Source organism: Peromyscus californicus, unplaced genomic scaffold (genome assembly GCF_007827085.1).
Source record: "Peromyscus californicus insignis strain IS unplaced genomic scaffold, ASM782708v3 Scaffold_21__1_contigs__length_65335640, whole genome shotgun sequence".
NCBI classification, from domain to species: Eukaryota; Metazoa; Chordata; class Mammalia; order Rodentia; family Cricetidae; genus Peromyscus; species Peromyscus californicus.
The window spans coordinates 32,154,055-32,212,954 of NW_026294514.1; the positions used below are offsets into that span (position 1 = coordinate 32,154,055).

Sequence of the window (58,900 nt, forward strand, 5' to 3'; positions counted from 1 at the left end):
GGAAAGGTTAATGTCTTTACTCTCTTACTACAGGCCATTAGAAGCTGGACTTCTGGACCACTGATGCAGAAGCCTCCTCTCTCCTCCCTGCAGGAGGCATGTTGGATGGAGCAGTCTGTAATCCATGTTTATCCTTGACTCTTTGCTCCCGCTGTGTGGGAAGAGGAATGACTCATCTGTTAGTTGCAAGAACCAGAAGATCCAGCACAAAGGAGCAGGCTCAACAACTTCCCATCTGCAATCTAAAGACAGCGTGTCCCTGCTCTTCTTATCTGGCTTTCATTTGGAGAAAAGGACAGCAGGAAGCCCCTCCATTTTTTTTAAATACAGCTCTGAAATTTGGAGGTTAAAAGTGACTTGCTGCCAATGATAAAAGGATGTTCAGTACCCCGTGACCAACTGTAAAGCCAAATGATGAATCTCGATTCCCAGTGCCTCTAATCTGTACACTCTGGCCTTCATTTTAAGTATTAGCAATTTGTACTGGCTACTTTTCCCCAATATATAAACATTTAACTTGAAATGTTGAAAAAATGAGTTAATAAGTGAGTTCACCATAAAAGTTTTTCCTGGAACGGCCACTTTCTGAACTCAAGGTGCCAATAGAGTTAGTGATTCTGGTAATTGTGGACCATTGCTAACACATGTGAAAATAGACTGTTTTCTTAGTATTAGATTACATACTGATGCTCCTTAGGGAACAAATATGTGCGTGTGTGTGTGTGTGTATGTATACATATGTGTGCATATGTGTCTATGCATTAATGTATATGTGTGTATGTATATTAACATATACATAGATGTTAAGTACTTGCATATGAAACTGGGACAACCCTTGAGGTCACATGAAAACCTTGGAGAGGTTTTTTGAAAGAAGTTCATTCACACCTCAGGTCCTTCCCAAAAATAATTAGAAAGAAACTGCACAGTTGAATCAAAGCTAGAGGGATATCTTGTAATCAAGCAAATTTTGAAGAGCAATTGCAAAGAAAGGAATTTGGTGATTATTTTGCTAAAAAAAAATCACAGAATAATCTCAGAATGTAAGAGCACGCACAGCCCACACAAACCTTCCTGGAAGGACTCCCTCCGCTTTGCAACCGCAGCTGGGACATTCCAGGTGCCTGCTGCGGCTTTGATTAATCACCTTCTCTGTGTTCTATTTTATTAGGTAGTCACACAGTGAGGAATGGGGACTAATTTTATCAGAAAAATAGCCTCTGAAGAAGCAGAGGTTTGAAAATAGTATTGAACTGTGGTGACGACGTGGCAAGGGAAGGAGATGGTGGTAAGCAGGCTCTCTGTGTCTGATTTCTCCATGTGGGCTCTTCCAAAGTCCTTGTCCTTTGCCTTGACCCCTGGGATAATAATTCAACCCAGATCAATTCTTTCTCAGCACTCTAATCTGGGCACCCCTCTGTGAAAAGGAAATAAGAGGTCATAAAAAAATTCAGAAGGGAATAGTTTGTAACTTCACGTTGTCTAAGGAGGTTAGATTAAATTTGGGGTAAGCAACTATTCCAACCAGGGTAGGTCAGAACTCATATGTTCTTTTTTTAGCTATTACACAGACTAGAAACTTTGGAGGCCGCTTAATCCCAGACTGGTTTGAAGTACAGTCAACAGAACTAATGGGGAGGTGAACTGGGTGCACCTCTCTACATACAAGTGTCCCTGTGCAGTCCCCGTGACCTCCACATTCACTTTATCCAGAAGGCTCTACTGGTATTGGTTACTTCTGACAGTTGCTCTTCAATCATTTGGTGCATTTCTTCTACGAAACCCAAAGGGAAGCTGAGCAAGGGGAGGTAAACTTCAACCCTTACCTCAGAAACGATCAAGCAAATGCTTTTAGATTTGACCCACAGCTTCATGGAACCGAGCATCCAATCTGTCGTAGTGAAGTTTTCTGAAATTATTTCTATGCTTTTGCATGTGTTATAAGGAAATGTACGGGGCCTTAATTACACTTCTCAGTTGTTTTGCCCCGTCCAGCTGCTTTGCAGTCACATGGAGCAGGGAGCACAGACAGACCTCTGCTTTGCAGTAATGTGGGCAACCGCACACAGACCTCTGGTCTCATCTAGACTGATGAGATAGATGGATGCTTCTTTATTTCCGTTGGCATTTCAAAGGCTAAAGGGAAACCTGAAGCCCTGGATGCCATTTTGTCCGTCTCTCTTTGTGAGGTTCTTCTGTAAATGCCTCAGAGTGTTTACTGTGTAAACAATATTTTTGGCCTGCCCTTGGTTTTTCTGAAATGCTCAGGCAATATTAATCTAATCAAAGATTATTGAACTCTGTTGACACACTGGAAATCCCCAGAATCATGACTCCAGAGTTCAAATGACAGCAAAGTGAAGATGGTCAGTCATCCCAAAAAATTGTTCTTTAAGGAATCTGCATCTGATTCTTTTTAAATTCGATAGAGGAGTAGAGAAATAACCACTTCACCTAAACTACAAAGAAGGCACAGGCATTAACATCAATATGAGCACTGCAAACAGATTTCCTTGCTTACTCAAAAACATGAGTCCTCTGGGATCTCTCAGGTCCATGCTGCCTTTACTGCTCCATTACCTGAAACCTCAGGCTGAAAATGAAAACATTTAAAATCTCTTAGATTTAGAAGACTGTGGCAGGCAGGCAACTGTAGCATTTACTACTAAAACTAAAGGAAGAAAGCCATAAGGAAATACTCATGGTGGTGTGGTTAGAGTACACACACACATACATGTGCCTGCAGACACACACACACACACACACACACACACACACACACACACACACACACCACACATACACACCGTTTTCAATCCTTTGAAAAGCTCAGGGGGGAAAAGCTTACACTCTGTCAAGTGGAGGTTAAAAATGATCTAAAACAAAGTTTTATAGGATTGATGTGTGCTTCCATTATCAATGCCTTATGAAAGAATATGACAATTTCTCTTACATAAGGAATCATGAATGATAAACGCTAATTGTGTGATCTTTTAATCAGAGATTTTTTTTTATGTGAACTCCACCACTACAATGAACCCGAGGAAGAATATGAATTGTTTTTTCCAAGTCATGGGTAAAGAAGGATAACATGGGTGGACCGAGACCATGCAAATGTCCCGTCCCCCCACGCCCCCATATTCTCCTCCTGTTTAGCATTGTGGTAGAGAACAATACACACCACATTTCCCAACATCATCTTAATTCAGTTTAGTGTCCAGCTGAAGTCATTTTCTGTGGGGACTGGATTTCAATGGTGATAAAATTGTTTATTTTGCTTAGAGATGGGAGAATACCGAGAATGAAGTGATGGATGGTTCTGTCTCAGATCCCCCACACTGAACTGCAGCCACACAGGACCCATGTGTGTGCCCTGCTTCCAAGATCCTACCATGCTGCAGCATGTCCTAGGCAGATGTCACCACATTAGGCAATCAATCACTCTTAGGTGGGACTCACATGTCCTCTGATTTAAACATTGTTCTGGAAGCTTTGCCTGAAGCATCAAGCTGTTTCTTTCTGATACTCAATTGGGAAGTAGGGGAGGGGAAAGCTATTATTATTATTATTATTATTATTATTATTATTATTATTATTGCTATTATTTTATAGCCCAAAGCTCCAGAATTCTTTCCACAATCCTCCCCAAACCAATATGTTCAAATCCATCATGGCAATATCCCACTCTTTGGTACCAAATTCTCTTCTAGTTTGCCTTCGGCTGCTATGACAAAACACAGACCAAACCACCTTGAGGATGAAAGGTTTTTTTTTTTTTACTTACACTTCCACATCATGGAGTTGGGGCGGGGTGGGAAACTGGAGGCAGAACTGAAGCAGAGACGGGGGGGGGGGCCACGGGACCCCACTTACGCTTACGCTTAATGCCTTGCTTCCCTGGCTGGCTCAGCTCCCTTTCCTTTACAGTCCAGACCCACCTGCTCAAGAATGGTACCACCCACAGTGGGCTGAGCCCTCCTCTCCCCTCTCAATCAGCGGTTAAGAAAATGCTCCACAGACATGCCCACAAGCCAACCAGATGGAGGTAGTTTCTCAGCTGAGATTTCTTCTTTCCAGGCATATCTAGCTTTGTGTCAAGATAATAAAACCTAGGACAGATGAGATTAACCTACCCAAGGGCCAGCTGTGGCGGCATTTGGCCTTTCTCCTCCTCCTCTCCAGCCCAGTGTGAGGCATTAGCTCCTTTACAAGTTTATACTTGGCTGGCACAGCCTCGAACTCTCAATGGGGTGAGCAAAGGAGGTCCTCCGCCCACCTGGCTCTGTCACCTAGTGACATTCCTTGTCACTGGCTTGGTCAATAGCAAAGATGACACTTTGTTTCTGTACGCACTGGCTTCTGGGTTTACTTCCTCATTTCTAAACGTGGCGTACTTTTCGCAGGGATAGCACATGGGAGAGTAAGCTTAGCTCAAATGTTCAAAAACGATAGGTAGCTGGAACACAAGTCCATTTGGGATGCTCCACAAGTCAGCAGCCTCTTGATAGCCCTCCGTGTACAGTCTCTCCCTTTGAGTGTGGGTGACTGTAGAGAATCCGACAGTTGCCAGTGGTTAGCTTACTATTAAGTTGGCTTGAGGGAACCGAAAGAAACTGTTTTCACTTTGTAAAAACACTAATTTTAAAAATAAAATAAAAACAAAAGCAGACCAAAATTTTTAAAGGATGATGAAATTTGGGAGGAATGTTCTGACCCTGGCCTGCAAGCTGATCTGTATCAATGCTGTGGGCAAGACCGCAAGGTCATTGTGTAGGATCTGAAAGGAACCCCAAGCCCATAGTCAGTAGTGAGACAGGGACTTCAGTGCAATGCTGGCAATCCAAACCTGGGATCACAAGCATGCAGAGCAAGCACCCTACCAAAAGAGCCAACTCCCTGCCCTCAATACTTTAGCTCCATTGAAATGATTTTCTGTCAATGACCTGAGACATCTGGGAAGAGCACCTTGGGCTGCAGATGAAATGATGGTCTTGCTAATGCCTTCAGTTCTGCCTGTGAGACCCTGGGCAAATAAGCCAGCTAGGCCATGCTAGAATGCTGTGGGATGTTCTGTATGGCAAATGTGTTGCTGATTAGTCAATAAATAAAACACTGATTGGCCAGTGGCTAGGCAGGAAGTATAGGCGGGACAAGGAGGAGAATAAAGCTGGGAAGTGGAAGGCTGAGTCAGAGAGACACTGCCAGCCACCACGATGACAAACAGCATGTGAAGATGCCGGTAAGCCACGAGCCACGTGGCAAGGTATAGATTAATGGAAATGGATTAATTTAAGCTGTAAGAACAGTAAGCAAGAAGCCTGCCACGGCCATACAGTTTGTAACCAATATAAGTCTCTGTGTTTACTTGGTCGGGTCTGAGAGACTGTGGGACTGGCAGGTGAGAGAGATTTGTCCTGACTGGGCCAGGCAGGAAAACTCAAGCTACACTAGAATACCCATCCTGGAATGGATGATGGAATTACTGGAGCTGCCATAATCCATTCAATGTGTAATAGTTTGTTATGCAAAAGAATAAAATTAAAAAAATCATTGAATATTAATTATTCCATTCAAATAGGTGTATCTAAAAAACAAACTAGTCATTTGAATTAAAACAATTATTAGAGATACAAATTAATAACTTTAAAAAAACACATTCTGACTGGTTATTTTATACATGTAATGAGATTTTTCTAGGGAAAAAAATCAGTTTTTTTTTTCAGAATTCAAAGGGAGGCCACCAAGCAGACAACAGGTAGAAGAACCCTGACCCCCAGATCTCATAGGTTCCAAGTCCAGTGCAGAGGCTATCAGATGACATGTGAGTACATCCATGAGCGGGCTCACCCCATGGAAACAGGATGCTGTGCAAACATTTCAACCCAGTGGTAAAAGTACCAAGACAAGGGGAAGAACTTGGGAGTGAAATGTTGTAGAAAGATGATGTAAGAGAAGTACACAAATGATCTGTATAAATAGAAGAAATCAAAAGGACAAAAGTCTCACCCGAGTTAAGACATTGACGATTTTAGTTGAGTATGTCTTCAGGAGCAAAAATAGAACCGTGTGAACACACATATAAATGTAGCGATCTATGTATTGAACTATCAAGACCTCCAGTCTCTGTCAGGGAGAGAGAACCTTAGAACTTCAAGGTGGCATTGAAAAAAAATGAAAGGAGGAGGAGGAGGAGGAGGAGGATGAGATAAGGAGCTGTCTACATGCGAGAGATGTTAGGCCCCTATCTGGCTACAAAGCTTTAAAATAAAGCCATGATTTCATTTTTCTTCAAGGGCAGTGGTGCTATGAAGGAGTAAATGGGAAAAGCAAGATCTGAAAGTGCTGAGCTGGGAAAGGGAGGGCAATACAGAGAGAGGCAATAAACAGCACCAAATGTTGACTGGCTCGATCTTGCACAGGTCTTGTGTAGGCAGCCATGGCTGCTGTGAGTTCACGAATACAGTCCCTGTCAACAACTTTTAAACCATGTAATATATAACAGTATCATTTATTAATACATATAGGCTATAGGTGTGTAAAATCACACTTTAGTATGAGAAACAACAATTGGGAAATGTGGCTTATAATAAGAAATATTACTGTATATTTTATGAGGTAAGGACATATTTATAGATACTTCCACTACCTATATAGCATCTGTAAAATACCAAGTACTCAGTTCTTTTTAAAGCATCAAGTGAATGAGTGAATGATTACATGGAAGACCAGAATGAGAACAGAATGGGGCTTTTAGGTACATCTGTAGCATGTCTTTATGTAGTAATTATGATTCACACATAATAAAATGATATTGTCTAGGTAATAGGTCTTATTAGGTTTCTTTAATAGTACATGATTTTAAATTAGATATCTGAATATATATGTTTGTCATAGCTCTCTTACATTAGATCTAAAAGAGTCACCTGCTGTGGGATGTTCTGTATGGCAAATGTGTTGCTAATTAGTCAATAAATAAAACACTGATTGGTCATTGGCTAGGCAGGAAGTGTAGGTGTGACAAGGAGGAGAATAAAGCTGAGAAGTGGAAGGCTGAGTCAGAGAGACACTGCCAGCCGCCATGATGAGAAACAGCATGTGAAGATGCCGGTAAGCCACAAGCCACGTGGCAAGGTATAGATTAATAGAAATGGATTAATTTAAGCTGTAAGAACAGTTAGTAAGAAGCCTGCCACGGCCATACAGTTTGTAAACAATATAAGTCTTTGTGTTTACTTGGTCGGGTCTGAGCGGCTGTGGGACTGGCAGGTGAGAGAGATTTGCCCTGACCGTGGACCAGGCAGGAAAATTCAAGTTAGAGTCACCACCCGACTTGTTCCCATTAATATAAAAACCTCTTTAGAGAATCCATTTTAATTCTATAGGAAAATGTGTCCAGTATACAACTCAAGGAACTGATCTGAATTTTAAATATTATATAATAAATCTTGAACAGTTGAGCAGCTAATTCTGGTTCCACAAATAATAACCTCTTACTTTAAAATTGCATTGTCACTTCATTTGATACATTTTAAATGAATTTATAGGAGTTGTAATCAATTATGCAGGAGAACAGGTATACTTCTGCGCAGACTTCATTTAACCTGCCTGCTCTTTCTGTAATTGCATTTGTTTTTATTTCATTTCCTGATAGAGGGAAACACAAAAATGTACTACAATTTAGACATTGTGTGTATATGTGTAGTGTGTGTGTGTGTGTGTGTGTGTGTGTGTGTGTGTGTGCACGCGCGCACATGTATGTATGTGCAGGTGCATCTAGATGCCAGAGGTCAGTGTCAGATGTCTTCCTCAATCAATCTCCACCTTATTTTTTTGAGACTAGTGCTCCTCTTCCAACCTGGAGATCACTGATTGGCTAGACTGGCTGGCCATTGAGTTCCATTGACCAACCTGTCTCTGCCTCTCCAATACTGGATTATGATGTATGCTACCATGCCTGGCTTTTACTTGGATCCTAGAGATCCATGCTCTTGTCCTCATGATTATTCAGTATTGTTGAGAGTTTTAACTCTTTTGAGGGGTCCGCCACCCAGCTCCCAAATAAATCCATACACAGAGGCTTAGTCTTAATTATGAATGTGCGGCCTTAGCTTGGCTTAGTTTCTAGCCAGCTTTTCTTAACTTATCCCATCTACCTTTTGCCTCTGGGCTTTTCTCTTTCTCTATTCATTTATACCTCTCTTTGTTTCTTAGTCCATGGCTGGCTGTGTGGCTGGGTAGCTGGCCCCTGGAGTCCTCCTTCTCTGGCTACCCCTTCTTCTCCTCCTCCCAGATTTCTCCTTCTATATATTCCCTCTGCCTGCCAGCCCCACCTATCCGTTCTCCTGCCTTGCTATTGGCCGTTCAGTTCTTTATTAGACCCTCAGGTGTTTTAGACAGGCACAGTAAGACAGCTTCACAGAGTTAAACCAATGTAACATTAAACAAAAGCAACACACCTTAAAATAATATTCTACTACAATTCAGCAGGCACTTTACTTGCTGAGCTGCCTCCCTATCCTCTAGACCCTATTTCTAAAACTGAGTAAACAGGAGTCTAAAACATAGTTCCTGCCCTCCAGGGTAGCAGGCATGCTAGTGAAGAAAATCACACACTGAATGTCTTGAGAAGGGTAATCAACACATAGAGAAGGGTCTTCCCATTCTTCAAGGAAGGCCTCCTGGGAGAAATGGCATGAACTATCTACCTCAAAGTGGAATTGCTTGCCAAACAGAAAAGCTAGCAGAGTGAAGAGGGTGGTAGGTAATGAGGGATTCTTTTTCAGATAAAGGAACAGTATGTATAAAGTCTCAGATAGAGTAAGAAATCAGACCATATATGGAGAGCCACAGGGAAGAAAACTTACCATGGCCCCAAAGATATATTTTGCAGAGTGGCAGGAGGTAAATTTGATAGCCGCATGACTATGAAGCACCTTGCAATGCAAGGTCATGATTCTAGAGTCTACCAGATTGGAAGGAACTATGACAACTCTTAAGCCTTGGTGACTTGCTCAGATCAAACATGACATAAGGAGACCATCCTGGGGTGAGTTCAAATGGGTGGCAAGGCCAACACTAAGAATCTGCTAGATTAAGAGATGTTAAGACTCCTGTAATCTACCAAATTCTGTGGTAATGGAGAAAGGTTGTATTAACAGCTTACTTAGGACATGGAATGTTTAACAATATGGACACAAGTTTTAAGAGAAAGTTTTTACAGCAGCTTGTTAATATGTCCAAGGTTACGCAAAGTTACCTAGCTGTCTATAGCAGTGATTTTCAACCAGTGGTTCACGAGCCCTTTGGAGGTCACATCTCAGATATCCAGCTTATCAGATATTTACATTATGATTCATAACAATAGTAAAATTATAACTATGTAGTAGCAACGAAATAATTTTATGGTTGGGGGTCACCACAACATGAGGAACTGTATTGAAGGGTCACAGCATTAGAAAGGTTGAGAATCACTGGTCTACAGCTAAGAGACTTTAATATGACTCCATAGCTCCTTCCATGAAATATGGAGCCTCTTACCTCCTCTTCAATCTAGCTGGTTCCATACCTTATTTGGCAAAGAGAATGAGGTAGATAGGACAGTCACTTCCAAATCTTGGCCTCCTCTATTAAAAGGCTAATGTGTTCTGCTCTGTTACCCTCTGAAAATCCACTAAAACAGCAGTGAGAAATAGTATAAGTGGGTTTAAATACCCAGGACTCTGGAGGAGGGCATCAGAAGTGTCAAAACATTGGAATTAAATTAACTGATCTTCTATCAAAATATCTGGAATGATGATAATTAGCTGGCACACTTAATTTGCAAAGTCCATTTGCTCATGAAGGCAACACACTATTAACAGTTATCACTGGAAATTGAAATCAAGTCAAATTGCCTTGGAAATGTGGCGATTTGATGTAAGTAAAAAGTTATACTATGTAACTGGATCTTCTGCAGTTACGTACATTAAGACTTTGCCTTTGAGCATGGTTTCCACAGTATTATTAGTGGCTTTTGACAGAGTTGCGGGTGTCACCTCAGGAGATTCGTAGATGCTAGTTTTGTTATGGTCAGTTTTACCACTAGAGTGCCCACGACCGATGATTATGTGGGAAGCATTCTGAACAAATTAAAAGTTTGTTAGCAAGCCGGGGCGGTGGTGGCGCACGCCTTTAATCCCAGCACTCGGGAGGCAGAGGCAGGCGGATCTCTGTGAGTTCGAGGCCAGCCTGGGCTACCAAGTGAGTTCCAGGAAAGGCTCAAAGCTACACAGAGAAACCCTGTCTCGAAAAACAAAAAAACAAAAACAAAAAAAAGTTTGTTAGCAGCTTACTTGACCAGTAAGAGTTTAACCCTTAATTTAGCAACTATTAATCAAGTGCTATTCTTAGTTCTGAGCTTATTTCCAGTTGAAAGGCTTATTGTGAAATTTTAAAAATCACCAGAGAGCAAATAACCAGTTATTGATTTGCATCCCTCAATAAATTATGAAACCACTGTAGGAAAGAAGTCCCAGTAGCTAAACATTGCCTGACAGCAAGGCTTTGTCTTTATTGTCACGTGCATTTCACATTCTCCTAGCCAGTAATTTCTGAAGCTTCCTACTCAGTCTCAGCATCTACCAATTAGCAGTTTGATGAGTTTCTGGGTCTCACAGATCAGATGGGAAGTCTTGGCCTAACGTGTCATCACAACTGAAGCTAGAAAATGACAGCTTCTATTTCTCTACCACCACTGGGACTCCAGAAGACTCAGCATCTCAATGTCTTGTGCCTGGATGTACTTCGTTTTATACTCTATACTGTCTCTGTAAGGAAAGTGTCTATGCTGACTCTCAAAAAGGGCTAGAGAAAGAACCGGACCACTGCTAAAAATCTTTCTGATTTAATCACGTATTAAAAACAAACAAACAAACAGGGCTTGAGGATTTAGCTCAGTGGTAGAGCGCTTGCCTAGCAAGTGCAAGGCCCTGGGTTCAGTCCTCAGCTCCGGGGGGGGGTGGGGGGGGGGGGGGGTGGGGGGGGTGGGAAACACTGTCCTCTGCACAGGGATCTAAAAACTCTGTGATCACAACAGAAGCCAGAAGCACATAGGAAATGTTGTTTACAAAAAGCCCTTCTTAATTTATTTAAATGTACCTACTAATTGTCATACCTCATGGAAAACTCCAAGAAAGGAACACCAGAGCAATGGGACCAAATCTGTTTTGCTCTTGGCAAATTGAAATACAGGGCCTTCTGTTTGTAGCTCTCTATGGTCCACCCGTGGGTCACAGCCCGTAGACAAAGAATGCAGGCCTCAGGAGCAGGAAACCGAATCAGGTACTTAGAACACGAAACACTAAGGAAAAGAATCACTGTTGGCATTCAGACCTGGGCTCCACATCTACAAGCTACAGTGACCTTCTCTTTGAAGTCTAGCACCTTGGTTACCTGGGTTATAAGCCTTCGGTATCAAGATATGCCAATAAATTCTTCTTTTCAGACAAAATGAGACTGCAAGGTACCCAAAGATATGTATACAACACTGTCATGGTCCTAGAGGCAACCGCCAGTGTTAGAGAGGCGATGAGTTAGGAGACAAGACAGGAAATGAATAACATGTTTGTTCTAGTTCCCTTTTATATTAATGTCCCTTCGAACTGGGTGGCCCTGTTTCTTCTCACTTTTTTTTTTCGTTTCTAGGAGAATGATTTGTTCTTAGCAGTCAAAGGAAGTTGCTCATCAAAAGCATGACCAGAACACTGGAGACAGGGAGCATGTTTAGCTTGCAGTGTGTGTGATTAGATAAAATCAATTCCATTAGCTTCAGAGCAGAAACTGTGCTTCCTGCCACCGAGTGACCTATGGAAGATCTCCTGAGTCACCTGTGTGTTCCTCTTACAAGTAATGAATGTGATTACAAGGCCAGGACGGGGCTGTGGGTGCACGACTGTGGTCAGCATCTCTCCTTCCCACTCATGGCCTTCCCATTACTGTGAAAGAAGGCTCAATAATGCCGTTCCTCTCAATAAATGGCGAAATCTTAACTTCTGTCCTTATTCTTACCTAGAACAAAAGTTGGACCCTTGGAGGGAAAGGCCACCTCTACACCAAAAGCGCTGGGACCTTGGGAGGGATGTCCTTCCTGTGCACTTCCTGTTTGCTGTTTGCGTCAGTCTATTATCAGAGATCTGAGCTTTTCCCTCCACCAAGAGAGATAAGTACAAATCCAATGCAATCGTCCTGGTGAAGGATCGATGCCACAGTTTAAAATGACACCGATTGCTTTGTGGACAAAGCGTTTTTAGCTCATAAAGATTAGTGTTGATATAGGTGAGCTCTGGAAACACAGAATGCAAATAGAACAAAGGAAAATTACTGAGTATGTATAGTTATCGTGACAAGAACCGGGCTCTTCTGATCCCTCTTATTTTTAGAGAAAGAAGATAAAGGTGAAAATTGAAGGGAAATTGGAGGCCAATGGGAGCCATAAAGTGGTCCCGGGGGAAGAATTTTTTCTAATTAGAAGAACCAGTGAAGCCCCAAATTTTTCATTTTCATCTCAATTTCACACAAACTAATTACAATATCTGGGGGGAGAAATAGAGTTACAGGGCCTGTCTCTGCTTCCTTTATCCAGTCTGTCCTGAAACTTTGCTCCTCAAACACAGTCCAGCCTCATCACCTACACTAAGAATCTCAGACCCAACACCTACCTAACCACAGTCTACATTCTGACAGATTCCTGGGACTGCCATGTAGGTCGGTAGCAGACCACTTCTCTGGAAGGAACAAGACCCTGGGTTCAATCCCAAGCACCAAAAAGAAAAAAAAGGATTTTTATTTTAAAAAATTTACAAGACCCCTATGTGGCTCCTAGGATCACTTAAGTATATGAAGCACAGGGCAAGGTCGTAGGTAAGGCTCATGGAAGCCAGATGCGACCTCTTACCCACAGATACTCTCTGCTTTCCGTAGGTGCCTATCGAAATGACAGCCAGCATCTCTTCTGACACAATACTATACATAGTACTTCACATTCTGGTTCTAGGGCTTCTTCCATCATTTTCCACCTCCTTAAAGAGGGTAGAGAAACACAACACAAGAGGTAGAGGGGAGAGAGCACCCACTGCCTGAACAGTTTGATTGCAATGGGCTGCAGCCTAGTTCTACTTTGCATGGCTCTGTTCTCTTCTTATTTGATGTGGTGTGTTTTGTCAGTCCATCTCAGGTATCTATCTTCAGATGCAGGGAGAACAGGAAAGTCAAAGCCTTTCTACGGGTTACCCCTAAATATTTCAGGGTTCATGCTACCCTTTTGACTTACGTATAGCTTTATTTTATAGCTTTTCCCAAATGCACACATTGATAAAGCCATGTCTCTAACTAGAGTGTGAGCAACTAGAAGGCAAAATTCCATTTTTTTTTTGTTTATTTTCCTCATGTTAGCCATTGGTCACCTAAATTTAATGAGCAATGAAATCATGAATGACTTAAACAGCCAAATGAAGATGAAGATGAGTGAGTGATTGTAGATGAACAGTCTTATTAAATAAGAAACACAGAGCCAATTGCAGAGTTAAAAGCCCAAGAGGTCAGAGCAGTAGCTGAGAGCTGAGACTTAAAACCGCCTTTCTTACCCTTAGCTGCCAGTGTCATCCTTCCCCTCATTGGGCGCCACAAGGAGAGAGGAGAATTCTGGGAAGTGGAAGGCTGAGGCAGAGAGACGCTGCCAGCCGCCACCATGAGAAGATGTTAAGGTACGGGTAGGCCATGAGCCACGTGGCAACTTACAGATTAATAGAAATGGGTTAATTTAAGATATAAGAACAGCTAGCTAGAAGCCTGCCACGGCCATACAGTTTATAAGTAATATAAGTCTCTATGTGTTTACTTGGTTGGGTCTGAGCAGCTGTGGGACTGGCGGGTGAGAGAGATTTGTCCTGACCGTGAGCCAGGCAGGAAAACTCTAGCTACAAGTGATTAAAGGATTTAGGAAAGAGCTAAGTTTCCTTCCAGCTTCTGCTCCGATATACTACTGCTATTTCTCTTGAAGCCTGCCCTAGTCACATGACACAGTGGGTTTTGGAGTTGTTTCATCCATTACAGGGAACTCAGCCAGACTGATTGTTTCTGGACCCTGGGATGCAGTGAGAATGCACGAGCATCGTTGACTGTAACTTGCAATCAATAATTCGCATCTCAGGTTTGATTTGGTATCCAACACACTTTCACAGCGAGCATCCAATCTGCCTTCACACATATTTCCCTGATGATACAGATGCAAGGGAAGAAACATTATCAGCGGCAATAGAGATGAAGGAGAATTGCTTTCTTTTTCCCACTGTCCAACATGTAAAAGGGAAAATGTTGTAAAATGCGTACAAGTGTTAAAATCACTATTTCTTGGAAGTGCTTTGCACAAACTTTGCAGAAAACAAATAAACAATAAAAAACTTTTCTTTTCTGCAGCTATCTGTTGGTTCCACATTATGAATCTTAAAGTAATAATAATATACATCACAAGGTCCAAACATAATTACTTCTTATGGATGAGGAAAAAATTGGGTTATCTTTATTTCCCCTGTAGCTAGCCTACTCTTTGTCTTCAGCCCTAACCTCCAGATTATCAAAGAAACAAATTAACCCAATGCCGAATAGAGAAACATATTCCTCTCCTTAGGAAAAAGCCTTGCATTTATTAAACACATGAAGTCCTCTAATGTCCTGCTTCCTTTATAATGGCGCCTGCTTTGTATCCTAGATGGCAAACACAAGAGTTACATGTAATGAGAGGCCAAGAGAGGAAGTGGGGTCCTCTGCTGTAATGTCATAATCTCACCCTGCTCTCTCGTATCCCAATTCGAGAAACAACTCTCGGTGAACGTGCATGGGCTTAACCAGAGCCTGAACTTTTTAGCTCCTTTGAGGGCTGCCTGCGCTTCCAAGCCGGAGTCCCACTCTGGTTGGGTAGCTCTGAGCCATGTGTGGGGAAGGCAAGAGTCCACACCTGCTCATGTTCTTCTTTCAGTGGCTGTGTGTGAAGTCCGAGGAAGGTGACATGGGGGACCGACACTGGTCCATTAGTGTCCCCACAGTGACTTCTGGGTCTTTGTCACTCATTTTCTCACTGCTCCATCCTCAATCCTGCTTCCTTTTTTTTTCTTTTTCTTTTTTCTTTTGTCTTCTGTTTCAGGAGAATTTTGTAAGTACTGTTGGAGATGTAACCACTAAGAAGGAAAAGACTAAACCTGGAAGGACGGTGAAGGCAGAGGACATAAGGCAGGAAGCAAGAGACAGCAGTGTCTAAAGGGTGCTCATCAAGTTGGCTCTTGATGACTCCACAGACCCCCGGCAGAAAGATGACAGTGGCATGCCACATAGAGGGAAGAAACGGAATATGCCGAGTCATTGACCCCTAAAACTCCCCGAAATGATAGCTTGCCCCTAAATTCTCTGCATGAAGGTGTGCTTAATTTCAGAAAGGTTGGAGTTCTCAATCTGTGGGTCTCAACCCTTTCCCCTTTGGGGGTTGAATATCAGATATCCTGCATGTTTACATTACAATTACAGACACTTACATTACTGTTTATAACAGTAGCAAAGTTACAGTTATGAAGTAGTAATTTTTTTTTTCAAGGCAGGGTTTCTCTGTGTAGCCCTGGCTGTCCTGGAACTCACTCTGTAGACCAGGTTGGCTACACAAAGATCTACCTGCCTCTGTCTCCTGAGTGCTGGGGTTAAAGGCATGCACCACCACTGCCCAACAAAGTCGTAATTTTTTAATTATGATAAAAATAATTTTATGGCTGGGGGTCACCATAACATGAGGAACTGTGTTAAGGGATCACAGGATTAAGAAGGTTAAGAACCACTGGGTCAGACCCTATATATTTATAGCCCTAATGTGCTCCAGTCCCAAAAGAGTTTCATTTCACAGCAATTAAGAATAAATGGCATTTACAAAATCTGATCCATACTTACTTGTCTTTTATGGACATTCTTCTTTAATGTTACAAGTGCATCCACAGAAAAGTTAGGCTTTCCTCTGGACAAGAGGAAGACAATAAATCTACATGAAAAGAATGTGGAGAGGGTATATCAGAAGACAATAACAATTGTAAGCCGGGCGGTGGTGGCGCACGCCTTTAATCCCAGCACTCGGAAGGCAGAGCCAGGCGGATCTCTGTGAGTTCGAGGCCAGCCTGGACTACCAAGTGAGTTTCAGGAAAGGCGCAAAGCTACACAGAGAGACCCTGTCTCGAAAAAAACCAAAAAAATTGTTGATTTTAGTAGTTGGATATGTATATTAAATTATATTCATATATATACATTTAACATGTGTAGAGCACATGTGTGTATTTTCCATGCATATTACATTTCACATATGTTAATGTGTGATTAATATCATATATAAAGTATAGTAATATATAATCTTGTATTAGAAAGGCAGTTTCCACATAATAGGCAGATTTCACAATGGAGATTTCATACTGAATTCTGTGCTGTAAAATTCCCACTTCTAAAATGGTTTTGGTGTGTATGAGCACACATGTTTTTAGAAATTAAACCTTAAACTGAGCTTGGAGGGGAAGTGATCTGAAACATAGATCATAAAAACACAAATTCTTCTCACTCATTTTTGTTGTTGTTGTTATTGTTGTTACTGTTGTTGTTGATTGTAACTTGCCTTTACATAATGAGTCTTTTGAGGATCAAATCCTAAGCTAAATAAAAAGACAGAGATCATGGCTTCCTCCACTCCACACCGTGGAAGGGCAGCTGGCCTACTCAGGAGGCTTGGCCTGGTACTGCCACTAGCTTAGTTTTGTTTTCTTAAGGATGCAGGGAGTCAAGGTCAAGGCAGAAATTGCTTCCATTGGTCTTGTGTATTCTGAAGTTCATCCTGCACAGGGCTGATTCCACATCGCAGAACCAGGCAAAGCTGTAACCCTGACTCTCCTGCTACCATAGCAACCTGTTGGCTCAGAATGAATTAAATTATGGGATTATCACTAAGGAGGAAGGGTAGAGGCATCTATTTTATTTGCTCCTTAGTTATTTCAATGTAATCCCCACAGATGGGAAAATCAAGGAAGAATGATTTGCTATTTTTAATTAAAATTACATTTTATTTAATGTTGTGTGTGTGTGTGTGTGTGTGTGTGTGTGTGTGTGTGTGTGTGTGTGTGTGTAAGCGAGTGTATGCATCCCATGGCACAAAGTCAAGGTCAGAGGACAGATTTTAGGATTTGATTTCCTCCTGTGGGTCCTAGGATTGTCAAGCTTGGCAGCAAGCACCCTTATAAGCTGAGTCATCTTAGTAGCTCCTAAATAACACTTAAAAACACACCCACAAACAAACAAAAACCTTGTTATCAAGTATCCTTGAGTCTGTAGAGATTATCTTCCCATCAGCTTCTCAGCTTCAGGTCAGAGACACTAATAAATCTGATAATTAAGTCTTTATTGTCTCATATAGTTTTCTTTAACAAAATGAAGGAATTTAGGCAATGATAGTAGAAAAGATAACCATATCACATGGACACTTCATGTCACCAGTTTTCCTTGCCCACATGGGCAAATTTTAGAATAAAATGGGATTGTAAACCTAATATAAACTTGAATTATTAGTTCCTACCACCCATAAACCTCTCAACATTTCTCAGGAACTGGACTGAATGAAATCAGACCCCAGGACATCTAGAATCGGAATGTCTTGCTTCATAACCAAAGACTTTCTCTAAGTAGGGACAGCGTAAGGGACTGAGGCTAACAGGCTGAGGAGCCAATATGTCCAGATATAACCAAGTGCCATGGCAACGGGAGGAAACACAGCAGCTGCTCCATCATTATGTTTTGCATAGACCCTGGCTTGTTACTCACTCATACTCCTGCTCTCTACCCATTGCCTCTCTGGACTATCCAGAATTCACATCAGTGATACATGAAAGAAAAATAAGAAAGAAAGAGAGAATCTGATAAAATAACAAACCTCAAGGCATCAGCAATACATTTTTATGTGAAAAATGTCCTGGGAATAAAAATCAGTGGTTGCAAGCATATAGAAATTAGATACAAATACATGTGTGGTTTTGGCTTTCCACCAAAACAACTACTGATAGTTGCTATGATGAGCCATCTAGAGGGTAAATACTAGTGAACACTTGGAGACAAGCTGCCATCTCGTTTCCAGATCAAAGGCAGTAAAGCCAGCTGGGGTTCTCCTTCCTTGGTTCTTTTCACCCATCAGAAGTTCCAAGATCAAAGCCCCCAGGACATCCTAGCCTTCCAACAGTCAGAAATAACAGCTACAGAATAAGAAGCATCAGCTTCAGTAGCCACACAGTCTAACTGACATAACTTTCATCAACACGTGGCTATTGCCCATACCATTATTATAACAGTAACTTTTATTCTTCTATTGGAAAAACAACTATAATTTTCACCTATATTTATTTAAAAAAACAAGTAGATATAATTTTGTTATGCTAGAAAGTTCTTACATCTGAACAAATTGCCTAATCATAACAGGGACTCTTTTGATACTGTGATGTTACACTCTAAATGTAAGTATACCTAGTTTCCATGAGCTGGAGTCTTGTCTAGCCCCTTCCGGTTAAACTACAGACATACTAGAGCTCCCACAAAGTCTCTGTGCCTTCTTGGAATAGAGATGGAAGACTTGGCACAGAATAATATATAAATCTAGATCAAAAGTTGTCCCTTCTCCCATTTATTTCATTCTGTGAACATTTAAAAATAGGTTTTTACCAAATCTGTTTTTGATACAGTAAGATTATCTAGTGATGTAATAGCGCTATAGTGTGGCATGTTCCACACAGGCTCATCTGTTTGAATATTGGATCCAAAGATGGGTGCTGTTTGGGAGGTAAGGGGTCCTCTGGAAGGCGAAGCATCATGGGAGGAAGTAGGTTGTTGGGAGTAAGCATTGACTGGCACAGCTTCCTGATCCACTCAGATGTGAGCAACAGTCTCACGCTACTGGAGTCACAGCAGTAAGGCTCTCTTGTACCAAGCTTTCCCCACCCCATGATAACCATCTGTACCATCAAACTGTGATCCAAAATAAATCTTTCTTCCCTTAAGCTCCTATGGTATTTTAGCACAGCAACGAGAAGCAACTAACACAGAAAATTGACATGAGGAAGTGGAAATATGCGATCACAACGGCACCTGTGAGCTGAATCTGGATTAATGTGTTTCGTCTGCAACAGGGTGCCCAAAACACTCTATCATCTCATACACTCTCTTTTGGAACACTATCCTTTCAAATGAACTTGTATTTTTATGAACTGGAGCTTTTAATGAGTGGAATCGTGCCCTCAAGGCACCATTGATAATGAACCCATGCAGAATGAAAATTTTCATATTTAAAATTGTCAATCTTTTAACAGTGACAACCACTTTATATACATCTGCCTTATATGCCTTGTCTGGAACTTTAACTGCCTCTCATTCCCTTGCCAAAATGTACATTCAAAAATGCCTTTATTCTCTGCTCCGTGCCTTGTAATCTTACTATAAACCCAGCTATACACGGCAAGCAGTAACCATGTCATAGCCTGAGTGCTATTCTGTCTTTAAATTTCTATCACTAAAAAACTTAGCCCATTACTTACAACTTCAGGTTCACTCAAATTTTCAGGACACAGGGAGAATATAACCAGTTTTTTTTTTGTTTTTGTTTTAGAAATAATATGAATTCCTGATAAAATTCTTATTATTTGAAATCTCATGAGCACAGCCTATATTATGCACAGTTATATAGGCATTCTGGTCCTCTAAACACCAACCTGAGCAGCCCACTGAGCTCTTTTTAAATTACTTCAGGGCTTTTCCTGCCCATTTCTTCAAGTTTTTTCCACAGTCCTCTCACAAACCAGTTCCAAAGACATATGACTCCCATGATCAGGTTTATTGCAGTCATTATTGCATGTTCTGCTCTACAGAATTCTATAGCTTCCTTAATGCATACTGCCAGAATCTTCTATATCCTTCCTGAAAACTAGTTCCCAAAACCTATGCACCATGTGGTCACATTTATTGCAACAACAGTTCCACATCTCAGTACCAATCTTCTGCATTGAACAAGTACTTGACAATAAATAACTTAAGGGATAAAGATTATTTGGCTCCTGCCTTTAATCCCAGCACTTGGGAAGCAGAGCCAGGTAGATCTCTGTGAGTTCGAGGCCAGCCTGGTCTACAGAGCAAGGTCCAGGATAGGCACCAAAACTACACAAAGAAACCCTGTCTGGAAAAACTACAAAAAAAAAAAAAAAAAAAAAAAAAAAAGATTATTTGGCTCCTGATTCAGGGGCTGTAGTGCATTGTGATGAGAAGACATGGTGGTAGGGTTGGCTTGATCTGTGGTACCAACCATGAAGCAGGAAATGGGGTATAAGGATGCAAATGGCTTTCTCCATTTTCACCTTATATTCAGTCTGGAACCCCAGACTGAATGTTGCTACCCACATTCAGGATAAGTCTTAACCTCCTCAGTTCAACCTCTAGGAAATGACCTCACAGACACACTCAAAGATGGATCTCATTATGCCCTAGGTGCTTACCAATCCAAATCAAGTCGGTAATCAGAATTAACCATCACAGCCATTAATTCAAATATTTCAAGGACAAGAAATGATACCAAGTTTTATAATGCGGAGGTCGCTGCCTATTTTAGTAAACCATTGTTGTGGAGAGATGGTAGCTAAGGTCTAACTAAAGGGGATTTGAGAATGTGTAAAAACTGATATGTGCCCATAACTCTGTTTGAAAGGATTTTTAAAAAACAGTCTGTTTGCTTACTGACAACCACATTCAAACAGACGCAACAAAGATGGAGAGAACCGTTAGATCAATTTCCCTCATAAAGAAGAAAACAAATCCAGTCCACAAACTGGACGGTTACTAAAGGCAAGAGAAGAGACCAGACATTTAAAATCACAAAATCAAAAATGAGAAAACAGAGATGAAAGGAGGAAGCTCCTGACCTTCCTTTTTATGTTGATTCATCTTTTCTCAGTGAATCAGGAAGTCAGGCAACCATCTGGCATCAAGGACTGTGGAGACAATATTGACTCTTCTCTACAGAAAGAAAAGTATATTAGAGTAAGGAGTGGGAGACTGAACAGATTAGAGATATATGAGCACTACAGGAGACCATTGTGGGTCACTTGGGGGCTATGAGAAAGGACGTAAAGTTAAATATGTCAGTGTGGTTATGTGTCTGGCTCTTGTTATGTTCAGTTGGAGGGAAAGAGAGATGAGTGGGTAGAGAATTGAATGTAAGTAAAGTTGTTGTTTATCAAAGAAACTACAATGAGACATATACAGAAGACAGTTGAAAATATTTGCAAAGGGATGGTTATAATGACTAACCATCTGATGTATGCTTGACAAGGTGGGTGGGAAAGAATAATAGGGAGAAGAGCCTAGAAAGAGGATAAGTAGATTATATTGGGAAGTGGCGGCTGGGAGGATTATTGGAATTGGGATACAGAGTGAAAATCTGTAGCTGAAGTGTTTGAACGATGTGTTGGAACTTTTAATTTAGGAGAGGTTTCAGTGACTAATAAGGACAAGATCGTAGGCCTACCAAGGCAAGTGAAGGCTTGAGACTGGACAGCTAAAACTATGGTGCCCGGACAGGTGAAACTCATATTCATGGATGATGCCATCGAAAGGTGTTCCGACAGAAGCAGAGCTACAATCTGAGCAAAACTACTGCCCTACTTTCATTTCTATTGCTGTGATTTAGAAGAAAAATACTCTGACAAAAATCAACTTGAGGGAGAAAGGGCTTTATTAGGCTTACACTTCCTGGTGAGGTCCCTCATTGTGCGAAAGTCAGGACAGGCACTTGAGGTAGCTATGCCCAGCTAAAAGGAAGCACAGGAGGAAAATGAATACACATGCCTTCTTCCTCAGCTTTCTGTGCTTTGACATAGCTCTGGACCCAAGCCTAAGGAATAGTGTTACCCACAATGGTCTGGGTCTTTCCCAATTACCCAATTAAGAAAAAAAAATCCCTCACAGGCCAGGATGATCTAGAAAATCCCTCAAGACTTTTTCCCCAGGTGATTCTATTGTATGTCAAGTTAATTATTAAAACTAGCCATCAAAATTGCTCTCTGTCACAGGTGAGGGGAAGTAACTTGGGGCAACAAGTGACCACAGCAGTAAGACATAATGTATGCTTGTGTGAGATTCACAGTTGGGCGGAGGGTTGAGGGGATGTAGGACAGACAGTAGAAAGGAAATGAGGATGAGAACTGGAAGAAAGCAGGGACTTTAAGGGTTAATTAGGTTCTCTTAGAGGAAGAAGTAGGAGGTGTGCTCACACAAGTTGTTCTGAGGTGTTTATTCTGTTTATGATTGACTTGAGTATCAAAGAGAACAGAGTAAAAGGTTGTAGACTACATGAGGAGTCGAGATTCCGAAAAGTGAAAGTCAAGTTTAGGGAGGTTGGGATGTGAGAGATGAGGATGACTTAAAGTCTTGTTAGGAAGAGCACAAAAATAAGATTGATGCTAACTGTCCCCAAGGCAGCTTGTTTTAGCTACTTTTGGCTCACAATGATAAACCACCATAGCCGAAAGCAACATAAGGATGAGAGAATTGATCTTGACTTGTGGTTCCAGAGAGATAGGAGCCTGTCATGGCAGCATGGCAGCAAGAACAAACCGTGGAGAACTCACACCTTCCAAGACAAGCACAGAAAGTGGACTGGAAATAAGGTAAGGCTATATTAGCAATCTCAAAGCCCTTCTCCCAGAGATACAACTCAGGCAGCAAGGCCATACCACATGCCTAAGCCTCCCCCAAAGAGAATCACCCATTGGGAACCAAGTGTGGGAATACCTGAGCCCATGGATAATATTTCTCAATCAAATCACCACAGCAGCTAAGTGGATAGGTTGTGGGCACTGAAAGGAATGAAGATCTGGATTGTTGAGAGACTGAGAGCAGATAGAATGCCAGGCCCCCATCTGATTTTCACTGGTAGAGACATGGACTCCTCTGAAGGGTGGGGTGAGGTTCCCCTCCCAGTGTTAACCTTTGGAGGGCATATGCTTAGAGAGCTTGATTTCTGATGAAGGGGGCTTCTGGCCAAGAGAGGGACAACATTGCCCTAATTCCAATTAATTTATCATCTACATCCTTGAATGGTACTTGGAGCCTCATTTCCTGTGCTAAAGAGCAACACACTGAAGTACTTATGAAGAAAATGAATCAGAAATAAGTAAGTCTGATGAGTCAATAGCTGAGGATATGGTAGTACTGCAAAAAGGGCAAAGATGTTTGCTGACTGATGTCTGGGGGAGGTCAGGCGAAGAATGTATATTCCAAGTTAAAGTATCGCCCCAAATGCCAATCCTAACACCTACAATGCCTCCATCAGAGAGTCATGAAACATCAAGCCTTGCTGAGACTAAGAGAGATGCAGCATGGTACAGCAGAAGTATGACATCACACCCCACCCACATGTGTGTTACTCCATCCTGGAGTCTAACTGGCTATGCTTGTCAGCTCGTTCTCACTGTCCAACATCTTGGCACACTGTTGAAACATTATGGTAAAAGCAAAAATCTACTAGGTCAGATGAGGGTGTTACATTTATGTTTTGGCTCAGGTCTTGTATGAAAAGAGTCATGTGGCTCTCGGCCCCTCCCTCTTTCAGAGACTGCTGCATCTTTTCGTGCAGTGGCAGCCTTATTCCCGAGACACCATGGTGAATGTCAGAGTGAACATATTTGGCCATATTGGATGTCTGGTTACCAGGACTGCCCTCATTCTGGGAAAGTGAACATTGTTGCCATTAGTGACCATTTCATTGACCTCAACTACATGGGCTACAGGCTCCAGTATGATTACGGTATGACTCTACCCATGGCAAGTTCAACGGCACAGTCAAGGCTGAGAACAGGAAGCTCTTCATCAACAGGAAGGCCATCACCATCTTCCAGGAGCAAGATCCCACCAACATCAAATGGCGTGATGCTGGTGCTGAGTACACAGTAGAGTCTACGTGTGTCTTCACCACCATGGAGAAGGCTGGGGTTCACTTAAAGAGTGGAGCCAAAAGGGTTATCATCTCTACCTCTTCTGCTGATGCCTCCATGTCTGTGAAGGGTGTGGACCATGAGAAGGTGAAGGGTGTGGACCATGAGAAGTATAACCCACTAAAGATTGCCAGCAATGCTTCCTGCACCACCAACTGCTTAGTCCCCTTTGACCAACGTCATCCGTGACAACCTTGGCATTGTGGAAGGACTCATGACCACAGGCCATGCCATCACTGCCACTCAGAAGACTGTGGATGGGCCCTCTGGGAAGATATGGCATGACAGCCATGGGGCTGCCCAGAACATCATCCCTGCATCCACTGGTGCTGCCAAGGCTGTGGCAAGGTCATCCCAGAGCTGAACAGGAAGCTCACAGGCATGGCCTTCCATGTTCCTACCCTCAATGTGTCTGTCGTGGATCTGACATGCCATCTGGAAAAATCTGCCAGGTATGATGACATCAAGAAGGTGGTGAAGCAGGCATGTGAGGATCCACTAAAGAGCATACTGGTCTACACTGAGGACCAGGTTTTCTCCTAAGACTTTAACAGTGATGCCCACTCTTCCACCTTTGATGCTGGGGCTGGCATTGCTCTCAATGACAACGTTGTAAAGCTCAGTTCCTGGTATAATAATGAATACGGCTATAGTGATAGGGTGGTGGACCTCATGGCCTACATGGCCTCCAAGGAGTAAGAAGTCGGCCCTGGATCACCCACTCCAGCAAGGACATGAGAGCAAGAGAGAGGCCCTCGGCTGCTGAGCAGTCCCTGTCCCAACTCAGCCCCGAACACTGAGCATCTCCCTCACAGTTTCCATCCCAGACCCCCAGAGTAAGAGGAGGGGCTTAGGGAGCCCTACTCTCTCAAAAAAAGAAAAGAGTCATGTAATTAACTCAGTTTCCAATAAGCAAGTTAATGCACAATATGTATAATTGGAGAATGTATACTGTGTAGGCAGTGTCTGTGACATATAGAGTTGTCTAGTTTTAGGCCATACGAATGTCCTGGATCCCTCCTCTTGAAGTAGCCTGAATGTTCCTGGATGTCTGTTTGCATCTGACTCCAAACTTCATAAATCTCCAGACCCATAGAAGGGCATGTGCATGAGTATTATGGTTAGTGACGTCTTAAAGTCCCATTCCACCATTCATAAGGCTGCTTTCTAACAAAGACCATTCTTATCTTGAACATACTTGGGAATAGAGACCGTGAGTTAGACAGTCTGTGCTGAAAATCACCTCTAAGTTTTCTTCTGCCTACAGATTTCAGCAGTTCATGAAATTGAGAGATAATTGGACCAAAAATCTGGAAAAATAGCAAAAAAGCTGTATTCAGTATTTTTTCCTAACTCCCCCACTACCTTTTGGCAGCTCAAGGAACTCCTGAGACACAAATATAAGCACACACATACATGCATTTATGCCACTTCTCACACACACACACACACACACACACACACACACACACGTGCATACATACACATATACCATCCTTTGAAAATGACCCTTATTAAAATTTCATGTGCCTATCATCATTCCTTGCCCCGCCCTTCAGCCGATATTTCAAGGCAGGATAAGGAAGGGGCTAAAAATATAGATTTTCACAACTCATAATGCTGGTTGACTTTTGGAATATTATTAAATGTCTCTGGTTTTGTTTTTCCAGATACGATTAAAAGGAGATTAAAATCCATCTTTGACAGTGAGGTAGAGAGAACGCAGTGAGCTAAAGTATGTGAGGTATTCCTACAGTGCCTGATACACAGCATGAACTTGACACATAACTGTCATTGACATTGTTTATAACCACTATTATTTTATTTCCCACCATATTTTCTTGCAGTTATTGATTTGGCTGTTATTGATGATCCTGCATTGACCCACCAGCACACTGGTGTCATGCACTGTGGTGATGTTCACTGGGACAGTTGTGTGCCATGGCCTGATCCACCAGAGCAGGAAACACAGGGCACATGGTCTGATGACTTACTTCTTCTGCAATCAGCTTTGTCTCTGGGGGATCAGTGTGACCTGAGGAGGTGCAGCTTGCTTCCAAATCTGTAGTCATTTCTGATTGTCAGGTACATAGCAACTAATTTTCTTTCCTCCTTCCCTCCCTCTCTCCCTTTCTTTTTCCCTCCTCCCTGTCTCCCTCCCTTCCTCCCCTCTCATTTTCTCCATGGCCCTCTCTCCCTCCCTCCCTTCCTCCCTCTCACCCCTCCCTCCATCCCTCGCCCTCTGCCTCCCCCTCCCTCCCTCCCTCCCTCACTGTCTTTGTTCTTTCCTTCTCTTCTGTCCCATCTCCCTCCTCCTCACTCCCTTCTTCTCTTTTTTCCTCTCTTCCCTCTTTTCTTTCATTTTGATGTTGTTTATGGATGTGGAAAGTTTAATCTCTTTTATTCATGTAAATTAAGATAAAGTGTATTGATTATACCCAAGGACTTATTTTTGTTAATGAGGGACATGCAGAAAACATGAAGTAGCTTCAGGCTGTTGGGGAGTGTTCACAGCATCCTGCAGGAAGAAAGTATGATCACATATGATATTCATAATTTCTTACCTGGAGTGCCTGTAACAGTAATAATTTTCTTCTTTGGCTTCAGGCTGCTTGGTCCATGGTACTTGTCTCTGGTTTTCCAGAATGAAGAGTCCAAAGGTTTCCAGAAATAACATTTATTAATCAACAATAAAGCACACAATAGAAAAGGCCTTATAAGTAAAACTATATATTTATAATGCTTTATTGGTTTTTCTCCAGAACTCCACAAAACACTACAGACAGTAACAAAATAATTCAATAAATGTGAAAAACTTCCAAGATAATTATAGGGCACTCTCTATCATATGTGAGCATCATCAATGTCATAACCATTAGATACACTATTCAACACTATCATAGGTATCTTTCTTGAATAAAGGATATAAATTTTTAATCTGGGAATCATAACATTTACACATATCCATACACAAGATAACAGCTCAGAGTAAGTGAGGCAGATCCCCAAAATGACCTGGAGTCATCTGCCTGAACATCACTTAAAGATATTACAGTGTTAACAAGATAGAGGTCAACACACTGAAGAGAAATGTAGGGGGTTCACTCGGGGGAAAGAAGGAAAATCGGGCAGTAGTTGAAGCTGTTTACATGTTTTCCATGGCCCGCTTGGCAAGATGCTCCCTCCCCTGCTCTGCCTTTTCTTGGGTGAGGTACTCCAGCACTTTCATGAGCATATCTTCATCCAAGTACTGTCTGTTCAGGGTGTCATCATTCCTCGGGGATCCTACAGGGAGCCTTTTGCTCACTGTGGCCAGTTTCTCGGTCTCCTGGGAGCTTCCTTGACCCAGATGTTCCTTGATGGCCTGTTCAAGTTGGTCTTCTTCCTGAAGATCATCTTCCAAGGAGCCTGGGCTGGGCATTCTCTTCAGTTGGTTGGAATTCAGGAGCTCAGGGTATTTAACTAGCATCCTGGCCAAGTACTCTCCCAGTTCTTGGTCCTTATCATTCAGGTTTTCATAGGGTGCTTGTCTGCTTTCAACATCTGGCATCCAGGCTGCTTTGGGAATCTGGCTGGCTCTAGATTTCCCAGGACCATAGGGGAGCCTCAGCAGAGCCTTGTCTTGGCTATATTGATTGGGGAAATATGGGGCCTTCTGATTTGCTGCATTTTCCATCCCTAAAAGATTTAAAATGTCCTCAACACTGAGCCCCTCAGGCAAGGCCTCTATCATACCACGACCAGGTGCCTTGGAATACCCACCCTTGGAGAGCAGCTTACTCTGAAACATGTCAGGACGGTCTATGTCAGCCTCTGGGATGTCATCTAGGTCAACAGGAAGCTCCAGATCCTGCTCTGGCTCCACCAACCCATTTGGCTTCTCTCCAGCTTTGAGCATCTCAATTAAGTCTTCAGGGGGTATCTGCAAATTCCTGGAGATTTCAATCAGCTGATAAATAGACTGAGAATCAAGTGGTTTCTCTAGAAGCCTGGCTGCCCTGTCCCCATTTTGCCCATTCTGTGACCTCCCACTGCCCACAGCATTCACTAACCTTCTCAAGTAGGTGATGACTTTGGAGGCATCCTCTGAGAGTTGGTCTTTACTCTCTTGCTGATTATCTTCATCCTGGAGCCCCAACTGCCCTGAACGTTTCATTTCTTCGTTGATTTGTTCATTTTTTTCTGTGTTCTCTTTGCTGTCTCGCACCTCTTCCTGGGTTTGAGTCTCAATTTTCTCCTCTATGGGACTCCAGTCTTCTCCCCCGACCACATCTTCATAGGCAATGTTGTTGGTCTTGTACACGTCATCCTCATCATCTGTGTAGAGCTTCTGTTCCTCGTCAATCCTCTCACGCTTCTGGTTGTTTGGCCCCGTCAGTTTTCCCAGCTCTTGGAACACAGACTCCAGTGTAGCAAGACTCTGGGGTGTGTACTGTTCTTCCACTATTTCATTTGTGCGTTTGAAGGGGTTTTCTCTGGAATTCTCCTCATACATAAGAGGGAATCGCATGTGCTTGAGTTTCCTCTCCGGCCACTGTTGAGTCTCATAGTCTTCAGCCGTATCCACTGGGAAGTTCTCCAGATTCAAGGCAAAGGGCTTATTTTCTTTGGGGGCAGACTGAGGTTCATTTTCAGCCTGCCTCAAAGCCTCAAGTATTATCCTCATCCACTCGTCTTCACTCAGAGCATCCCTCGAGCTTTCAGCCAAGTGACTTTCTTCACTGTTTTCCTTGAGTTGAAGGGGAACAGAGATGCCTTGGTAGGGGTTGTAGTCTGGGCTGCTTTCTTCTCGGTGAGCTTGTTGTCGGAGCTTCTCGATGTACTCCAAAGCCCTGATCATTTCAGGACTAGGAAACTTCTGGACATTCTCCAATCTGAGGTCTGGTTCTCTCTGAAGCAGCTGGTTTCGCTGGAAGGAAGCTGCTTCGGCTCCAGGGATGAGGAAAATTAAGTGGACGAGAAGCAGAACTGCTCCAAATTGGTGTGTCTTAGCTTCTGCCATGCCTTAAAGATTTCCTTAAAGCACAGAAAACACGAGTTAGCACAAACGATACAACCTAGAAGGCATGATAGGAAGGAAAGAGAAACACCTGTCACAAGGGGGAAATAAAGAGATAATGTCATACTATGCCTAGGAAAACTATGTAAAATTCATGAATATCTCCTATACGACCCTCAGAAGCTAACCATAGGAATATCTATAGGAAAGTGATTAGTCATTTGCATCAGGCTGGTCTGGTATTCTCTTGGTTTAAAAGAGAAAAACACTGACATGGGGTTCTCAAATTTTGTGTCTTTCGTTTACAAACTAGTAGTTTGACTTTTTTATCGTGTTTCTTTTCAATGAAACAAAGACTTTTTAAAATGTTGTAATTACTTCAAACAGCATTTTATTAAAAGCTATCACAAAATAATTTCTTGTGGTACATGCACATATACATACAATCATGCCCATAAAGTTGTGCCAAAATAATAGTCCACTTAATTTATTCTCTGAATTAGCCATCCAATTTTGTTTTAGAAATGCAGTGGCTATATATGATGATATAATACAATATATTAGCGTCAATAACACTGAGTACCTAGTACACGAGTCCTGGTCAACTCACCAAACAATAGCTCCAGCAGTTAGTTAAAAACCACTAGAACCTGGGTCCTCCCTGGTCTCAGCTAGGATGCTAAACCAAGGAAGCTTTTTGTGGAAGCCTGCTAAATTAATAACCTATACTGTTTTAAAATCTTCTATGCTCAAGTCTTCTAATAATTGTATTATGGCTGACTTGCAAAATGCAATTATGGTTATAGTTTTCATCTTCCCTCTAGTGTATAGTAAATAAACAGATGCTGCAGAGAGAACATAAGTTTACTTAACTAGTCTATTTCTAAGCTTGTGAGTGCTCAAATGCAGTTTGTCTTATGTCTGTGTCTATTTTTGTAAGGACCTGTGAAATCTTAAGTGACTCACACTGTTAGAAAAATCTTAAAATAACCACTATGTAACTCCCAATTTAGATAAACACAGACAATGTGTTGAATTCTTCCTACTTAAAAAAAATCTTCATTCATTTTTTTCTCCAATATTTTAAAAATCTCACAGATGGATTAGTAAGTGGAATCGCTTGTACATTTCCTGTTTGGCAAGGCTGATACTGGAGAAGCTATTTCAATCCTTACCAATTCTGTTGTAAACAAATGCATGTAAATAAGTTTACAAGTTTATTCATGACTTCAACTTCATCAGGGTTTTGTGATAGATAAGCAAAGTTATATGAACACAATTGTCTGTTAGGTTAGACATCAAAATATTGCTTAGCATATCTTTACTGATAATGAATGTTATAAATTTTTGAGAGCTGTCAAATGATTGCAAGTATAGAAACTTCATTAGCATAGATACACAGACCAATTAAAATGATCACTAAGTGGGTTATTTAAGCATACAGAGAATGCTTTCAAAATAAATAAATGCTTGCTTCAAGTAATTTTATTCATAAAATTCTGGGTAATATGATGTACTTTAAATGAAGGTACTATCTATACCTATATATATATTCTTTATATTATTTCAGAATTGATTTAGCTTTGACAATCCATTTTCACCACTGTCATTTTAAATGTAATCTACAAAACCAATATTAAGTGTATTTGATTTGAAGCCATTAACTTGACATATTCTTAACACACCTTATCATGTAGGTTACAAGATTATTTGTAAAACCATTACTTTGGAGGGAGGTTTTTCTGTTGGATTAAAACAGAATGCTCATTGCAGTTTGAACCAGAGCCTGACCAGCATGGCCATTTCATCCCTGAATTCAGATTTACTTTGGATGACACTGTTATTACCTTTAAAACTCAAATGACTCCATTTCCCCTGTAGCATTTCTTGCAAGACATGAAGATGCTTTTAATATTCTAATATCTTATCTGGTGTTGTTTGATTTAGACTTTAATGTTCTGAAATCCAAATGGTAGGAACATTGTTTCCTCCCTGGACAGCTGTTATTGAATCCTCTTAGAGTAAAACTGTCTTTCCGATGAAGTCAGCTGGGAACATTGACACTGTAGCACTAACGCATTCGAATGTATCTAATCCAAACAACTCAACTAGTTAAGATAAAGGAAAATAAATGTGTTTCAGACAACCTCTTCAGCCAAGTAACATATCAGCATTTCCAACCAAAGCATAGTAATTACAATCATAATCTATACAGCTCTCTATGTTTTCTTTCCTGGATTATAACTTATCATTTCTCTGTAATTCATAGTCACATACATACAGCCTTTCCTCCAAGGTAATAATTTACCTTTGAAAAGGGAAGAAATAAATGTTCAAAATCATTCAAAGCTACTTTCTTGGAACTAAAATTAGTGCATAATAACAGAAGCCCTTCTGGAATATACCAGTTCATAAAATAATTAATAGTTAATTCAGAGTTCCCATAAGGTGAACATCAAATAAAAAAATACAAATTCAAATTGTTTGCCTCTGTGACTCATGTGGTTAATGACATTTGAATCCCTGTAAACTAACTGTGAAGAATATTAAGCATATAAATTATATTCCTGGTTCTGTATCTGCCTCATGGGAGAAAAACAACACATTAGGAAAAGAATCAAAACATCAGGCTTGGTTAACTTTACATTAATTGGCGTGTTGACACTAAAATCCTTAACTTTTCCACTCTCCTTACATACAGTTTTTCTCAATAACATTATAGTTAATGAATATTCTCCGGCGATCCTGTAAATCACAGACTCTTTCTCATTTATGCAATCATATAGAGTATCCTTGCCTGGAAAGCAGCAGGTTGCCCTTCAGTCATATTATCAATATAAGCTTGCCAAACGGTCTTTTTTTCTCCCATTTGGGAAACCAAGGGAGGACACGCAATTAAGAACTTTCCAGTAAATCGAAGAGAAAGCCGTCTTACCTCGGTCTTGGATGGCTCTAAGCCTGCTCCTCCGCCGCTGGGTGAGGTCTCGGGCAGTTTCAGCACCGGACAGCTCCTCTGCTTATAGCGAGTCTGGGCGCCTGACTCCGCATTCCACGCTGACGTCACCGGCTCAGCCTCAAACCCCAGCGCAGGCAAGCTTTTTCAAAGAATCCGAGAGAAAATAATCACTTTAGATATTTTTTTTTTCTCAGCGTTGCATGCTTACGCCACCTGTCTTATGTAGCAAAAACTACACTTTTTTTTTCTTTTTTTCTTCTCCTTTTATCAGAATCTCCGAGGCTCAAAATAAAATGTTCGGCACAAATTCCCTGAGAAGAAATCTGTCAGATACACATGACTAATTGCAAAGCCATTTCATTTGTGTTTTCACGCCTTGTTTAGAAAGGTTTCTTGTGACTGTTGCCATGTCCTTGTCATAAGAGTTTTACAGATAATGACTGTATTTTTATTCTTGCCCGTAAAGAAATGCGTTCTCATTTCCTGGCGCAGCCACAATGAACAGAACATTGAGACTATGAAAGACCATATTTCAATGTCATGACTCCTGGCAACATTCTTTTAAAATTCTTGTTTGTTTGAAAAGAAAATATGTCTGCTTACCAGGAAGGGGAGAAAGGAATTTTTTTTTTCACTGTGAGAGGGGGGAAGAATGACATGCATATGACTGGAATCCTCCTGTCATCAAGAGTACTACAAAATTATTTTTGTTTTTTGGTTGAATAAATTGAGTTGAATACCTTCAACAAATGAGACCAATCCAAGGAATAATATGGAAGTTAACTCACAGCCTCTTGGATTTATAATTCATAGCCATGGTTGAGCTTTGCCATAAAACCTGATTATGTACTTTAATAATTTATATAGGTCTCAAATTTTAACTTCTTTTTATTAAAGATGTGGGTCCTCCAACCCTCTATGTTGAAATCTATTTTGAGAACATGAAAGAATCTTATTGTGTGAGGGCCTTTAAAAGTCTCTGCTAGCTGAACAAGCACATTCTGATTTTATCTACCCACCAACTAACTTATGCTTAATGAGGTGCCAGATATATTGTGAACTTCTGGGGACAGAAAAATGAATATAGCTTTCTGGCTTTAAGAAGACTTTAGTCAATCAGAGGGAATGAAAGACAGATTGTTTCAATGGACTTTGGCAAGCACCAAGGAGTAGGTTAGCCAGAAGGATCTGAAAGCTTTGTCATTTACTAGTTGACTCTATTTGGTGGAGGGGGATGAGGGAAGACCTCCTGATAAATAGGCCTAAGCTGATCTCTCAGCCTCAGTTTTGTAAGACTTCTAGATAAATCAAATCACTGTTGAACTGTCCAAATCTTAAGAATTTAAAATAAATACTGAAATAGTTAAAAAAAAAAAAAAACAAGAAATTCAAAGAATCTCCCAGGAGGTTGTCCCCGCTGATCCCTATTTGCTCCCATTAGATATGGATGGATTCACATGGAACTCACTGGTACATTCTAGAGTTACAGGACCAATGTACTGATGTATTTGTGCTTCACAAAGAGTTTTTATAGCACGGTCAAGTGCTATGCTGAAGAGATTTGAGCACACAGGGCTTGCTTATCAAGGCAACATCTTAGTGACATCAGATCATTCACCTGTGTCTTAGCTTTATACACAAATTATATTCTCCAAGTCTTAACAAAGACCTGAATAGTCAATCTGGGTTCCACCTAGTTTTTTGTCTAGCAGTTCTCTATGTTTAGTTGAACTCACCAGTATCAACATAGCCTTAGAGAATTCCACATGGTTCGTTATTCTTAAAGGATGAGTTGATCAGCATAGATCCAAAACTCCATCCAGAAAGTCACTCTTGTCCAGGTTAACTCACTCATACACTTCTGAACTTATTGGGCAAAGACAAAAAAAACCATAGTATTTTAAAGTTCTGAAAGACAGCCTCTTACCTACAAATGTCTTTAATAATTGAAAAGACAGGTTCAGTTGAGACGGCTCAGTAAAGTGCTTGCTACTCAAGCATAAGGACCTGAGATCAAGCCCTTGCATCCATGTAAGAGCCAGGTGCAAGGCATGTGACTTCTATCCCCAGAACTGAGACAGCAGAGACAAATAGATTCCTGGGACTTGTTGGCGAGCCAGGTTGCTAAGTCATCAAGCTCCAGATTCGGTGGGAAAAAAAAAAGTGGACCACAATTGAGGAAGAAACCCAGTGTGAACCTCTGATTTCTACACACATGAATACATATGCAATCACAAGAACATACACATGTGTACATAGAAAAACAGTCCACCATGCATGCAAACTTTTGTCCAAGAGCTCAAGAAGTGAGCTGTCAGGTCTAGACCACTGAGATGGACTAGTTCCACCAGGGTTAAGATCCAGGGAGAGCCATTGGACAGGTAACTGAGCTCCCCTACCTCATGATGCTAATGATAGATTCCTTTTAAATTTTTTTTGTTTATTTGTTTTATGTGGATAGGTGTTTTGCCTGAATGTGTGTCTGTAGAGTATGTCCATGCAGTGCCTGAAGAATCCAGAAGAGGGCATGAGATCTCCTGGAACTAGAGTCACAGACAGTTGTGAGCTGCCATGGAGGTGCTGGAAATTGAACTAAGGTCCTATGGAAGAACAACCAGTGCTGTTAGCCACTGAGCCATCTCTTTAGACCGCCATAGATCCCCCCCGCCTTTTTCTGAGATCCATTGTATTCTATGCACCACACTTTGAGCCTGGTTTAGTCTTCCTAAAAACTACAACAGATAACTATTTTTGGTATCTATTTTACAAATTAAGAAACTAAGGTTCATAAATAAATAAAGGAACGATGACTTCCCAGCTCATAATTGGTAAAAGTAAGATTAAAACCTAGATCTTTCCAGAAGTATGTCTTCAGTAAAGATTATGATTCAGGCACTGGCTAGGTGACATCAGCAGAGGAGTGAATATGGCATTAAAGACCCAAAACTAAAACTTGGAGGAAAATTCTCAAGGACTATCTGGTCACTGCTGAAGTGACATAGTTTAGACTGCTATCCAGAGCAGCCCAAAGTCAAAACAACAATTAACAGTGGGTTATCTCTTTGATGTGAGAATATGTACTGTCTCCTAAACAAGATACTTACGAATTTTGGAAAACGCTGTTCATCAGCCTGGTTTCTTTTTAATAGTTTCTTCAGTGTGTTACATTTAACCTTCTCTAAGTCGTGAAATTTTCCCCAGGACTTATTGGTTTCTAAATGGAGCTACTCCCCATGAGAAATCTCCTTAGAGAGGGAACTAAAATGGAATACTATGTGGAAAGCAACCTCTTTATGGACGGGAAATAGTTGAGCATGTGCAAAGCACCAAAAATAACCTAGACATATCTTACAGTGCTGAGCCTGAGAGAAGAACATTCCAAACATTCCTTACAAAAACTTAATTTTCAGTTCAGTCTGAGTTTCCAAGTATCATAGCCTTCAAGAAATGAATCTCTGTATCATGAACATTTTCAACATAATTATGCACTATGTAAGATAATGGTTTTTACTAAATTAGTTTGCAGCCTCACCATGGTGCCACCAAGGTCAAGCTAATCATTCACAATTTAGGTAATTAGACTAGACTAATTCATTTCTATCCTCAGAATTTCTTCAAATTTTGGTCACTTCATTGTGATATTAAATTTCATATCCATCCAGACCAAGATTTTAATTTTCCTATCATTTTTTACTAGCAGTCCCCTACCTTAGTAATTATTTAACATAAGACCTTTCTTCCACTTCATTGCATTTCTCATTTCGTTTCAGTTTGTATGAAACCAATTAAGATCCTGAAAGCCAATGTGTCTTAGAAGTTCCCATTCTCCCTTCTTCTCTAGTCTGCTTCCTTCCTTGGCCTTCCATCTCTTAAGAAAGGCGCCTTTAGGACCAGGGCTCCATCGATGATGCCCATGAGTTAAGGCCCTCTTAAGGTCTCCAGGCTGTGAGTGGCAGGGGAGGCTGAGCCTTCCAGATCTCGGCTAGCTTTCATTGCTTACTCTCACCTCTCTGTCTCCCTCCGACTTCTTGGCTCTTCCACCCCTGGGACCACTTCTGTACTCCTCAGATGTTTTGCTTCCATGTCTGAACTTCTTTTAGGAATTCTATGTTTACTTTTCAAAGTAAATGTTCTTGTCATAAGATAGAGTTTTAAAAAAAAAAAAAAACTCGCTCTACATGAATAAGGGGCTAGAGAGATGGCTCAGCCATTAAGAGTGCATACTGTTCTTGAAGAAGACCCAAGCTTGGTTCTCAGTACCCACATCAGATGGTTCACCAGTGCCTGTAACTCCAACTCCAGAGGAACTGACACACTCTTCCAGCCTCTGTGGGCTTATGAGCTCATGTGCACACACCCACACAGAGACACATACACATAATTAACGATACAATTTTAAAAAATAACAGTGAAGTATTTTTCTACCTCCCTTGAAAGGCCATGGCCCATCAAATTTCTGTTTACAGAGTACAAAAAAAAAACCAGAAACAGGGTATGTTTTTATTTAATTTAATTACTATCCCGTAATTCCACAGATAAAATCCCATTGCTTCTGAGAAGTGGGATCTCTGTCTGTCATTCTACCCCTGTGCCTAGCCCTGAACCTTGGATATAAATGCTAGCCAAAAGCAGAGTGTGTTTAGTTGATTCTCATTTCTCCTGCCAAAGCTTCACACAGTTCCTCTTGGAAGTTTTTAACGCTCTCAAAGTGTCTTTATGCAAATGAACTGTCTTTACTCATCTAAGCTGCAAGGCATGCTGGTAAATCACATTTAGACTATTTTTTCTTGAAAGGAAAATTTTCTCACTAAACTATGTTTTCCTATACTTTCCATTATTTAGCAAAATGTTTTCCTAGTAGTTGAGTTAGGAACTGAACATATAAAGTAAAATGAATTCCTTTTGTTAGCATTATTTTTTGTGATTTTGGTCCTTGCTTGCCAATTTACCACCTTCTGGCTGGCTCTAGAAAAAGTCAGTATCATTTCCGGCTTCCTCTACCTCTGGACTGTTTTTCTTTGTGCAATAGGAATCTGTTGTAAAATGACCTTGCATTTGTCTACATCAGTATTAAAATGTGTCTTTCTCATAAACCATCAATGACAACTTTGAAAGCCAAACAAAGCCAGACTTTCCTCTCCATTGACTTTGGATTCTGGAGCCATCTGGTACTTGGAGGAAATGCAAGTATCATTCTCTCAGTCTGATACCATGAATATTTGGGCATCTGCTCCCTCAGTAGATTTCAGGAGGGAAGTTTGTGCCCTGGAAGTTAATTACTTTGCTTAAAATGACCGAGAATGTTTCAGTCTTTCAAATTCTCCTAGCATAACTGTTTTGAGAATCAATGATTTCATCACTTACATGCAAAATTTCAATAGGGATATTTTTTGCTTGAAAAAGGAAGTCACCTACCTACACTCTCCTATACCTCCTTTTAATCAGCAGCCCAGGGGGACATAAGAGTACTCACAATTACAGCACAGCGTCTTCGGAGTTAAATTCAGCATTCTGTGTCCAGGGCTCCCACAGATTCTCCAGACGACTTTTCACAGTTCACTCAACCTTGGCTGGGAGTGCAGATGTTTACTCCCTCAGAGAAAGGACTCCATTACTTCTAGATTGGCACATTTGCATATAGACAACAAGGTGGGGGGTGCATAAAGGTTCCTGGCCCCAAAGCTTTCTCTCCCAAAACCCGGCCACTGTGGGTTGTTACAGGCTTTTTTTTTTTTTTTTTTTTTTTTTGGCCTCTGCACACCCTCCTCCTATATACAAGCACTTTTGTAAAGAATTGTTATAATGTCTTGCTAGGACATGATGACAAGAAAAGAAGGTCTGTGCATGTCCAACATGGACATGATTGTTTTTCAAGTATTTTAACAATCTACTAGTGATTGCATCTACTGAAAGAAGACCTACGAGCAAGAGGGCCAACAGTTCCCCAACGGGCAGTAACCCAATGCCTCCAAGTGCTTCCTATACCAATTTTAGACATTATTGTTAAGTCCTGAGCACTTTCCCCCTCTCACTGTGGATTCCAATTCTGAAATCAACCTAGCTTTCTGAGATCAGGCTCATATACCTCCCCTACTAGCTTGCTTTCCCTAAATGAAATGGTTCTGTTAAATTTCCTTCAGGCGTCACAGTGCTGGGTCCTAACCCAAAGGTACATTCTTTTTGGTTTAATGCAATATCAGACTAAAATTACATCTCACTCCCAGTGAACATCCTTCCTTCCAGTCTCTCTGCTCCTTGAATACACACTGCCTGCTTTTCTTAGGCCAACCTTGCGTTCCAAAGGAAGCTCATTACTCAAGAGAACCTTCATTGACTAAGCCAGTGGTACCAGCTAGTTTTATGTCACCTTGACACAAGCTTAAGTCATCTGAGGGGAGGGAGCCTCAATTGAGAAAACGCCTCTGCAAGATCCTGTAAGGCAAGCCCATAGGGCATTTTCTAAATTAATGATTGATGGAGGAGGCCCAGCCCATCGTAAGTGGGAATGCCTCGGGGTTGGTGGTCTTTGGTTTTATAAGAAAGCAAAATGAACAAGCCAGAGTGAGTAAACCAGTAAGCAGTAATTATCCATGACCTCTGCATTAGCTCCTGTTTCTGGGTTCCTGCCCTGTTTAAGTTCCTGTCCTGACTTCCTTCAATGATGAACAGTGATGAGGAAGTGTTAGACAAATAAACCTTTTCCTCCTCAGTTCGCTTTGGTCATGGTGTTTTATCACAGCAATAGTAACCCTAACCAAGACAGCGGTTTCATGGAAACATGTCTGTCTCACAACACGTACTTATTACACTTGCAATGTTACAGTTTCCTCTGCTATTGTTTGCTTAGTTGGTTTAGTATCTCCTGTCTCAGGGACCTTGTTTTGTTTCTCGCACATTATACACAGGATCCATCCAAACCCATGCTTTAAAATAATAACATTTACAAGCAAACCCATCAGTGGCTCAGTCCCTTACCTTCTTCTCAAGGCCCTTACATGACTAGTTAAAATATCCGGCTCTCAGTTTCAACCATGAGACCATTATCTCCCAGCTCACTCCTGTATCCCTTCCCATTCCTTCTACTCTCTCATGAAAGGACCAAACAGACACCATAACAGACTGCTTAGTCTTCCCTCAGAGATCGGGCCTCAATTTCAGCTTCCTGAGACTTGAGCAAACGGTTTCTGGGAGGGCCATGAACAAAAGACGTAGTCCTTGCAGTAGCTCCCTTTCTGCATGTACGCTGATGTTCAAGGTTCAGCCAATTGTTTACTGTCTGGGACCCCTCACCAACTTAGAGCTATGTGCATGAGTCAAGGACAGAGCCTGGGCCACTAAGTCAGCACCCCCACACACACACCAGTCAGTATGTGCTAGGCCAGTCAGCCTCCATGGCAGCTCAAGGACAAAGCCTGGGACTTGTCCAAGTCTGCCCCAAAATGATAACTGTACCCCTCAACCAGTAAATTCAAAGGTTACTTAACCTCACCCAATCATATGACGCAAAGGCTTCTACCACTCTGCTTGTGGTTTTTCCCTTTAAAAACCCCTCATTCTGAGAGCTCAAGGCTGTCCTCCTCCACCCACTGTGTCAGAGTGTTGGACACAGACCAAGCCCGAGCTTGCTTGTAATCAATAAACCCCTGTGTGTTTTGCATCAGATATCGACTCTGTGGTGGTCTTGCTCAGGGGTCTTGCAACATGGGCACAACACTCACACATGACTTAGTCTTCAACTTTTATTAATTCTTGCCTGTCCTCAACTTTTGCTAATTCTTTCACCTTTCTGATATATCTATTCTCTTATATTTCTTTATGTTTAGCTATTCAACATTTTCTTCCCTGCCTCTCCAGTGTCTCTCACTTACCTCCTTTCATGCATGTCTTTTTACTCCAGGAAATTAGATGTTGACACCTTAAGAGAAGCAATTTCTATTTCTAACCTGAATCAGGGCTTAAGCGCTATTGATTGGATGACTGAGATGTTCAACAATAATAAAAAAAATCAATAATGTAGTTTATATCAGTTGACTATCAAGTACAAGAAAGGGAGTCAATTCCTAAATACATCACAGCAAATTATATTTAATATTTTTCCATCCTGAGTCTCTGCTGATTTACTGGTGTTTACTGGGATAATTTCCCACAGTTCAGAGTCTTCCACTGTTTTTTTGTTGTTGTTGTTGTTTATTTGTTTGCTCTTTTATTCGGCATTTTGGTTTTGGTTTGGGGTTGTTTGTTTGTTTTTGCCTCCCGTGTCTTTCTGGCTCTTTATCCTCTCTATTTTCTCAGTTTCACATTCATCTTCATCCTTTGCCCAGAACATATTCTGCCTCCTCGTCTCTATCATTTTGATTCATTTAAAATGTTTTTCTTGGCTTATCTCCTTAATTAAATCTTTCTTAATTAGTATCCAAACTAAGCATATAATACCCCATGTTTATGTGAATATGATGTGCTTCCCCCAACACACCTCCCACACAAGCAGCTTCAGAGAGATACAAAGAGATGCTTGTGTGAGTCTCATAATTATAAGATGGTGCAGCTCTCAGTACTGGCCGCCAGATATTTGTGTTTCTCCTTGCTTTTGGGTCTTCAATCAGCTCTCACTTCTTATACTCTGGGATCAAGAGGTACCACCTGACAAGTTCTAGCCAATGAGTTTAGCACAGAATGACATGTCAACAACACTCACTTTCCTTCACCAGAGGCAGGCAAGGTTGGAGGTGCTGACTAGTCCACATGACTTGGTCCTTGAGAGTTTGCCAGGGACAGATACCTTCCAGATCTTTCACAACTGTGAAGAGTAAACAAGAAATATAGCTGTTTAAGCAGTTAATCTCCATGGGTTGTTTGTCACTGCATATAATCTCGCCTTTCCTGGCAGTTAAAAATGTTGAATTCAGTTGTTGTGGGGCATCTCTGTAACACATCTATGTCTCCGTCCTTCAGGCACGATCTCACTCAGAGCAGCTCAGAGAAACCAGGCTCTTATCTTGTTTTCTCATGGAGGTTCTTCTCCTCTAGGGTGCCTTAATGGCTCCCAGAGGATAAACATCACATCCACAGGGCTATTGCAAATGACTTTTCTCCTGGTGTAGACATTGCATTAAGTAACACCATTTTTTGCAACCTGCAGCTCATTCCTTATACAATCCTCTTGGATGTATAAAGAGAAACTCAGTTGGGGGTTAGTATATCTTCCCCATCTTTCAGTGCTTGAAAATCCTCTTTCTTGGCCCTTTCCCGAAGCTTACAGGATCTAACCAGATATTTACTAACATTTTCACATTTTGTTGGCTTTATGGTTTGAACTGGGATAGGCGATAAAATTCTCAGGTTAAGGCACTGATATAAACCTTTTATTTAGGTTTCACAAGACATTTGACACAGAAAAAAAATATTAATAGTACAGAACATAAAGTAATGCTCAAAGTAATGCTTCAAGTGTCTGATTTTTCTGGAAATACTGTTTTATATGGTAGCTTAACCTTGGATCCAGCTTTAAGTCCTTTTTTTTTAATTTGAATCTATCAATTATCTATTCTCCCTTCATTATTCTTCCTGTATCCAAGACATTAAATGTTCTAGGGCTTCAAAACAAATTTTTAAAGGAACAGTTTTGTTCCACAGCAAAATGCACTGGAGAACAAATTCATTAGTGATTCAGTAGCGATTTTCTGGGACTGAAGGTAGAATTCTGGATTTCTGTCCAGGGGTGTGTCTTTAAGCTGCTTTCTCAACCTCTCTGGGCCTCAGTTTCTACATTTGCCAAATGAAGGACATTTTAGCAAGACTGAGGGCCTCAGAGGATGGCTTAAAGGACTCAGTTATGCAAGCAAGGTAGGGAGGCTTTGGAAAGTTCCAGGCATTCAGCAGAGGCACGCCTGATCATCATTCATCTCCCACTCCCAGAGAATTCACTGAAACAGGGCCTGCTGTACCTGAATGTTAAAACTGTAACCAACCTAAAAAATAATTTCCTCGGTACTGATGTGATTAGAATCGATTTCCGGACTCAGGCGAGCCATGGGCAACTTCTCAATTACAAGCAGGAAAGGGAGAGACGTCTGCGTGATTGCTGGAGGCAGGCTCCACTCTCTGGCATGCGGAGGTGGTGCATCTTGGGGAGGTTGCCGAGGGTACAATCTGCCTTGACTTCAGTCAGGCTTGGCGTCAGAAGGTTGGATTTTTAAGTGAAAACACAAAGCTAAGTGAGTCACGCTCCTCTGGGGCTGTGTGCGCCGCGCCGAGGAATCCGAGGCAGAGATGAATGTAAGGGAGCGAGCCCCCCATTCAGACCCCTCAGCCCAAGGCCGACTTCACGGCTTTAATCGTCAGTCTCTGTATAGCCTGGCTTGGGGGAAGCAGTTTGCTCATTACACATTCATAGAGACACAGCCATTCATTACATTTCTCCCCTGGCTCTGTCCTAATGAGGCTCCGGAGCAAGGCTTAAATGTCACGACGCTTTTGCGTCTTCTGAAGGAAAAGATACAGGATGCTGATGACGCAGTCACACTGAGTAACCGGGAAGAGACCTTGCACACCACCCTGGGGATGATAGCCATATCGAAGACTGCCAGTCATGTTGGCTGCTCAGCCAATTAGAGGAGTCTGGGTGAATGAATCTCTTCAGAGTCCCTTTTTGGGTATCTGTTTCCTGATCCTAGCAATACAGTCTCTAAATTACCTGTGTCTGGCTGGCTAGCATCCATCTGTTGAAGATGGAGACAGGTCTTTTCGAAATAGCAACCCAAAGCGAGATAAATTCCTATTTTCTTATTGGAATGGTGGAGTTCTTCCCCCTGAACTCTGCTTCATTAATCTCCATCTTTGCCAGAAGCCAAGAGTCATCCATCTATTAGAAGGAGAGAAACAGTTAACGGGCAGACTTTGGTGCCAGCCTGCCTGGGTTAGAACCCTGCCTCTGTATTTTAAGCAGTGAGGAGCCCTGAGCCGCTTCATGATTCCCTGTGTGCCTCTGTTCCCTTTTCTATGAAACAGTAATCATCAGAATAGGAGCTTCGTGGGGTTTTGTACGGCTTCAGCAGCACAGCAAGCATTCGGTAAATACAGCATGATTATTACAGAAACACGGTTAATGATGATTATCTTTGTGCCGATGTGCCTAACATGCATCGTATTAGGATACAGGGTGGGAAGAGTGGAAGGCTGTTAAACACTGCGGTCTGGGGCAAACGTGTAAACAGAAGCAGTGATGTAGAGGGACACCACGGCTGGTGTTGCCTAGAAGGGAGGGAGATACCAGGGAAACTTTGAATTTGGCCATCAAAGCTAGCCAGAAGCTGGCCTGGAGGATAGAGACGTGTGTTTCATCTTAGCTTCCCTCGCCAGTCTGGGTCTAGTCCCACTCAGTACATACGAGTTCTGAAGCCTTCTCTCGGGTCTACACCTTTGCTCCTCCAGCTGACATTGCGTATTGCAGGAGCTAGCTGTTCCCCTGAGCCCAAACATATCAAGCCAAGTTTTTAAAAAAAGTGTCCAGACTTTTGACAGAGAGGTCATGATATTTTGTCAATATATCCCAGTGTTTGGGCCTTAGGATTTTCTCCTAGAGTTTTTACCAAGTAGCCATAATGGAACAGTAACTGCTTTTCAGAAATTCTTAGGTGAGGAAAAGTAAAGTGTGTCTGTAATTACAGCACATGTTTAATAATTTTAATATGTGCTACCTCTTTTATAATTACTATATCTTTACGGATAACCTATTGAGAATATTATATAATAAGTTATATTAACTTACCATTTTGAGATTTAAAAAATATTGACGATTTCTTCTGTTCATACAAATACCATTATAACCTTGTTGATGAAGAAACTGAGGCTCATGAATAGACAGAGGCAACCTGTGGTCAAACTATCTAGTTCTGATTTTTGGAAATATCTCTTGATCCTTCCTATACCTGTAAGGGTATTGGGGGCTTAAATGAAGTCCTGTGTAAGGCACCTGGTACCTGGGCAGGTTGCAATGTTCTTTTGTCTGTAACAAGTAGCCCTAGGTGAAGGAAGGAAGGAAAGTGGAATAATCAAGCTGTCCCACTTCTAAGTAATCAAGGGGTTGGGGAACCAGGAACTGGGCCTCATGGCAGGTACCCCAGGCAGAACACCAGATCTGGCCCTTTTCCAGAAATTAGAAAGAAAGAAGCATTTTTCAGTAGCAGTTCAGCAGAAGGCTAGATTGGAGCCAAGAAAGTCAACCTAAATCAATCATGATGGCTCAGGGAGGTGGCCAGGAGGGAGAGGCTGAGCAAGAATGTAAATGAGCAGACTGTGCAAATCCGGCATCCATGAGAAACAGAACCTGGAAGGGCCACTGAGGTACAAGACAGGGCAGCTGGCAGGGATATTTACTTTGGTGTTGCTTTTCTCTCAGTGGCTGCTTTTCTCCCCCTCACCCCCATTTTTGCCGTGCAGCCCACGCTGGCGCCAGACCCAAGATTCTTCCGTCTCCTGAGTAAGCATTAAAGGCATACGCCACCAGGCCCATGGGGCTCCTTGTTGGCTTTCTACAGATCTAGAGTAAGCCTGTCAGGTTTTTCTTAAAGTGACCACTAAGAAGTTGACAAAAACTGCCAGGGCAAAGCATAAGAAAAACATCAAGTAAAGAATAATGTCAAGAGCAGCCCATGGGTGATGTCACTGACAATCATTTCCCAGAAGGCATAGGGATTGGGTTGTTTTCCAAGACATTGCGCTGGTACTGTCTTTTCCTGAATGCCCCAGGCCAGCTGCAGAGAGCTGAGCATCATGTTATTTGTACTGAATGTCAACAGGAAACCTTAGCACTGTTGATATTATGTCCCTAGCATCCAATGCCACTATTTTATTCAACTTGAAAATGTGATTGGTTGGTGACATAAATTTAACCTTGAGGATTTGGTGGTCATGTTTTAAGTAAGTCGATTCTCCCAGGAATAAATCTATATCTAACTAGAGATTGCCGGACCACACTTGTGGGCTTCACATAACCTACCTGATGAATATTCTTCCTCCAGGTCTCTCACATACCCTGGGAATCTCTGCTCAAAACACTTCCCTCCCTCAACAACCATTACTGATAGTAGCTACAAAATCCAGCAAAGCAGTCACTGGCTTTGCTACATTCAGATTTGCATTGTTTTTGTGACCACCTTTTTTTTTAACTGTGCAGTCAACTCCAACCAAGACTACAGGCCTCTTTATGAAGGGAAGAAGAAGGGCGTGCGTGTGCGTGTGCGTGTGCGTGTGCGTGTGCGTGTGTGTGTCTTGGGAGAGAGGGACTACCCCTCATCTTGGCCCGTATAAGCCTGTCCATCTATGCTTACATCTCAGACCTCAGACTTCGGCCACCTTCAGTAACAACTACATTCAAACTACGCTGTGAGAGGGACAAGATGTGCCATTTAGGTGACCTTCCGCTCATGCATGCTCTCATTCATTCATTTGCCTGCCGATTAAATTATTCAGGAAGACACCATGCTACCTGCCTGTGTGCTTAGATCTTACCGAGTGGCTAGGCCTGAGCAGATGCATCCAGTGGGTGATAAAAGGACGGAGGCTGGAGCGTTGGTACGCATCATGGAGTCGTCCGGGCTTCATTATTGTCAAACATTCTAGGAGAGAAAGGAAAATAAATGATAACAAGAGGGAAACAACTGGGGCAACTGTGTGCAGAATGAATTTGCATTTTAATGAGAACATTTAATGCCTCAAGCCAGAACTTTTAACTAAGCTGTAAGTTCAGACTTTCAAGCAGCTTGAAACATGAGAGACATCCCATCAAGTTGGCTGGGGTGACATCAGCTTCAAGACCACCCTCCTAGGGAAGATAACTCACTGCTGGAAAGGAATCTGCTCCAGTCCTACCAAAGGGATTCTTATCTCTACACATAATGAAAGAGACCATCAGAGTTGTTTGGCCTGAAATCTCAGGCTGGCGTGTGACAGAAGACAGACACACTGCCCCATGCCCTATCTGATTCTGGATCCCTACCCCTGTAGACTTCAGGAGACATTTTGATGGGGAGTGTTTTTCTGTTGTCTTTTGAAGACAGGATCTTGTTCTAGCTCCCAGCTAGTCTCCAACTCCTTATGTAGCCCAAAGATGACCTTGAAATTTTGATCTTGCTGCTGCTTTTTTTTTTTAGTCCCAGAAAATTTTTATTGAGTTAGAGTTTCATGTATACATGTATACATACAATGTATTTTGATCAAATTCAACCTCATTGTTTCCCCAATTTTGCATTCTCTCTCTCTCTCTCTCTCTCTCTCTCTCTCTCTCTCTCTCTCTCTCTCTCTCTGTCATCCTACTTCTTTAATGCTGGGATTATATGTGCAACCCCCTGGCCCCAACCTTGGCCCATGTCTGGTTTATACAATGCTGGAAATCATACCCTGAGCGTCATACATGTTATAGGCAAGCACACTGACAATTGAGCTACATCTCTAGTCTGATATTTAACATAGCAGGAGCACATTCCCAAGCTGCTGACTTCCATCTGTGACTAGACCTCTGGCCAGGGGAGGACAAATAGTGTGGTGGGGGGCACCGGAGGGCTCCAGCTGTCATGGCTACCAAGAAGAGCCTCTGACACAACCCTTACCCTCCTGCATCTCCCTTTCCCACAACCTCTTTCTCTGCTTTTCACTCAAAGCTCAAATTGAAGTAAATAACCTTGAATTACCCAGAAGGCAGTTAAATGGAACAGTTCAGGTTGGGAGGTCCCAGGAGCACAGGCAAAAGGTCACGTTCTTTCTGTGTCTTTAAGCACAGGACTCCGAGGATGAGGATGAAACTTTGGCTCCTCCAACTTCACAATTGGACACATGGAGCTATTTGCCTTATACCTAATTGTTCCAGATTAGGGTTTGCCTCTAATTGCATTAAAGCCTTGCTGACTTGTTATCCATGCATTTTTAATGGGGAAAAGTCTGCCTCATTTGAGTGTCGGGCTCCTTCGCATAGCAACAGCTCATTTCTGGGCTGGCTGGTCTCAGGGGGATGGAGCCCTCCCTGCCTGACAGAGCAACCACTCAGCAAGCCATGCAACTTCCTGCAAGTTCAGATAATTTAGAAATCCCAACAGAATCTTCTGCCTGTCGATGTCAAGAGAGAACCCTGGGTCTCACCTCAAAAGGAATACGGTAGTTTAATTCTGGAGAAAATACGAGTGACCATGGCCTGGATTTAGATCACCCCAAATACCCTACTCCAACGTGGAAACAGTTTCGAGAACAGTAACAGAAAAAAGAAAGTTAATCAAGACACTTTTCAAATACATTTGTGGAAACATCGAGTAAAGGGGTTGCAACAGCAAGGGGAGATCTCTACCATGGACCTCCAACGCTGGCTGATGACATCCTCAGTTATTGTGGTGTTAGAAGCTAGGAGTCCGTTTACACATTCCAAGGACTTATCTAATAGCCATGGACATTAAGACAGACAGAGAAGTGAGTGATAAATGACTATTTACAGGGGTAAGTTAGGCTAAGATATTTGGCTCTAGACCTGCAATATTCCAAGATTCCCACAATTCCTGAGTTTTAATCAAGTCAATGAGTGTGGAGGCCCACAAAGGTTTCCTAGTGAGATCTGAGCTTGCTTTACCCACCAGGGCTGCATTAGAGGATGATTGACCACATGTGTGGTCACCAGGTGATTGGAAGGGTCTGCACTTGGCTGTGCTAGGGGGAGGTCCCTTCCCGCACTCCTTGGAATTCCTAGAAAAGGCCCTTTAGAAGAGACAGAAGGGGCCAGTGGATAATGATCCAGGTCCTCCTGAGGCTGTCCTGTGTTTCTATCTGTTTCTCTCCCCTCTATCCTTCTATCTAATATCTCTTATCCCTCACTCTTCAAGAGTATCTGGTCTCCCAGCTGGGCTCCCACAAATGAGCCTCTATAAAATGTTCAGTGTCGGGATGATTGGCATTTAACGGTTGAGGGAGTCAATTTTTTAGTGGTGTAGCCACTGATAAGTTGTTCTTGCAGTAAATCACCTCCCGTCCATGCTTGGGTGAAAAACTAAACTCAGTGGGCAACACACAAAAAGAAGACATGAAAGCAGGAAGGGGAAGAGATGCTGTGGTTGTTTGATTGTAATTGGCCCTATAAGCTCACAGGGAATGGCACAATTAGGAAGTGTGGCTTTGTTGGACTAGGTATAGCCTTCTTGGAGGAAGTGTGTCACTGTGGGGCAGCCTTTTGAGATCTCTTATGCTCAAGCTATGTCCAATGTCAGTTCACTTCTTGTTGCCTTTGGATCAGGATGTAGAACTCTCAGCTCCTTCCTTCAACACCATGTCTGCTTGCATGTCGCCATGCTTCCCACCATAATGATAGACTCAACCTCTGAAACTGTAAACTACCCACAGTTAAATGCTGTCCTTTATAGGAGTTGCAGTGGTCATGGTGTCTCTTCACAGCAATAGAAATTCTGACTAAGACATATGGGAAGAACAGTTTCAGGAGAGAGAGAGAGAGAGAGAGAGAGAGAGAAGGCTTATGGAAACAACTGGTTCATTATACACATGTATGAAATTATCAGACTGTAGGAAGGAAAGAAGGAAGGAAGGAAGGAAGGAAGGAAGAAAGAAAGAAAGAAAGAAAGAAAGAAAGAAAGAAAGAAAGAAAGAAAGAAAGAAAGAAAGAAAGAAAAAGTTAGTTCCGTGTAGGTGAGGCTTCAAGAACCACAGTTCACACTCCCTTAGATGAGACAACAGCCACAGGAGCTGAAATGGAGGGACAAGAGCCAGAGGATAGGGGATCAGAGGAAGCCCCCTGTCTCTGGCTGTGCCACAGAGTCAGCTAGAGGAGCAAATGCAGGCCTGGCTGAGAGGCAGTGTGTCCAGTGGCATGAGATCTCCGGAACTTGGCCAACGGCTGGTGGTCTAATGTCTAGAGGAATAGCAGCAGCACATAGCTCTCCAGAGAGGCGCTCTGCTCATACCCAGGTCATCAGATGGGAAAACCAACCTGCTGCGTCCTGAGCACCTCCAACTTAAAGCTTTTCAAGGAATGGGCCCTACTCTCTGACAAACACCCCAGTCCCGCACACTGCCTGCCAGCCCTCCCAGCCTCTCAATCCTCACCTCTTTCTACCGTAGTCTTTACTATGTTCCTCATAGGTTTGAGGCTTCCTGCTGTTCTAGGACCTTTCATATGCTATGTCCCCTACATGGAGTAGGACTACACACCCCTCCTTAGCTTATATGTACAGCCTCTAGTCCTCATCTTACTCGTGAACTCCCAAAGGAAGCCATCCCTGACTTCCCAGGTGAAAGCAGGTTCCTTTTTCATGGACTCTCAACCCAATTTCCTATTGAATTTATAATATTTTCTTCTTTTTTTTGATGTGCTTGATGCTCTAGAGTATAGGGCCTCGGTCCTCTCAGGGATAGCTAATTCTTACAAACAGAAAAGCATGACTCCCCTGCAAAAATGTCTTCATGCCGGGCGGTGGTGGTGCACGCCTTTAATCCCAGCACTCGGGAGGCAGAGCCAGGCGGATCTCTGTGAGTTCGAGGCCAGCCTGGACTACCAAGTGAGTTCCAGGAAAGGCGCAAAGCTACACAGAGAAACCCTGTCTCGAAAAACCAAAAAAAAAAAAAAAAAAAAAAAAAAAAAAAAAAAAAAATGTCTTCAATGTACAAACCAACAACAAATCCAGAGCCTACATCTCTTTCTCTTTCATCAAACATTTGTGAATCAGCCCATATTCACTCCATCTAAATTATCCAAGGGCTGAGTTCCAGGATACTATAGGACATTTTGATAGGCCGGAGAGCACCAGAATTACTGACTACCCAATCCTAAGCTTACTTCTTGTATCTACCCTGTTTTGACCATTCTTTAATAACCCCAATAAAGGTTCTGGGTCTACCCTCCTCTCTCCTCCCCTCTCTCTCCTGGCCAATTCTGGGGCTTCCCTATGTGACTATGCATGCTGTGCTATGCCTCCCATTTCAAGAGACCTCTAAAAACACCATCTCTTGGTATCTTTGGGGTTATTGATTCCAGGACACATTGCAAGTCATTCAAAATCTGAGGATGCTTGAGTCCCTTATATAAAATAGCAGAGCTGTTGAGATGGATCCAAGGTAAAGGTACCAGCTAACAAACCTGATGTCCTGGGTTCAATCCCACTTTGTGGAAAGAGAGAACTGACTTCCAGAGTTGTCAAAGCCACCCACCCCCACAAATTAACTAATTAAAATGTAATAAAACAAAATTGTTTAATGTTGTATATAACATACACACACACCCCATACATTAAAACCATCTTTAGTGATTTATCCTACCAAATGCAATGTAAAAGATATGTAAACAGTCTTTACACTGTACTGTGTGGTGATATTTTATTTGTGCTCTAACAAATAAAGCTTGCCTGAAAATCAGGAGGAGCTAGCCACTAGTTAACTGTAGAGGTCTGAAGGTCTGTACAGACAGGAAGTGATAGAGCTGGGTGGAGAGAGGAAGTGATAAGGCCGGGTGGAGAGAGGAATTCCCTCTCTTTAGGCTGAGGATTTCGTAGAGGTAAGAACTAGTGGCTGGCTGCTCTGCTTCTCTGATCTTTCAGCTTTCACCCTGATATCTGGCTCTGGGTTTTTTATTAAAAGACCATCTAAGATTTGAATGACAGTACTATTCATGGAATAATGAGCAGAGATTAAATTTGCACATGCTCAGCTCAGATAGGATTCTTTCCCTAAGCCTGTCCATCTGCGTTTAGTTGAATCCATGAGGAACCTGTAGATTAAACACTAAGAGACACAGAGGGCCCCATGTATAAACTTCTTTACATCTACCATTTCTTGCTCTTCACACCCTTACCGTGTTGACTAAAATAAGCGTGAGGCACATTTTCACTCATTTGATCTCATAAGACTTATCTTAGTCATCCCCATGACTTGTTTCTGTATCTCCTTAAGTAGACTGGAAGCTTCCTGGGAGAAGGTCCCATGTCTGTCTGTGCTGACCTTCTTATCCTATTACATAGCGCTTCTGAGAGGCTCTACCAAAGAACAAATATGCCTGGTCCCATGTAAAGGACTAAATGTATCACGCCAGGAACCCCACTCTGGTGGATCAGGATGTGTATGAGTAAAGGCTTGCCAAGTGGGTAAGGGTCCAGTGTGCCTCTAAAATGGAAAAGGCTAGCTGTGGTGATATTTTGTTTGTGCTCTAACAAATAAATCTTGCTTGAAGATCAGAGGACAGAACCAGCCACTAGTTAACCATAAAGGCCAGGCAGTTGTGGTACACACCTTTAATCCCAGTGCTTAGGAGGAGGAAGCAGGAAAATCTCATTCAAGACCACCCTGGGCTACACGAGTTTGAATCTAAAAGAGAAACAGAGCGGGTGGTGGCTCACATCTTTAATTCCAGCTCTAGGGAGGTGGAGACAGGACTATAAGGCAGGTAGAGGAAGGATCTCAGCTCTTTCGGCTGAGGAGTTGGTGAGGTGAGAGGTGGCTGTGGCTTGTTCCTTTGTCTTTCTGATCTTTCAGCATTTACCCTGATACCTGACTCTGGGTTTCTAATAAGACCAATTACAATCCATGCTACAGCTAGCTAGCTGATCCAGCTCTGGACTATACCACTACCATCGTCCAGGAGAAACCAGTACAATTCCACTGGAGACAGGCACGTTAACTTACAAGTAAAGGGCATCCATGAATAGTTGACAGGTCTGGGGGATTTGGGGAGACATGGCTGCTCCAGCCAATGAATGAACTAGCATTTTAGTATGTCTCGCTTTGAAGAAGTCTCAACAGGCCAAACATTGTATCTGTGTGTCTTTACTAACATGGGTACAATGGGAATGCTGCAGTGATACCTGATTCAGAAAGAAGTTGAAAGAAGAATTCCATGGGGCAGGGAGAGAGGGCTCAGTGGCTAAAATGATTTGCTGCTCTTCCAAAGGATCAAACTTGTTTCCCATCACCCACATCAGACAGCTCACAACTCCAGCTCCAGGAGATCCCTCTTCTGGTCTTAAATGGTACCTGCACTCAGGTGCACATAGTGCCCCCAACACCCGACCCCTACACACACACACACACACACTTAAAAAGAAAATAAGTCTTTAAGAAACAAAGAAATTATAGTGCTACTTTCCAAAGAGGAAGTCACAAATAGCCAGGACTTCAAATATTTGTGTGAAAGGAGACTTCTGTGTTCTTAGAAAAACCCTAAGCTTTTTCCTGCTTCAGGAAATGTGTCCACCAAACCTCAAGGGCAGTTAGGAACACAAGCCCACTGATGGTTGATATAGTCCAAATTGTAAAGTTAACAGCCTCCTAGCTACTTCCAAGGCTTAATCACAAGATTCATGAGTGTCGTTGTTCCTTTTCTTATAACCTTTAAAATGCGTCATAAAGGCTAAACATACTTCCTGTGCTGTGCAAGCAGCCCTGCCCTGCACTCTGACACAACATATCCAATTAGAAACCAAGCATCCAGCACCTTCTGACCCCATCAGTGGGAGGCAGTCTCTGGAGCTCCTGATTCTATTTCCAGCCTCAGGGATGCTGATGCTGAGCTCCAGGAGGTGACGCATCCAAACACCTCGCCTGGTGTTTTCTAATTGACAGACTGAGAGCATCATATCAAATATTCTCTCCCCCAAATCCAATTAAGTAGCTTGCTTCTCCTGGAAGGCAAGTTTATAAAAATCTCCTCGTAGTCCTGTTTTACTACTTAACCACCACTGATAGGCAAGCATACTTAATTTAATGTGCGTGTTTTGTTTGTAGTCTTGCAAGATGGACTTGGCTGTTCCCAATACACATTTTTAATTTGCCTAATCTTGTTATGTTAAATTTCCCTTCCATGTTTTGTTTTCGTTTTTGTTTAAGACAGGGTCTCATGCATCCCAGGTTCACAAGAATTAACTTGAATTTCTGATTCTTCTTTTTCTAACTCCCTAGTGCTGGCATTAAAGATATGTGCTGCCCTGCTCAGTGTCACATGTCCTGTTCGGTATCCATTCAGCATTGTGTCCCTGTGGTTCATCCAGGTTGCTGAACATGGATCAAATTTGCATGGAGTAGTGTGAATACAGAGGACCTCGCTGGACCACTGGTCCAGTGATGGACTCAAGAGCTGATTTCAGCCTTGTATCTCTTGAGTGCTGCAGAAGCATCTCCGCATGTATGCTATCTGCATACACCCCTGCTTTTCTAAGGGCCAAATTGTTCCCCCAGAGGCTCTCAAGAGCTCTTCTTTCTCACATTCCCATTCTTGATAACTGGTGGCATTTTCCAACCTCCTACTTTTTGTCAAATTTATACATAGAAAGTGATATTTTGTTATTTGAGTTTGCATCTATTTGATTACTAATGATTCTCAGACACTTTCCATGGGTTCAATGAACTGCTGATTTTCCTATTTATACCCTTCACCTATGGTTATTTTATGTTTGCTACTTGATATGGTGGGAACAGCATATCAAGTTCTAAATATTGAACCTATTTATCTCATTATGTCATCTATCAACTTCATGTATACTATCTTTGCAAGAAATGCTTCATTTATCATATTTATCCTTTTTATACTAAAGTATTCATTGAAAGCTTTGTGTAAAAGGATTTCCCATATTCCTGTGTCAATAAGAGAATCTACTCCCCCCACCCCCTGAGGGTTTTTTGAGACAGAGTTTCTCTGTGTAGCGCTGCCATCCTAGAACTCTGTAGATCAGACTGGCCTCAGACTCAGAGATCCTCCTGCCTCTGCCTATCAAGTGCTGGGATTAAAGGCATGCATCACCACCGCCCAGAGTGAGAGTCTATGTTTCTTAATAATCCCTTTCACGCCCACCACTTAGTAGTAGTAGCAGTTGCAGAAATCCATAGACTAAACAGGTTTTCCTGTCCCAACCTCTAAGCTGCCAACTTCCTGTTTGCTTCTGGTGCCACATCCACCTGATGCAGAGTTCTGTACATTCATGGGTTGTTACTAGTCTCCCCATTGTTGGATTCTACTCTAGATAATCTGTTCTTTGAACACATCCCAATTTTTATTATAATGGTTTTTATAATATAACTCAATTTCCATCAAAAGAAGTGTGTACTGAATGCTTTTAAGAAATTTAGGCTTCTTGGGTCTTCCTTCTTGGTAAACCAATCTTACAGAGACTTAGCAAGTTCTGTTTAAAGCACACTAGGGTGATGAATGGCATTCCATTGAATGTAAAGATTAATTTTGTGAGAATTGATATCTTTACAATATTAAAACATCAACATTAACATAAATACCTCTTCATTTATTTATAGAATTTTAAATGTTCTTAATTAAAGCTTGATAATTCATGCTTTTTGCATAAGTTAATTCCTAATTACCTTATGGATTTTGTTACTAATATGTATGGTATCTTAATTTCATTATACTTGGTGCTTGTCTAGAAACTTTACTGTCACTGGAGTTCAAGCTTAAATCCTTAAACACTGAACCCTTGATTAATTTGAATAGTTTAGATAATGTACTTGTTGGATTGTTTTAAGTGGATAGTTATAATATTTAAAAATAGTGGTAGCTTCATTATCTCTACATTCTTACACTACACTATGTGTAGTGATAACTGTTTGTTGTCCAGCACTTGCTACGTAGACACGTAGAGTAGAATGAACTTGAACGTCTGATCCTCCTGCCTCCACCTTCCTAGTGCTGGCATCAAAGTCATGTGCTACTCTCTGCCCAGTGTGACATCCCCTATGTTTTATCCATTCATTATGTCTCTGTGAGTTTATCCAAGTTGCTTGATGCAGGGATAGCAGAATCAGTAATATAAAACCATTATCACCTACACAGGGAATTTGAAGTCAACCTGAAGTACATGAGAGCCTAGCTCCCTAAATGAGCTAATGGAAGAGGCATTTGGCTAGAGATAGGAGCTAGTGAAGATGTACACCATAGCAACCAAACATCCATCCTTATTTTGGGAAATCTCCACATAAGTAAGAGGCAGATTTAGGAAACAAGGTACATTTTTTTGTTTGCTTGCTTTCTTAATATAGTATTTTTGTTAATTCTTTGATAATTTCATACTTCCATACAGCATATTTTGATCACACTCGTCTCCCATCCATCCCTGTGACTCATGGATTCACCCCTCACACCTTTTCTAACTTCAAGTCATCTTTATTTTTTTATAACCCACCAAGTCCAGTTCATGCTGGTTATATATTCATGGGTGTGGAGCCACCCACTGGAGCATGGTGGACCTACCAGGAATCCCACCACCTCCAGAAGTCATTGACTGTCAACAGATCCTCAGTTAGAAGGTGGAGGCTTGTGAATCCCCTTTCCACTTCATGCTAGAATGCTGATTGGCTTGATCTTATGTCGGTCTTATGCAGGCAACCGCAGGTGCTGAGTTCATAAGTGCAAAGGTTTTTGTCATGTTCAAAAGACACTGTTTTGTCCATCTTCCCCAAGCTCTGGCTCTTACAATCTTTTTGCCCCATTTTCTGTATTGTTCTCTAAGCCTTGGGGCAGTGGTGTGATCTACATGTCTCATTCATGGCTGAGCACTCCACAAATGCTTATTCTCTGTACTTTGATGAGTTGTGAGTTTCTGAATTAGTCACTATCCACTGTAAAAGGGAGCTTTTCTGATGAGGGCTGTGCTGGGTGGTTTTATGTCAACTTGACACAAGTAAAAACATCTGAGAGAAGGTAGCATTTCAATTAAGAAAATGCCTCCTAAGTTTGGGTTATAGGCAGATCTATGAGGCATTTTTTTAATAGTGATTGATAGGGGAGGGCCCAGCCTAGTGTGGGTGGTACCATTCCTGGTCAGGTGGTCCTAGCTTCTATAAGAAAGCAAGCTGAGAAAGCCATGAGGAGCAAGCCAGTAAGCAGCACCCCTCCGTGGCCTCTGCATCGGGCCCTGCCTCTAGATTCCTGTTCTGTTTAAGTTCCTTGTCCTGAGTTCCTTTGATAACCTCCATAAACAGTGTTATGGAACTGTAAGCCAAATAAGCCCTTTACTCCCCAACTTGCTTTTCATTTGTGGCATTTCCCTGAATCAGTAGAAACCCCAAGTCAAGGGCTGAGAAATGCACTAATCTATGGGTACAGAGATATGTGCCAACTATCTACACTTTGTAAAACAAAGCCTTTCTCAAACTTGACTTTGTGGCATGTGACTGAGGCCCAGCCAATCAGATACTCTCACACCAAGCTCCACATCTTGCAGAGGATTTGAATATAACACAAACAGGCAGAGACTGTCAGAAAGAGTGAAAATAGCAGGGACATGGTGACAAGTGTCTGGAAAATGCTGATACTTGCCATCCACGTCATTAGATGATGTGGTGACCCTGCCTTGCTCTTGTCCTCCAAGCTCCTCTACTTCTGCATCCTTTTGAAACCCACCTCTCTGGTCCTCCATACTCTGAAGGGCCCTTCCACTGACTGCTATGTACATCCATCAGGGGTTTATTTGCTGTTGGAACTCAAGAACAATACTGGAATTTGATGACTTATCCATTTGGACTTTGTGGGCCCCTAATCCTAGTGACCTTGAGTCTCTTCAGACTTGGACTCATCTCTCTGAGCCTTCAAGGGCAAGGGTCCTCTGCTGTGTTCCCAGGTACCCTGCAATGCCTCTACTGCACCTCCACTTAAGAAACAAGAACCAGGAATTTTTTTGCCTTAGTTTCAGACCCAATTTCAGTACCACATCTGTCCATAACATCTTTTTTTTTTTTTAACCTTCATAGTCTGGAGAAAAAAGGCCAGTACTCAAAGAAAACCAGGGAGGAAGACATCAGTATTTACTGGGTACTCAGAGGCCACACCCTCAACATGGCCTAGGACTCTTTTCCACTCTTTGTTGAACTTTACTGACTCTAGGTGACACTTTCCTACTACTCTGATTACTTATGTGTTAGTGCGGACCCTTCCTCTCTTCAAGAAGGTATTGAAAGTTGAATGTTATCACATTCATCTATTTGTCTTTATTTATTCTTCTCTCATACATTACATCCTGACCTCCATTTCCTCTCTCTCCACTCTCCCAGTCCTCCCACACATTTATCTTCTTTTCCTGTAAAAAAAATTATTTTCTAGACTTTTCTCAGACCTCTGCGGATCCAATCCTGCATAATGACTTCTCAGGGGACCTCATAGCATCTGTGTACATCGAGGACTCACTCAAACATAGGCTTTTGTATGGTTTCATTTTCCTGTCACTCCTGGACTCCCATTCCTCCAATTCTTCCTTGATTCCCAGAAACTCTGTCTCCAGTGGGCAATATTATTTAATTAGGGGTATTTGTCTACAGGCTTTAAGTAAGCTTTTCTAATTGCAACCGGCTTCCCATCACTTTTGCTCACATTGATAAGTTATTTAAATACCATGAATAATTCAAACTCTGGCTTTGAATTGTTAATCAGAGGAATCATGGCAGTTCAAGCACTCTTTAGCCATTTGATTTGATTTGCAGTGAGTTAGAAAAAAAATTAGAAAAGAAAAATACTGTGAAAGTTGACAGGAGTTCCTTCCACAACTTCAATCTCTGCTCTCAAAACAAAACGAGCAACTTCCCGAAGCTCTGCTGTTCCTCAAAGAGCCTGCCCCCTTTTCCAGTGCCTGAGTTCCTGTTGGTGGCTTTGGGCTCAGGGATACAGCAAGGACCAGCATGTTGCACATATGTTTACATGTTCGCATCTCAGCTTTTCATCCTCTTACTCTGTGACATTCTGGGGGGGGGGGACAATGAAAATATTCCTTCCTCTCTAATAATTGTTTCCCAATTTGGGAACAGTTCAGGTTTGCTCTTTATGCAAATATCCCTGGCTTCATCTGTGCTTCTCAGCATATCACTCCCTTCTAGATCTGTACCTCCAGCTTCAGCTCTCCAAACAAGCGTCAGTCCACGTGCATCCTTGACTGCCTACCTGGCCACTCTGATGGGCCATGCACACCAGCTGAGTCCCTGTGGCTCTGGTCCTTTTCCAATGCAGGGCCTTAGATGATGCTGAGGCAGCAGCCTGGAAAGCGGGTGAAAGCACAAATGGAGCTGTGCTTTCTTTCACAGGTGTCAACCCAGCGGAAGTCCTGGCTCACAGCTTTCTGACGCTTTGGGATCTCAGCAGGCTGCTCAGCTTTCTACGTGCTTCTGTAAAAATGAACATAATGATGCTAGTACCTACCTCACGGGATTGTTGTAAGTATTAAAAGAGTTGCATTTCTAAGGCACTCAAAACCAGCTCCCTTTATATCACAAGCATTCTAGAAGTATTTGCTAACTACATGCAACTCTACCACTGGATGGCTGCTGGTAACTTCCCTCCCTCCATCTTGTGCTGCCTGGCTCATGCCCTACCTTCGGCACACAGTGGTCCTCCCCTTTCTAAGTTATAAGTAACCCACTGCCTTGACTGAGTTCTCTAGTTGGTATATGCCTCTGTATTTGGTCCTCTACTTATTTAAAGGTTTAATTTTTTCATAAACTTGAGGCATACAACGAACTGTTTCATATACATAGGTGTGTTTAAAGGCCTAATACTGATGGATTAACCTATCTACCATCTTCCATATGTGTGTGTGTGTGTGTGTGTGTGTGTGTGTGTGTGTGTGTGTGTGTGTAAAGCACATCAGATCTACTCTCAGGGAAAGTTTGCAATATACAATATTAGGAACTTTCATTTCCCTGGTGTGCAATATATATCTCTAGACTTATCATAAATCAATGCAAGTTTATGCCCTTTGTTCTACATCTCCCTATTTCCTCCTAGTTATTTGAAAATCCCCCTAGCTATAGACATGCCTGGATATTAAGTGGACTTCTGCTTTAAGTTTCAAAGATCAGGGTGTCAATAATTCCTGATAACTTGGTGCTAAGCATGTAGCAGACACTAGTGAATAG

The 58,900-nt window shown here is 42.0% G+C and overlaps 1 protein-coding gene and 1 pseudogene across 2 annotated transcripts; one reads left to right on the top strand and one right to left on the bottom strand.

Annotated features, from left to right (window-relative positions):
• The first annotated feature begins 23,734 nt into the window (after window positions 1-23,734).
• Window positions 23,735-24,767, top strand: LOC128117342 (glyceraldehyde-3-phosphate dehydrogenase-like; annotated as a pseudogene).
• Window positions 24,768-26,797: 2,030 nt separating this feature from the next.
• On the bottom strand, window positions 26,798-32,144 carry Scg2 (secretogranin II). Of its 2 annotated transcripts, XM_052749988.1 has the most exons (3): window positions 32,003-32,144; window positions 28,121-29,084; window positions 26,798-28,000 (listed from the first exon to the last, which is right to left on the bottom strand). In XM_052749988.1, exons 2-3 carry the CDS (start codon window positions 29,068-29,070, stop codon window positions 27,214-27,216), a joined length of 1,737 nt encoding a protein of 578 aa, XP_052605948.1. In that variant the 5' UTR covers window positions 29,071-29,084; window positions 32,003-32,144; the 3' UTR covers window positions 26,798-27,213. The 2 variants fall into 2 exon arrangements, with proteins under 2 accessions (XP_052605948.1, XP_052605947.1); XM_052749987.1 differs by having other exon boundaries at window positions 26,798-29,084; window positions 32,003-32,143.
• Window positions 32,145-58,900: the final 26,756 nt, after the last annotated feature.

Excerpts from the sequence above, each read along its gene's own strand:
- Scg2 (XM_052749987.1), bottom strand. The coding sequence starts at position 29,070 with ATGGCAGAAGCTAAGACACACCAATTTGGAGCAGTTCTGCTTCTCGTC.